At 41.6% G+C, this 51,044-nt stretch overlaps 1 pseudogene; it reads right to left on the reverse strand.

Annotated features, from left to right (window-relative positions):
- Nucleotides 1–5,641: 5,641 nt before the first annotated feature.
- Nucleotides 5,642–49,505, reverse strand: LOC117094451 (annotated as a pseudogene).
- Nucleotides 49,506–51,044: the final 1,539 nt, after the last annotated feature.

Below are 51,044 nucleotides of genomic sequence, written 5' to 3' on the forward strand. Positions count from 1 at the left end.
CTGTGCTAGGTTTTGGGAAGGCAGTGTTTTTAATAAGCTTATGGACTTCTTGAAGGAACAAGATATATATACACATGAATAAAGAGCCAAATAAGGCCGGGCATGGTGGCTCACGCCTGTAATCCCAGCACTTTGGGAGGCCGAGGCAGACAGATCACAAGGTCAGGAGAGCGAGACTATCCTGGCCAATGTGGTGAAACCCTGTCTCTACTAAAAACACAAATATTAACTGGGCATGGTGGTACATGCCTGTAATTCCAGCTACTCGGGAGGCTGAGGCAGGAGAATTGCTTGAACCAGGGAGTCAGAGGTTGCAGTGAGTTGAGATCAGGGCACTGCACTCCAGCCTGGTGACAGAGTAAGACTCCATCTCAAAAAAAAAAAAAAAAAAGCCAAATAAGACAGATATAATTGAGTGATGAATTAATCTCATAAACAGCAGGCACTGTGTGCTTCTAGGAGGATGGAGGCTCCTGCTGTGTGCTGAATTATGCTCCCTTCCCCAAGTCCATATGATATGAAGTCCTAAACCCAGTACCATAGAATGTGATTATATTGGAAGGTAGGTCTTTAAAGGGGTGATTAACTTAAAATGAGGTCACTAAGGTGGGCCCTCATCCAATATGACTGGTGTCCGTTTAAGAAGAAGAGATCAGGATCCAGACATGCGCAGAAGGAGGACTGTGTGAAGACAGAGTGAGAAGGCGGCCGTCTGCAAGCCAAGGAGAGAGGCCTCAGAGGAAAACCCTGTGACACCCTGATCTCAGACTTCCAGCCTCCAGAACTGTGAGAAAATAAATTTCCATTGCTGGAGTCAGTCAGAGATACTTTGTTATGGGAGTCCTAGCAACTCCAAGTATCTCCATTAGCTCCATAAGTGGTCCAGGAAGAACTCGTGGAGGATGGAGAAGTAAAAACCAGGCGAAAGACAGGTAACATCAGTGGATGGGGGCAGGCATTCCTGGCAAAGGGCAGAAGACACCCACTGGAACCAAATTAAATATCTTTGATGTAAAAAACAGCAATTTCATATGGTTCAACAGAATATAAGTAAAGGATCTAGGGTAAGAAGGTGGCTGCCTGTCACACTGGTGAGTAATGACATATTGCAGTAAAATCTCATGGTTGTAAAGTACCCACTCCACTCAGTGACTAGGGGTCAGTATCCTCTTAGACTCTCAGTTTCCTCTTCTGTGAAGTAAGCACAAAATACTTGTACCTGATTCATAGGATTGGGGAGAGCATTAAAGTAGATGATGCCTGTAAATGCTTAGCACAGGGCCTGGGACATATTTAAGATCTCAGCAAATGTTAGGATAGCTTTTAAGACTCCCTGGGTTGCAGGTAATGAGACCTAAATCGAAAGAATTTAATGGAAAAAGGAGAATTGAAAGAACAGGAATGTCTTACAGAACACAAAGCAAGAACTTAGCTCAGTGGATCTCAACTGGGGGTAATTCTGCCTTCCACGGGACACTGGCAATGTCTGGAGACATTTTTAGTTGTCACAGCCGGGGAGGTGCTATTGGCATCTAGTGGGAAGAGGCCAGGGATGGTGTTCAATACCTTACAATGCTCAGGACAGTCCCCACATCAAAGACTTATCTGGCCCCAAATGTCAAGAGTGTTGCTTGTGGCTAGGGACTGCAGGGTCACATGGACCCTCAAGGCCACACTTGTCCATGTGTCCTGGCTATTGAACTCTTATCTCTTGGCTCCAAACATACCCTTCTTAACTTTTCTTTGTGATGCTGCAGTTAGATCTCTACAAATCACTTTTTCCCCCCCCCGGCTAACTGGTTCCATGCCTGGCTTTATAGAGGGGAAGGGATGCTAGAGAGAATCTGCCAGGCTGAAGGAGGGAGAAGGGACTACTTGCTGCCTTGTCCCTAGTTGTCTGGCTGTTGCTGACTGTATCACCTATCACAGGTCTTTGCCCCAGCAGCAGCAGCTGGTTCCTGTTTCCAGCTTTGTCCTGCACACCCATAACCTGCCTCATGGTGACCCTTTGGAGACACCAGCTGCAGCTGGTCAGCACCCTCTTCCTGGGCCTCTGTCTGTGGGGACTTCCTGTGAGTTTCAGAGGCACCAACACCAGCCAGATGGCACTGCTCCTTCAGAGTTCCGAGTCTCAGCTCTTCATGTTCCTTTTCCAAACCTCCAGGTTCTGGTAACTTCCTCCATTTGTTCCCTTAGCCTTAAGAATGTGAGCTGCTTCCTGAAGTTACTATCTCTGTAAAACTTCCATGTTCCCTGTTTGCCACTACAGTCCCCAAAGCCTTTTGACCAAGTTGCATTATTAACTCTTCTGTTAAAATAGCTGGTGTGGTTTCTGTTTTCCTGACTGAACCTGACCAATGTACACAGCACATCTACTCCATTCTTCTTTTTCACAGTGGTTTCACCGCTCAGCTCCCCGTCTCCTGGTTCCAGAGTTCAGATAGTGCAGGTTTAGCCACTTGAAGAGTGAATCTCTCTCAGTTCCCTTGCAAATTCCTGAGAAAGAAAATCTAATTGGCCCAGCCTGAGTCATGTGTCCACCCTTGTCCAATCAGCTCTGGCAAACTGGGGGCTCCATGTTGTACAAAATGGCAGCCGTTTCTTCTCAATTCAGGTCAAGGGTTTAGCAGGCCATTACTTTCCAGCTTTTTGAAACTCCTAAGTTTGTCCACTTAAAATATTTGTTGTTAGTTGTAGTTGTGTTATCAAAGAGATACCCTCGAAATGGCTCTTAGTAAGTTATCAGTAAATAATAGCCTTTTTGCATTTTCCTATTTTGTCTTAACAGAAAGTTGGGAGGTGGTATGTATCTTTTAAAAAAGAGGATGCAAACTCATATAGCTTGAGAAATATGACATATGAGATTTGCCTTGGAGCCCTCATATTCCTTTTCTGAACCTATATTTAAACTGATCTTAAGACTAATTTAAATGCAGATTTTAAAGAGGACTAAACAAAATATGATTTCTAATAGGCTGATGAGTCCCAAATACTGAGTGTTAAAAATGGTTAGATAAGTGGTGTAAGATTATAGTCCTCAAAAGCTTCCCCTGGCCTTGGGGCTTATAGAAAGGGATCTGGATTGAGAGGCCAATGCCATAGGTTTAAATCCTATCTCCAAAACATATGTCTCAAGCAATCTCTCTGAGCATCAGTTTTCTCAGCCTTTGTGGATTTTATGCTCAACCTCACAGAGCTGGAGTCATGATTAAATAAAATAATACCTGTGGAAGCTTTGAACAGAATGTCTAGAACTAGAGCCTTCATAACTGTGAGTTATATTCCTTCCGTGTCCTGCAGCATGTTTCTGAACAAAAAAGAATGAGCACAAGTCAAGACTTTGTAATAACACTAACATAGACCTGTTACTCCAAAGATGCCAAATGCCACTTGTACATGGCCTTACTTTGTCTCCAATCCTTGCATTCAAGGTATCATCAGTCCCCATAGACTGTGGCAGCTGGGCAAACAGGGGCCAAGGGACACAAGTGTCTGGCTAAGAACACAAGCTCTGAAGTCAGAACCACCTGTTTTCAAATCCATGCTGCTAACACTAGCTGTAGGACGTGGGGCAAATTACTTCTGCTTCATCCATCAAATGGGGCTAATAATGACAGTAGCTTTGTCAACACTCTCATGAGGAATGAATGAGATTAACCATATAAAAGCACTTAGCTCAGTGAGTGCCTGTCACTTAGGATTTAATAGCAGTGGGCTTCGCTTAGCTCTTATGATTGTCTTCTGTCAGTAAGCCTTTGGGAATTCGATGATTTTGTAAAGTCTAAAGGCAAAAAGGTTCCATTAGATAAAGAAACTAGAAGATTTTAAAGGCATATGGACTTCTTAATTTCGGAGGCATTCAATTTAATGCCTTTCTCTTGTAGCTGGAAAATATTTCTGCATTTCTTGCTGTTACAATATGCTCCAGGACCACTTTTTCAGTGGGGTCCATGGTTGACATTGACTGAGATGTCAGCTTCCTTACTTGGCACCGTGCAGTTCTGTTTTTGTTGAAAGCTCTATTGAAAGAGTTCCTTAGGTTTGGGTGTTGTTAATAAGGAGGTCAGAGCCTATCTGGGGATGTGTGACCATGGGCTATATAGAGTCCCTCTGTGAATTGAGAAGAGCCACGTTGAACACAGTGCATGACAACTACTCCAGGGCTGCGTTAGGTTTGCAGACTTATCTTAAATATAGCCTCCAATGAGAGAGTGGTCTCAGAAAAATATGCAAAAAAAAGATAGTTTACAATTATGGCAAATGCTTAGTGTTAAATGTCTGATGAAAGAAAATTCTCTTCATATTTAAGATACAAATGACTCTTTTATGTCCATCATCAGGGGAATGGATAAACTGTGCCTTTTCAAACAACAGAATTATATACAGCACTAAAAATAAATGAACAATAGTTTATTTTGAATATGGATGACTCACAAACATAATATTGAGTGAAAAAGGAAGTGGCAAAAGAAATCAATTCTTTAAAAAAATGGCATACAATTTTCTAAAGTTTCCAAGCAAACAAAACTGATTAAATAATATATTGCTTCAGGAAGCATGCTTATGCAGTACTTCTATGAAGAAAGTAAAAAGATAACTTTTTCCAATTTGAGAAATTCCTTTTTTTAAAAAAAGAATTTTTTAAGATAGTGTGATATATTCATACAAAGAAAAAAGAACAAATTACCCATGCCTGCAAAAATGTGAATGAATGTTACAGACAGTGTGCTGAGAAAGAAGTGAGACGTTAGAGTCCACACTGTATAATTCCATTTATATAAAGTTCAACAACTTGTAGATCTACTCTATAGGGTTAGAGATTAATATAGTGGTTTTCTCCCTGGGGTGGGGCAAGGGATGGAAGTGAAGTATTCACTGGAAACAACCTGAGAGTACCTCTGAGGTGATTCTATTTCCTCATCTAGGTTATGTTTACATGAATATTTACATATGTAAAAATTACCCTTAGTCCTTCCTAAATATTATTATTATTATTATTTTTTTTTTTTTTGAGACGGAGTCTCGCTCTGTCGCCCAGGCTGGAATGCAGTGGCCGGATCTCAGCTCACTGCAAGCCCCGCCTCCCGGGTTTACGCCATTCTCCTGCCTCAGCCTCCCAAGTAGCTGGGACTACAGGTGCCCGCCACCTCGCCCGGCTAGTTTTTTGTATTTTTAGTAGAGACGGGGTTTCACTGTGTTAGCCAGGATGGTCTCGATCTCCTGACCTCGTGATCCGCCTGTCTCGGCCTCCCAAAGTGCTGGGATTACAGGCTTGAGCCACTGCGCCCAGCCCCTAAATTTTAAAAGTAATTAAAATGATAGTAGTGCATGATTTTTGAAAATTCGAAGTCCTTTTGCTAACATGAAAAGTAAACAAGCAGGTGGGGCACGGTGGTTTATAACTGTTATCCCAGCAATTTGGGACGCTGAGGTGGGAGGATTGCTTGAGCCCAGGAGTTTGAGACCAGCCTGGGCAACAAAGTGAGACTTTTTCTCTAGAAAAAATTTCCCAGCTGTGGTGGTACATGGGAGGCTGAGGTAGGAGGATCATTTGAGCCCAGGAAGTCGAGGGTGCAGTGAGCCATGATTGCACCACTGCACCCCAGCCTGGGCAACAGAATGAGATCCTGACAAAAAAAAAAGCACTCTCCATAGTCACTACCATTTTATTTTGTTATTCTGTTGGCTCATGATATCACAAATGAACCACTGCTCTAACGTGTTGAATTTTTTGTAGCACCTAATCTGTCCTTCCTTATTTATATGACGTCTCTTCTGTATCAGACTATAAAAAACAGGAGAACAGAATCCATGTCCCATGGATCCCAAACTGTACACTGAGGCACCCCAGGGTGCCACAGCAAATTCATCGGGTAAATATGGGATATTTTAAATTCTCTAGAGAAACACAGCATCTGGTCAGATACCACATGAACTCCTGGCTCAAAGGTGTTCAGGTGCAGATTTATATTATGCTACATTCTTTTTCATAATGTCATATTTTTGGCAAAGCTGAATTTAGTGGTCACTATCTTAAAACGCAAGTAAGCATGCAGTGTGGAAGCATCCAATCTGATTCTAAGGTTTGAGAATTTGTGCAGTAACCAACATGCACATAAATCCCATTTGTAAGTAACCGTGGTTATTTACAAATAAAATAAAAATACATTTTTCAAAGTATGTTTTTCAATTTTAAATACATTTCAAATTTTAAATACTTTTTTTTCACAGAAAGATTGCAGAGGGTCTGGGGGCTGTACATGGGCAGAGGCCTGGTGAGCTCTGTACATGGGACTGGGAGACCAGGGAGTCTCCACTTGGAAAGGTACTTTTTAATTTAAAAAAAAAAAAAAAAAAAAATATATATATATATATATATAATGGGAGCTACGATCACCCTCTCCCCACTCTCTGATTTAAAAGACACAAAAATAGATGTCTCTAAGATAAACGGGGATCCTGGGGCTTAAGGGTGTTTAAAGGGCTTCACAGGGGCCAGGGCTTACAGGGGGCGTCCCAGGCGCTGGGGTGGCTCCTGCGTCAGTTGGTGGGACAGTAGGCTTCATTGGATGCCACCTGTTTTTCACTTACAGGGAGACACAAGAGTCATTGTAAATGTGCCAACCAGTCTGGCACTGGCACAGGGCTGTGTAGTGGCCACAGTGGATGGTGCCTGAGTGGTTGCAAAGGGCACACAGCTGGTAGACAGGACTTCCGACTTTGTCACTGGCAAAGACCCCTAGGCTCAGTCACTGCAGTGGGAAGTCTACACCTACAGAACTTTACTTGATGGAGCCTCGGGAGACAGAAAATAGATTCAGATGGAGCATGAAGATGCAGGGGAATCTTTGTATAGTCAAGTTTTGGCACCGCTTGTTTTCTGCCAATGTGGGTCACACACTGGGGCATTCTCTAACTCCAGCTCTTCTTCCTTGGTGAAAAGGCTCAAACAATCGCACAGAGATACCTTGCCCCCAGTGAATCCTTTCTTGGGGATGGTCAGGGAGAGGTCACAAAAAAAAAAACCTTGAAGGTCATGGAGTGGTATCCACAGGCCTGGCACTTGAGACAACTTTTCAACTGGCCCACAAACAGATCCACCATCTTGCTGTCCTCTTGTTCTTCCAGATAATGCTTCCACATTAGGTTGGCCCAGTCATCATCATTTAACTCAGGCTCTTTTAGCAGAGCACCCCTCCTCTGTGGGGTGGAGAGGGAGCCGGACCATGGGCAGGGACTGGTGGAGCCCTGCGACCTCCGTGGTTGATTTCAAGGTGTAGCTGCTCCATAAGGAATGTCAGGAACTCTTGGGTATCCTGCTGGCTGTATCCAGAGAAGAATGTTTTTCAAATGTCTACTAAATTGTTAATTCATATGTACTTATTAAGTTGTTTAAGCCTAATTGTTAAAAAAAAAAAAAAAGAACTGTTAGTTATTACTCTCAGACTGGTGGAGCCATAAAAATAGTACTAACAGACTGGGGGTGCCATGACCAAGAAAGTTCAAGAACGCTGCCACGACTCATTGTAAATAACATGTAAACACAAACACATTCACACATGTGCTAGTCACCCAGTGTGGAGTCTGATTTGAAATGACTTCTTAACAAACGTACTGAAGAATTAGTGAATGAATGAGGAAGCAGCGCTCCTTTGGCTTATCTTCTCATGCCTGGATATGTGTTCAAATTGGCCATCTCAGTGTGCAGCTCTCTCAGTGAATAACTCCCTTCCAGCCTTCCATTGCACAGGCTGGGGACAAGAAACTGGAAGCTAGGTGAGGTCCTGGATCACCGGGGTACCACTCTGGGCACACAGGAAATCTTCACAAAGCAAGTGAGCATGACAGAAATTGAAGGTGTAAGGCTGAGGGAGAAGCTTCCATCCAAGACAGTTGACTGGGAACACACAAGAAAACCTGAGAACAAAAACACAAAGGCAGCTGAGAGGGGCGGAGGGAGAGCCTGAACGAAAGGGCAGGGAGGTGTGAGAGGAGACAAGAACAGGAGGCAAAGGCTGGCAGAGGCGTGAAGTGAGACACGGAAGAACCTGAAGGTCAAGTCATTGAGTTTGAATGTCATTGAGATTTCTTGAAAAAAAAGAGTAGGTTGGATGATGTGGTCAGTGTCTTGGGAAAGAAATGTCATTTTAGCACAAATGCTTGCAATGAAGCAACAAGGATACCAAGGTCACTTGGTTAATATGTAGCTTGGAGAGCTCCCAGATGGGCTCTGAGCAGGATTTGAGAAGAATTCAGAAGCATGACGGAGAGTGCAAAATAGGACCCGGGGTAGATTCATCTGAGGGAATCATCCATTATGTTAGAAGGGCTGCAAGTGAAGGAAAACAACACATGTTTTCTTTCTAGGCTGAAAATTTCTACACTAAACTCACTCCTTCAAATTAGGCTAGAGAACATGGTCTGATAGGGTTCACCTTTAGATTACCAATGGAGCAACAGGGATGTGGCTCAAATATAAAAACCTGCTCTCACACAGATTATGTCTGCTGAACAATGGCTCCGGATGGCTCGCCAGGCTGGCAGATGGCTCTGCTTGCAAGACTCATACCAAGTTTTGTCTCATTCTGTCTTTATAAGAGGGTTCATTCATTTTGCATTGCCGCTCAAATTTTAATGTAGATCATATTTCAGTGTTATCTCTACGTGATCATACCATTTAAAATAAAGTATTTGCATCTGTTTATACTTGGAACATTTTACAACTTCATGTCAGCCCTTTATTCTTAGTTGAACCATTATTCTCTCCATGTATAAGACCTATTTATTCTGAAGTCCCCGTTATCTTTTTACTAGTCCTTTGAAGTTGTATTGTATAATAGTCTTTTTGGTGTCCTGAAAGAGAATGATATCAATGTAGTCAGTATCATCAAGAAATGCTGGGGAGGCAGCTGAGATTAGTGGGAATTCACTAGACGAGGATCAAATCCCAAGTCTATCATACATTAGCTGTGCCTTTGGCCCAGTTAGGTTACCTCTCTGAACATCTGCTCCTTCATCCATGAAATGCCAAGGCAATAGTGACTGCAGGTCGAGTATGAGCTGGAGTTTCCCACCAGCCTGTGTGTGAATTCTGGGCCTACCATTTACTAACACCCTGAACCCAAGGAAGTGATTCAGCTGAGTCCAAATTTCACCTTGTATCAAATAAGAATAATGAGGTTTTCCTCATGGGGTTAATAAGATAAATGAAGACAATTATAAGTAGAATTGCTAAATGTCTTGTTTTGAACCCCACTGACTAGGATTTCAGTGCTCCCTTTAGGAAAAACATATATATATATATTTTAAAGTAGGGCATATATATATGGCATATGCCCTATATATATAGGGCATATACCATATATGTTGCATATACTATATATATATATGGTAGGTGTTATAGTTATCTTGTCATGCCATGACTTAGGTGCAATTATTTCTACTTACTCTCTGAGTTTATGCCTTACTACAGTGATTTGCAAATTAGACGTAAAGTATGGGACTTGATTCCACATAAATTCTGATGTGAAAGGCAGACATGGCTGGCTGTATGCAGCAAAACACACTTCAGAACTGTCAGCACACAGGGTGTAATTATGAAATAATGCTCAATACTTTTATGTTATAAACATAAGGGCAGGTCAGTGTTGGGTTTTGTATTAGTTCATTTTCACACTACTGTAAAGATACTACCTGAGACTGGGTAATTTATAAAGAAAAGAGGTTTAACTGACTCACAGTTCTGCATGGCTGGGGAGGCCTTAGGAAACTTACAATCATGGTGGAAGGCGAAGGGGAAGAAAGGCACATCTTACACTGTGGCAAGAGAGAGCATGCACAGGGAAAAACTGCCACTTAAAACCATCAGATCTCATGAAAACTCCCTTATTATCACGAGAACAGCATAGGGGAAACCACCCCCATGATCTAGTAACCTCCCACTAGGTACTTGCCTTGACACCTGGGAATTACAATTCAAGATGAGATTTGGGTGGGGACACAGAGCCAAACTATATCAGGTCTACTTTCATCTTTTACATTTATTCAACAATTTTGTTTTTGTGATTCTTTATCCTTAAACTTCCTCTTTTATTATCCTTAAACTTCATCTCTTATTATAAAAGTAGTACATACTTATTGAAAAAATTAAGATGATAGTACAGATGATTTTAAAAATCACCTGTGATATCATGGTGAGAAATAACCACTACTAACATTTTGGTGTATAAATTCCAGTGTGTGTAGTAGAAGTGTGTGCACATATAAGTAGATATAAATAATATTTCACTGTAAACACAAGTTTTCAAGCTATAGTTTTTCAGGTAACATTTTTAATTGTGATACAATACACATAAAATTTACTATTTTAACTATTTAAAAGTGTACAATTCAGTGGCATCAAGTACATTCACAATGTTGTCCAACCATTAGCACTATTTTAGTTCTAGAACTTTTTCATCACCCTAAAAAGAAATGCCATACACAATTAGCAGTCACCCCTCATTTCTCACACCCCTAGCCCATAGCAATCATTAATCTGCCTTCTGTTTGTATGGATTTATCTATTCTAGGTGTTTCATACAAATGGAATCATAAATGTGTGATTTTGCATCTGCCTTCTTTCACTTCACTTAGCATAGTGTTTTCAAGGTACATCCATACTGTAGCATGTCTCAATACTTTATTTCATTCATGGATGAATAATATTCCATTGTATGAATATACAATATTTTGTTTATCCATTCATTAACTGATGGGCATTTGGATTCTTTCAACCTTTTGGCTTTTGCAAATAATGCTTTTATGAGCATTTATGTACAAGTTTTTGTTTGACTACCTGTTTTACTCCTATACCTATGAGTGGAATTTCACATAACATTTTATCATGAACATTTTTCTAGGTCATTGAAAATTCTTCTGCAATGTCTTTCCACATAATTGCAGAAAGTTTCATTGCATGGCTTTACCAAAATTTATTTCACAATCCCCTATTGCTGGATATTTCATTTGCTCCAAAATTTTCAACATTGTAAGTCATATTTTAGCTCTGTGGGACCCTTGATCGTTATCATTTTTCAGCACTTTCTGTGGATCAGACCTGCCTAGGGGGCTGTGTTTCTAATATATAGAAATCTCACAACAATCTGAAAAGATATACAGTGTTATTCTGATTTTACAGGTGAGAAAACTGAAACAAAAAAGACCACATGTGGATGTGATATTAATGCTTGGGTCTGGATCAGAACCCAGGCCTATCTGTTTCCAATACCTGAATACGTTCCATTAAGTTCCATTTACAGGACTATTTTCTTAGGGTAAAGTTCTAGTTAAGGACTTATAAATCAAAGAACATGCAACATTTTAAATTATTTGTTGCAGAACTTTAAAAAGACAAGACACTTTTGGTAATTTCATCAACCTTGAATCAAGAATTGTAAAGGTTTAATTTGGTTTCAAAGTACCATAAAAAGAAAGATGCTATAATCTCTGGCATGAAGGTCATATACAAATTGCAGAAAAATGAGCTTCTTGTTTATGTAGATCATAAATTTACTGCCACAGCACAAATGTGAATCTAAGAGGTCTCAAACTGTAGAAGGAATGGCTAGAATTCACCGTACCGTGCTCTGAATCTTTTGCACTTGTCTAATCGTGATAAATCTTTTGATGAGTAATTCAAATCTGGAGGTTGTCAATGTGAAAAGAAAGGGGCTCCCTCCAAATTTTCGCTGGGAGGAGAGTTGGTATTTTGGACATGATGTTCATATCTCTCAACAGAATGTCATTTTTTGATAAGTGGAAATGTGTTTTCCACAAGGAACCTGCTGCTCTATGTAAGAACTGGTTTTATAATTGCTCTAACTTCTGTATTGAATACCAGACTGAAAAAAAATTTTTGTGCTATGAGTAATCTTGGTTTAATGGCTGTAACAGAACCAGTCCTGAATCAGTAAAAACCAGACTCTGTGGTTTGTTGGAGGTTTTTAAAAAAATTACACTTACTTGGTAATAAAAGGAATGTAAATGCAGATTTCCATCATTAAACGTTCCATGAGATAAACAATCTTTACTCGATAAATTATTTTCAGCTAGTAATTTTGTTAAAACTATCTGACAACCCTATACCAATGTCTAGCACAATGCCTGTCCTCTTAGTAATTATTAATTTAATTCCCTGCATTGATTTTAAAAAGTAGTGAGATTAAAATTTATTTATTTTGGTAATAAATATGTATTGAGCACCTACTGTCTTAAATTATTAGACACATCGATGAACCAAACAACTCCCTATCCTCATGGAGGTTAATATCTAGACCAGGTTTCAGGGATGGGTGGAGGATACTAATTAGACCAAAATAACCCAAAGAAACAAAAAGCTAAAACAAACAAAAAGCAAAATAAGGGACAGAATGTAACAGTGAGGATAACTTTTGACCAAAGACCTGAAGTGAGAGAGTGATGCTCTTTGATGATGGAGAAGGGACCACAGGCTAAGAAATGCAGGTGGCCACCAGCTGCTGGGAAAGGCAGGGGAGTGGATTCTCTCCTGAGAGCCTCTGGAAGGAACCAGTTCTACCAATATTTTGACTTTAACGGGGTGAAGCTGATTTCAGACTTCTGTCCTCCAGACTGTAAAACAACACATTTGTGTTTTTTTAAGTCACTAAATATGTGTAATTTGTTACAGCAGTGATAGGAAAGCAATGCAGGCTCAATAGAACTGAAGAATTGTTGAAGCCGAGATACTAGAGGGAGTAACCTCAATAGTTGGGAGAATGGGGTCAGAAAAGGAGGTGTTTGAAGTTGAGCATATGGGAGAGTGAAATCCGTGGCTATGGCGAGGCTGAGACCATGAGATGCATGGATGAGGAAGGATAAGGACACAATCATTAGAGAGGACCTCAGAGGCCAGGGGTGAGAAAGATCACCTAAGTGGGTGTGAAGTCCTCAAGGGTCATGAGGAATGTGGCAATGGGGAGAGTGACCCTGAGCCAGGAGCTAACTCTTCTAGAAACAGGAGTACGTGACCTGCGGGTCTATCGATGGCTGGAGTAAGGAGGGTAGCAAGTGGTTTAGTCTGATGGCATGGGCTTCAAAATTGAGGGTGAAAAGGGAGGAAAGAGGGTACGAGTATGGTTTGGGAGAAGGACAATAAGGACCAAGGACAACACCTACCCCACCTCTAAGCCCTTGGACTTATGCCATGAAAGCTGTGGGAGATAGAAGAGAGCTGCAGAGAAAGCATTCAGACAGGATAAGAAAGTAAGAAAGTTTGATGGGTGGGGTGGGGAGGATATGGGCGATTTTGCTGATAACGAATCTTGAGTTCCAGTTGGTCCCATGGCAAGGTTTTGCTCTGTGCAGAAGTGGGAGATGGGGCTAGATGGATGTTATACAGGTACTGTATGTAGGTGAGAGACTGGAGATGAGAGAGGACTGGGTGGAGGTGGGGGAATCCTAGCTTCTTAATGGTGACCGAGATTTGTCCCAATAGCATCCTGGCAGATGGTGGTGAAAAGGTCGTGTGGATTGGGAGAAGGGTGGGAGTCTTGTTATGGACACGCAAGAAGGCTCTACAGGTCCCTCTTCATGCCTGTTTATGGCAGGAATAAAGGAAGGGGTGCTGTGTGTGAACGTGCTTTGAGAAGGATAGGCCATGCTATAAAGGGAAAAGTGTGTGAGTTACAGGATCATGTGATAAAAAGTGATGTATGAGGGGGAAAAAATCCTTTTCCTGCCTTGTTTTCACAATGGCACTCTCAGGCATCCACCCCGGGACTCTACAATGGCTGTCAGGCTTCCAACAACTCCCATTGTAGGCTGGAGCCTGACCTAGTGAGAAATTAGAACACCGTCCTTCAAAACCCATGTCTCTGTCTGTTTAACACCAAGGAGGTCCAAGAATAGACTGAGCTCCTTTCTTATGACTGGGAGGTTAAACTTCAACTTCGTAGGCTTGGTGTATTGTGCCCAAAATGCTCCTAAAACAACAGCTTTATAATAAACACAGAATCCCAATCTGAGTGTGAGGCAGGGGAAAATAATTCTATACCTTGTGATTTCTGGAAATGTTTAGATTAAAAATAAAAACCTGTGTGGCAGGACCAACCTTGCAAAGAGTAAACTTCCCAGCAAGTGTGTGCTGGCTGTCAGAGTTGAGTCATAGGGAAAGGGAGTTGCCACAGGGGCTTTGAGCTATTTATTATATGATGTCCAGGTCTCAACAGCCAAGTAGACAAAAGGCTGGATATACAGGGAATGGAGAGCCCAGTGGAGCAAGAATTGAAAGGGCACCCAGTGATATATGTGAACATGCAATTCTGGCCATTGTCTTTCTGATATCAGGGTGAGTGTTTTAGTCTGTTTTCGCACTGCTGATAAAGACATATTGGAGACTGGATAATTTGTAAAGGAAAAGAGATTTAATGGACTCATAGTTCCACGTGGCTGGGGAGGCCTAACAATCATGGTGGAAGGCAAAAGGCACATCTTACATGGCAGCAGCAAAGAGATAATGAGAGCCAAGCCAAAGGGGTTTCCCCTTATAAAATCATCAGATCTTATGAGACTTATTACTACTATGAGAACAGTATGGGGGAACCACCCCCATGATTCAATTATCTCCCACTGGGTCCCTCCCATACACGTGGGGATTGTGGGAGCTACAGTTCAAGATGAGACTTGGGTGGAGACACAGCCAAACCATATCAATGGGTATTCTGGGGGGTTTCAGATGGGCTTGCTCACCATGTCAAGGGTGTAATACACCATCCTGCAAGTATGGTGTTCATCTGTGGTGGGGTATCCTAAACAAAGAATAGTCATCAAAAACAACGGGTCCCTTGGGATCTGAGGACGTTTTTTCCATAAATGGAGCACTATCATCTCCTCTTGAGAATACCAGTAGGGTCCTTGACCATCAGTAATTGATTCAATTTTGCTGATTACTGAAGGGTATACAAAGAAGACTGGAGGGCACCCAGTATCTGCTCTTCCCCATTTTTTGAAGGTGTGTAATCTTTCTTTCCATCCCTCAAGACATGGCAATCGTTAGAGCTACTTCTAACTCCTGTGAGCTGGCAGGGGTGCTTAGAGATGGCAAAACAATTTTGCTATCAGTCAAAAAAAAAAAAATTCACTTTGGAAAGTCCCTTCTGATGCTAACATTCTGTGATCCTAAAGCAAACCTCCTAATCCCCACAAATCATAGTGTGTATCCTTAAGGCTAATAGAGTTTTGAAGGGCCCATCTCATAGCTGCCTCTTCTGATGGGAACAGTCAGAAGGGCACTCCATGCATCTTTCTGCTGTCCTTGAATGTTCATGCAATAGCAGACAACTGTCACTTTACTTGAACAGAGCATAATTTGCTATTACTTTACTCAAAAGTACTTCAATGGAATAGATGCAGAGTAACACTGAAAAGCTGGCTTGTTGTTTTAGTCTACACTTTCATCCTTAGTCATTAGTAGCCAGACTTCAAAAATACCAAGCATCCTATGTTTCAGTCATGTCATCAATTCTTGATTCCTCTCCAGGGAAGTATTGTGTTCCTTAGCATATGGCCTCTTACTAAGATCAGCAACCAATCCTATAAGCAAGCAGAGAAGGGTGAAAGCTCAGGAAGTGTAGGGCTCTCCAGGGATGCACGGAGTCACTGGTATCTCAAAGGGCATCCACTTATTAGCTTGCTTTGCAAGCAGCTGCTCTCTTGACCTAAGAGAACAAGAGGATTTGAGGTGAGACTAGGGGCAAAGAAGGTAGAGAGAGGAAGAAGATGCATAGGACCTGTAGGGTCCAAGGCTGGGAAGGGGTGCAGGAGGTATGTCTGGAGCATCAATGGGACTGGATGAGAGCCCTGGAAACCTCTCAGAGGAGGCAGTGATGAAGGAAGACCAAGGCAAAGTTCACCTATTTTTCTATGTTTTCCTAAGTTTCCCATGTTTTCTATGTTTTCCTAAATTGCTTCCCTATTATCCAAGGGAATAAAATGTTTAAGGAAACCCAGGAAGCATTTTATTTCCATGTGACTTGTGAGTATGTCAAAGTGATTAAAATTTCATAGTCAGTCACTAAACAGGAGATGGTGTTTCTCTCAACTCACCTCATTGGTTTTACACAGGGGTGGTGATTTTTGTTTGTTTGTTGTTGTTTTCTTATCACAAGGGACTTCATGCACTAGAGGCCTAAGCATCTAAGAAGGAGATTTCTGAGGCTCTTCCAACTCCAGTCCCTTCCTATCCTCAGCCTGGACGGCAAATCACTATCACCAAAGCCAACAAAATTAAAAGGCTCCTTGACTTGGGACCTGGAATCTATATTTTTAAAATTTCCCTAAGCAGACAGATTTGGAAACTACTGAAAATTCCCAAGAATGACAGAAAAGAGAGTGGAAGAAGTGAGGGACTAGGGACAGAAGTCAGAAGAGGAGGGGCTGAGCTGTCCTTATGTGTCCTTCTGCAGCAGGAGGCTGCACTTCCCGTCCTCTGCTCCTCCCTGTCTTTTCTCTGGCTCTTGGAAAGAGTGAGCAGAAGCCAGGTAGAAAGACCCTTGGATGCCCTACACTAAGGATGTTTGCATTTTGGGGTCAGAGTAAATGGGGTCAGACCGCTTGACCATCTGTGGCCTGTGTGAATTACTCAACTTCACCAAACTTCAGTTTCCTCATCAATAGCACTTACTAAATGGCTACCACCATCAGTTCATGGGTCCAAGCCAAGCCATGGTTGGCTGTAGTCCATAGCTTCCAGGCAAGTCCTGACACCACAGCTCTGACAATTTCAGGCACCAGAGATGTGCCAAGGACAGCACTGAGGTGATTTTCAGGGCACACCAACCCCAAATGGAGCGGGAGCCAACTGAAAAGTGGACCAAGTCTTTCCACAGCCCATCCCACAGTCCTTTCCTCCTCACTCACCCTGCAGACCCTTAGCCTTGCTGGGCTCTGAATCGATAAGCCCAAGGCAAGCCTCTTCTTCGAAATGAACCACCATATTTTTCTCCCTACTTTTGCTCTCTTGCAAACTCTATTCCTTTGAAGCTGACCACTGCTAATACTTGGTCTGATTAAAGCAATTATCAGTAAGGTATAGATGACTGTTGCATTTTCAACTTTACAGGGAGTGTATGTTAATTCAAAAACATCCCCTCAGAGTGGTAAAATAGATTCAGGAAATGGATCTTCATAGATTCAAAGAAAGTCTTCACCCCAAAACTGTTCTGTCAACCCCATCATCACTACCCTATTTTTTTCCTGGGTCAGTTTTGCCTGTAGCTCTACGCCACACCAGATGAAGTTAGGTACATGGGCACTCCTGAAGGAGAGTGCTGGCTGGCATTAAGACTATATGGCTCCATCAGAAGCCACAAGCACAATCACCAGCATTATCTTTCTTCAGAATGTCAGAGTTTCCCAGGGGTATCCATCTGCCACTGCTATCTATTCCCAAGCTCAGTCTGCCTGTATGGAATCCCCTCTACCACAAGTAAAATCTTGAATGGATACACATGTTACACCTTCAAGTCCAAGAATATAGTTGGGTTATAAGACATTAAGAAGCTCAAAATTCCTGGGAATGTCATACAAACTGCCCATATTTCTCTAGGATTAAGTTTGTGTACACATGACCCTCCCCCCTGCCAAACAGCTTAAATATATAACTATATTTCCCTCTCGTATAAAAGTCTGAAATAGGTGGCCCAAGGCCAGCAGGGGTGCTATGGTGTCATTCCCATGATTCTGTCTCATTGCTGTTCCCCAAGAGGGCTGCATTCATGGTTAGCTCATGGTCCAAATGGCTGCTCCAGTTCCTGCCAGCATGTCCACATTCCAGCCAGAAGCAGAGAGGAGAAAGGTATAAAAATTTAACACAATTTCCATTGAGGTTCTGCTGAACGGAATTTAGTCACCGGACCACACTTTCCTGCAAGGAAGGCTGTGTGAAATGGAGCCTTTGCCTGAGTGCATCTTCACGTCTAGGTTACTGTGGGCTTTCCTCACCCTTCCTGACATCCATGTGCTATAGCATCCCTGTGCCTGCCACTGCTCGAAGACACTGCCTCCTGGGGTGATATGGTTTGGCTGTGTCCCAACCCTAATTTCATGTGGAACTGTGATCCTGAGTGTTGGAGGTGAGATCTGGTGGGAGGTGATTGAATCATGGGGGTGGTTTCTAATGTCTTAGTGCCATTGCCCTAGCGCTGTTTCGTGACAGAGTTCTCAAAAGATCTGGTTCTTTAAAGGTGTGTAGCACCTCCCCTTTTTCTTTCTCTCTATCCTGCCGCCATGTTGAAGACATGCTTGTTTCTTTCCCCTTTGCCCTTCTGCCATGATTGTAAATTTCCTGAGGCCTCCCCAGCCATGCTTCCTGTACAGCCTATGGAACTGTCTATCAATGAAATGTCTTTTCTCTATAAATTACCCAGCCTCAGGTAGTTCTTTAAGGCAGTGTGAGAACAGACTTATACTTGGGGCATAACACTTCTTTCTTGCTTCAGCGGTTATAGCACCTGTGAGGTCATACCCTGTGCAATCCTTGGTGGTGAGCTGGGACTGAGTCCCTGAGAATACTCACTTTTTATTAATTTTCCTAAGGCATGGTGGAGGACATCCTCCATTTTGACATTACAGTAAGAAAGTGGGAAAAAGCCTCCCAAGCAGTTCCTTTCACTAATCTATAAAGGTGTTAATGAGGCTTCTGATATGGCAAGTCCTGGACAAGGTGTCAAGAACACAGCAAACAAAAGGCTCTGTCTCTGCCCTCAAGGAGCTCAGAGACCGCAGGGGAGACAGGGGTGAGTGCAGTGTCAGAGATCTGTGGAAGGGTATAAGGGGGTTCTGAAGGAGAGTACCTGGATGGTCAAGGCAGATGGAAGTGGCCAGATAAGTCACCTTGAAAGGGGTTAGGCTGAGATGAACTTTAGAGGAAAAGCAGGAGTTGGTCAGGCAAAACAGAAATGTGCATTCAATGAAGGTTTACCATTGCCAGAAGCAAGGAGAAAGAAAAGAGTGTGCAGTGTTCTTGCAAGTATATGCTATTGAGCATGACTGGAAATGCAAGAAGATGAAATTAGAGTATCAGGAAGGAAGGCATGTACCAACTCACAGTCTTGTATACAATGACCAAGAACAAGTAATGAATTTGATGAAATTCTCTCTGGGATCAGAGTCCTGTTTGGGTACCTAAAGTGTGGGGCTGGATACTCTATTATACACTTACAGGATTTCAGCTTATTGCAACCTTAATCTTCAAATAATGGTATGCTTGTGGATCCTGGTCACTGGTCTCCACCCTCTTGTCAGCACCTTTCTATATGTTGTGTGGTCTTCTGCATGTCTTGTCGACTATTTTCTACAACTATCTCTGTCATCGACTGTCACTTTGTAAAGATGCTTTGTTTTGCTCGTCAAACTGTAATTTTCTCTGCATCCTGTATGGAGGTCTATCCCACCTCTCAGCTCAACAGTCAATGGTTGAGGTCCCAGCATTCACTTCCCCTGGCCTACTCCTGCCTAATCAGTGCTGCAGATAGAAAGGAAATCTAAGCAACGTAGATTAGGGGTGAGGAAAGGTGTGGTAGGTAGTCTCCAAGAAGACGCCCAGTGAGCCTTGCTTCTAATCTTCACACCCTTGTGTAGTTGCCTCCCATATCATACCTAAGTTGGTCTGTGTGATTACAGAATATGGCAGATGTGATGATATGTCACTTTCAAGGCTAGATCATAGAAGACTTTGTGGTTTCTGCCACTCTTTCCTTATCACAGGCTCTGAAGGAAGCCAGCTGCCAGATAGTCAAGGCACTTACATCACCTTATTGAAGGGTCTATGTGGGGAAGAACCAAGGCCTCCTACGAGTGGCCTTCTGCCATCAGGATTCAGTCCTCCTGCCAACAGCCACGTGAATGAGCCTTCTTGGAGGCAGACCCTCCAGCTCCATCAAGCTTTAAATAGCTGCAGCTCTAGCCGACATCTTGACTGCAACCTTAGGGGAGACCCAGAGAAGAACGCTCCAGCTAAGGCCGTTCTGAATTCCTGACCACCGACACTGAGATCATAAATACCCATTGTTTTAAGCCGTTGTGTTTTAGTGTTATTTGCTGTGCAGCAACTGATAACTAACACAATAGACTTCCCACCTTCTTCCTCACTCCCCTGCTAGAAGAGGTAATGCGACCTGATTGGCTAGATTTCAAGACATGGATTGGGTTATGCTCATTGGTGAATGGGTCCCTGGCAACCAGTCAAGGACTTACTGAGTCCCTACCATGAGCTGAGTGCTGTTTTAGGTGTTGGAGATACAGCAGTATATATAAACCAGTGGTCTTGACATTCTAACGGGAGGAGGAAGGCAATGGGTACACACTCTTTATCAATATGTGCTATCAAAAATATGAAATTAGGATGCTGTTTCTTTTAAAAACTTTTTTTTTTTTTTTTTTTTTTGAGACGGAGTCTCGCTCTTGCCTGGGCTGGAGTGCAGTGGCCGGATCTCAGCTCACTGCAAGCTCTGCCTCCCGGATTTACGCCATTCTCCTGCCTCAGCCTCCGGAGTAGCTGGGACTACAGGCGCCCGCCACCTCGCCCGGCTAGTTTTTTGTTTTTTTTTTTTTTTAGTAGAGACGGGGTTTCAGGATGGTCTCGATCTCCTGACCTCGTGATCCGCCCATCTCGGCCTCCCAAAATGCTGGGATTACAGGCTTGAGCCACCGCGCCCGGCCTAAAAACATTTTTAATTAGTTGGGCTCAATGGCATGCCTGTAGTCCCAGCTACAGGAGATTACTTGAGCCCAGGAGTTTGAGACCAGCCTGGGGGATACAGCAAGACCATGTCAAAAAAAAAAAAAGGAATATGAAATAGACTCACATGTGCAAAGAGTCAGGAGGAATACTTTAGCTAGGATAAGCAAGAAAGAGCCCTCAGAGCTGGTGGCATCTGAGTTCTGACATGAAAGTTGAGGAGGAAATGACTATCTTGGGAAGGCCATTACTAAAAAATGCAAAGGCCAGAGAGAGAAAAGAAGTTGGCATGTTGTAAGGATGAAAAGAAGGCCAACAGTGGAAACGCAGGAGAGTGGAGGGAGGTGTATCTCAAAGCCGCGTACCCGCACTTTCTTCTTGCAGCTGGCTGAGTGAGTGGAGGCAGAGCTTATGTCCTTGAACAAAATCTTGCTATCTCGTCCTCCCACACTTTACTCCTCCCCACACAGGCGCCCTCAGGTCTGGAGTGGAAAGGGGTGGGCTTCCAAGCTTTTCCAAAGTGCTTCACTGTAGGGGAAGTTAGGACTTAGGACAATTTGTCATAGAACGGTAAGTGGATTTTCATTTTTTCTGTTCCCTTGACAACCCCAAGGAGGGAGGCAGGCTTGAGGAGCAGAGAGAACTCAGCTATTCCTAGATTCTTCAAATACTATCAACACTCACCACCTCTGTTCATAGGCGTGACTGTGGAGTGGGCACATGGTGGAGAAAGTGTGTGCATCAAAATTAACATCATGAGTCTAGAACAAAGCGCGTGAAGGGGTAACAGATGAAGAGTATGACCTGATTCCTACCTCAAATGTGTCATGAAGAAACTTTCCGCAGGAACATTCCTGGGCTTGCGTTACATGCTCATATGCGGGAATTAACTCCCTAACACCTTTACATGTTTACGAATATAAAAGTTTCCAGATCACTCCTTTAAAAAATGTACAGTGGGAGACTATTGATGAAACGGGATATAGCCGTCCTCATTCATAAGTCTTCAGATTTTCATGCAGAAGGTAAAAGCTGGCAAGGGGGTATTAAAGATCCAGTCATCCATCAATTTGCTTTTAGGAGGGAGGGGCCCAAATCCTCTGGTTCAGTGAATGGGCAAATATCAGAAGCAAGGTATTCCAAACTGGATGATGTCATGAAGTTCGCAAGGTACAAGCATGACAGGAAATAAGAAGTAAAGAATGTAGGACTAACTGCTGAGCTCTGTTAACCATGTAGCAGATCCTCCTAAGAGCTTTAGTGGTGAAACCAGAGAATTGGTTTTTGGCATTAACCGGATATGACAAAAATAGCACTAAATTCCTGCAAAAGCTCCGAGTGGGTGGCAGAACTACAGGATAAAATGAGATGTGAAGAGGCTTGTGTGATGTCTGCCTACCAAATTGCTTTGAAGGGCAAAAAGTCAGAAAACCTTATAGATTAGAAATAGAATAAGAATTACTTAGGGAGAGTTACGGAAGAAATAGCTGATTCTCAGAAGACTTCTAAGCCAAATGAAAATAAATGGGATTTCTGAAATTCAACAATGAAAAACAAAAACAAACCTGAAAAATGAATCAACCTCGCCAAATGAGTAGGAATCCACAGCTTAAAGAAAATAAGGGACTCACTTAAGAAAGAGCTCATACACTCTGCGGTGTCCTCCTGTTTTTTTTTTTTTTTTTTTTTAAATAATGCTTTGATTTGCGTAAGCATCTGACCTGATCATGGGATTTTGATTCTATTTGGTGCAGGTCAAAAGGTGCATCCCTTTGTCTGCTGATAATGGAGTTGTTGGGCCTGGGTGAGGGCCAAACAGCAAGGAGGAAGGGAAGTTAAGGAACAGAGTTTGATTCAGGCCCCTACTGCACATTGCAGACATTTCTGTAAGACGGAGTGCAAAATAATAGTTTGTCATCTAAATATCAAGAATACACAAGAGAGAAAGTCCTAATAATTAAAATCAGTACATAATTTTACTTTTTGTTTTTATTTCAAGCTCTCAACCCCCAACTGTAATCCAAAGTCCTTTTATCTGTCCATCCACAGCTAATGAAGGATGAACCTCATTCTGGACGAGAATCCCCCAAGGCCCTTCACGGGCACCCAGGGCTGGCCTCTGTCGGGCGGGGAAGTAGTGCTTTTACTGCTGACCAGCGCTATAACTGAAGCTCCCTGTGGCAGGCAGAATTCTAAGAATCACCCCCCAGAGACCCTTGCTTTTGTATTGCCCCCTTCCCTATGAGTGTGGGTGGATCCTGGGAGTAATGATGAGATCCCACTCCATGGTTGTTTCATTATAAGGTGAAGAAAGATTGTCTAGCAGGCCTGATGGATCACATAAGCCCTCTAAAAGCAGAGCTGTCTTCAGCTAGTCACAGAAGAGGATGCCAGTGATTGGAAGCACTAATAGAATTCGATGTACCATTGCTGGCTTGAAGATGAAGGACCCATGGCAAGTAATGGGAGCAGCTTCTAGAAGCAGAGAGCAGCAGCTACCTTACAGCCAGCAAGGAAATGGTGACCTTGGTTCTACAGCCCCGAGGAACTCAATCTGGCCAACAACTTGAGTGAACTTTGAAGCAATTCTTTTTTAGATCCTTCCAATAAAAGCCCAGCCTGGCCAGTACTTTGATTGCAATTTGGCAAAGTCCTGAGCAGAGAATCTAGTCAAGCCTGCCCTGACTTCTGACATCTTGGATTGTGAGATAAGAGATGGCATTACCAAAAAAAAAAAAAAGAAGAAGAAAACTTCAGGCCAATATCCTCAATGAACATAGATGCAAAAATTCTCAACAAAATATTAGCAAACTGAATCCAGCAGCACATCAAAAAGCTAATCCACCATGATCAAGCAGGCTTTATTCCTAGGAGGCAAGGGTTGGTTCAACATACACAAATCAATAAATGTGATTCATCACATAAACAAAACTAAAAACAAAAACCACATGATTATTTCAATAAATGCAGAAAATACTTTCAATAAAACCCAACATACCTTTATGTTAAAAACCCTCAACAAATGAAGCATTGAAGGAACACACTTCAAAATAATAAAAGCCACCTATGACAGACCCACAGCCAACATCATACTGAATGGGCAGAAGTTGAAAGCATTCCTCCTAAAAACTGGAACAAGACAAGGATGCCCTGTTTCACCACTCCTATTTGACATAGTATTGGAAGTCATACCAAGAGGAATCAGGCAAGAGAAAGAAATAAAGGATATCCAAATAGGAAAAGAGGAAGTCAAACTCTCCCTGTTTGCAGAGAATATAATTCTATATCTAGAAAACTCCATACAGTCTTTGCCCTAAATCTCCTTGATCTGATAAAGAACTTCAGCAAAGTCTCAGCATACAAAATAAATGAACAAAAATCAGTAGCATTTCTCTATACCAATAACATCCAAGCTCAGAGCCAAATCAAGAATGCAATTCCATTCACAATAGCCACAATAAGAATAAAATAAAATATCTAGGAATACAGCTAGCTATAGATGTGGAAGATCTCTACAATGAGAATTACAAAACACTGCTTAAAGATACCAGAGATGACATAAACAAATGGAAAACATTCCATGCTCATGAATAGAAATAATCAATATTGTTAAAATGGCCATACTGCTCAATGAACTTTACAGATTCAGTGCTATCCGTATCAAACTACTAATGCCATTATTCACAGAGTATTCTAAAATTCTTTTTTTTTTTTTTTTTTTTTTGAGAAGGAGTCTCGCTCTTTCGCCCAGGCTGGAGTGCAGTGGCCGGATCTCAGCTCACTGCAAGCTCCGCCTCCCAGGTTTACGCCATTCTCCTGCCTCAGCCTCCCGAGTAGCTGGGACTACAGGCGCCCGCCACTTCGCCCGGCTAGTTTTTTGTATTTTTTTAGTAGAGACGGGGTTTCACCATGTTAGCCAGGATGGTCTTGATCTCCTGACCTCGTGATCCGCCCGTCTCGGCCTCCCAAAGTGCTGGGATTACAGGCTTGAGCCACCGCGCCTGGCTTAAAATTCTTATGGAACCAAAAAGGAGTCTGAAAAGCCAAGGCAATTGTAAGCAAAAAGAACAAAGCTGGAGACATCACACTATCCAGTTTCAAACTATACTACAATGTTACAGTAAGCAAAACAGCATGATATTGGTACAAAAACAGACATATACACCAGTGGAATAGAATAGAGAGCCCAGAAGTAATTCTGCACACCTACAACCATCTGATCTTCAACAAAGTTGACAAAAACAAGCAATGGGGAAGAGACTCCCTATTCAATAAATAGTGCTGAGATAACTGGCTGGCCGTATGCAGAAGATTGAAACTAGACCCTATCCTTGCAGTATATACAAAAGTCAACTCAAGATAGATTAAAAACTTAAATGTAAAAGCTAAAACTATAAAAACCCTGGAAGATAATCTTTGAAATACCATTCTAGACATAGGACCTGGTGAAGATTTCATGACAAAGTTGCCAAAAATAATTGCAACAAAAGCAAAAATTGACAAATGGGATCTAATTAAACCAAAGAGCTTCTGCACAGGAAAAGAAACTATCAACATAGTAAACAGACAACCTACAGAATGGGGGAAAATATTTGCAAACTATTTATCCAGCAAAGGTCTAATATCCAGAATCTGTAAGAAACTTAAAGACATTAACAAACAAAAAACAAACGACCCCCCCCCAAAAAGTGGGCAAAAATATGAACAGACACTTTACAAATCCATGCAGCCAACAAGCATATAAAAAATACTCAACATCAGTAATCATTAGAGAAATGCAAATCCAAACTACAATGAGATATCATCTCACACCAGTTAGAATGGCTATTATTAAAAACAAAAAATAACAGATGCTGGTGGGGTTGCGGAGAAAAGGGAACACTTATACACTGTTGGTGGGAATGTAAATTAGTCCAGTCATTGTGGAAAGCAGTTTGGCAATTTCACAAATAACTTAAACAAAATCACCATTTGACCCAGCAATCCCATTTATACACCCAAAGGAATATAAATTGTTCTGTCATAAAGACACACGCACATGTGTGTTTGTCACAGCACTGTTCACAATAGCAAAGACATGGAATCAACCTAAATGCTCATCGGTGGTAGACTAGATAAAGAAAATGTGGTACATATATACACCATGAATTGTTACTCAGAGATCATTTCTTTTGCAGCAACATGGATGGAGTAATTATCCTAAGTGAACTAACATACGATCAGAAAACCAAATACCGCATGTTCTCACTTACCAGTGGGAGCTAAGCAATGAGTACGCGTGGACACAAAGAAGAGAACAATAGACGCTAGGGCCTACTTGAGAGTGGAGGGTGGGAGGAGGATGAGGGCTGAAAAACTACCTATTAGGTACTATGCTTATTTCCTGGGTGATGAAATAATCTGTACACCATGACACTCAATTTACCTATGCAACAAACCTGCACATGTACCCTGGAACCTAAAATAAAATATTAAAGAAAGAAAAGAGAGATGATATTGTTTTAAGTTGCTAAGTATATGGTTATTTGTTATGCAGCAAATGCAGCATATGCAGTAGCAAATGCGTCTACCCCCTTGCCTGAAATTCCCTCCCACGTATCATTTCTGGAAGGCTGCATTAGTTTCTTATTGCTGTTGTAACACATTACCATAACTGCATGGCGTACACAACACAAACTTGCTATCTTACAGTTCTGGAGGCCAGGAATCCCTAACAGGTCACACTGGACTAAAATCAAAGCGTCAGTAGGGCTGAATTCCTTCTGCGGGCTCCAAGTAAAACTTTGCTTCCTGCTTGTTTCCGCCTCTAGAGGCTGCTGCCTTCCTTGGCTCATAGCCCCTTCCCCCAATCACATCGCGATGACCTCTGCATCTGCCGTCACATGTCTGCCTCTGCCTCTGACTCTCCTCCCTCCCTCTCTTACTTATAAGGGCTTATGAGATTCCACTGGTCCCCCTCCAATGATGCAGGATAATCTTCTCATAGTGAGCTCCTTAATTACGTCTGCAAAGTTATTTTGCCGTGGAAAGTAACAACACAGTCACAGGTTCCAGGGATTGGGAAACGGACATCTTTGGGGGCCATTATTCAGCCTCTTGTAACAGGCTTCCCTAATTTGGTCTGCTTTTAATCTTTCATTTTTTGCTACTTGCAAGTGAGTAATACTTTTTAGAAAGATTTTCTTTCCCAATCTTCCCATTCATTTACTCAGTATTTATTAGATGCCTATTTCACAAGACCATCCTGTTGTATAAATCAATAATTTATATAAATAGCATCCCTTCTGAAGTTGTTCAGGCTACACAAACATACCAGATGACTCTACTCATGCTTGTTAGACGTTGAGCAAGAGATGTAGTGTAAACAAAATGACAAATCCCTGCCTTTATTTATTGGACGACTGCAGGAGGCTAGGGTGGTGTCTGCGCGTGTGAATTTTCTAAAACTCCCCAAGTTATTCTGATTTGCACTGAAACATGAGGACCACTGAAGCCCTCAAGCCTGATGCTACCTAGACCTACTGAAGTAGAATCTTCACGGCGGGGGTGGGGGTGTCATCGTCTGTTTGGGCTGCTACAAACTGAGTGGTTTATAAACAACATAAGTTTTTCTCGTAGTTCTGAAGGCTGGAAAGTTGGAGATCAAGGTGGTGGCAGATGCAGTGTCTGCTGAGACACCCTTTCTGGTGTCCTTTCATTGTGGAAGGGGCAAGGCAGCTCCCTGGGATAGCTTTTATAAGGGCACCAATCGCGTGGACGAGAGCTCTACCTTTGTGGCCTGATCATCTCCCAAAAGGCTTCATGAGCTCCTCATACCATCACATTGGTGGTTAAGATTTCAACATAAGAATTTTGTAAGGGACACAACCATTCAGACCATGGCAGTGAGGTAGAGACAACTGTTTTTTTGAAAAGCTCCCTTATGTAATTATGATGGACACAAAGCCTTGGGTTTGTCTGCTTGAGACACGATGGTCTATCGGTTGGTGCCTAGAGGGCATGAGATATGGGAATTATATTTGATGGAACTGAAGGAAGGAAAGAGTATGGTAAACAAGTGTCCCTGGGAAGCCCGAGGGAAGGACAACTCCTCCAAGATCAGGGAACAGGAAGAAGGAGTAATACAGGGAGAAAACCCATAAAGTAAAATCCTCTTCTCCGCTAGGCAATGGTGGTGACGGGGCAACCTGAGAAGGGCTAGATGTTGGGGTATCTGTGTCCACTGTTGCACATGAGAGCCTTAGTATTCTTCATAGTTGAAGGGACCATAAGTGAGGTATCTGAAGGCCAGACAAAATTTGTTTTCAGAAGGTTGAAGAGAGACATGTTGAGGGAACAATTCAGAAGACTTGTTTATACCTGTCGGGGCTGTAAAGAGCTCAGGAAAGATTTTTAGAAAACAACTTTGACAAAAAACAAAATAGGAAAATGGAAAGTCTATTCATCACCATTAAGAGTAGAAGAGCATTTGGGAGGCCGAGGTGGGCGGATCACGAGGTCAGGAGATCGAGACCATCCTGGCTAACATGGTGAAACCCTGTCTATACTAAAGATACAAAAAATTAGCTGGGCCTGGTGGCGGTGGCCTGTAGTCCCAGCTACTAGGGACATTGAGGCAGGAGAATGGCATGAACCTGAGAGGTGGAGCTTGCAGTGAGCCGAGATTGTGTCACTGTACTCCAGCCTGGGCAACAGAGAGAGACTACATCTAAAAAAAAAAAAAAGTAGAAGAACAGAGAAAATGGTCTCTGAGAAGCACTTTAGGGCACGAGTCAAACTGGGAGAGGAAAGGTAGGACTGTGTATAAAAGTTAAGTTGGAAGGACACTTACTGTGATGGGGAGGCAGCCCGGGCTCAGAGGCCCTGGGCTGAGAGGCCCCGGGCAAATGCAAAACCATCTCAAGGCTGCGAGTAGCAAGAGACTGGAATCCAGGTACCAAGAGGAAGTCAAGGGCCGGAGCTCTGGCCTGGGTAAGGACTGTCTGTGCAAATACCCTGGGCCGGGGAGGAAAATCTAAGGGTCTGATGAGTGTCTTCTCATTGGCTACGTGGTGAATGCCATGTTGTTTGGTATCAAAACAACTTTCAACAACATTAACAGAATGTTTAAAGAAAATATGCATTTATAACACCATCTACCTAATGTAACGGCAGAATGAAATATTCGAGAACGGCCATTTTGAGGACTGACATTCACACATATAGGCATCAAACTCCTATTCTGATTCAGAAAATAATTATTATCTTAAAACATCTTGCTTTCCACATCGAGTTGCATGGAGAAAGATGTGAAATAAAAGTCAAGTCAAATAATGCAAAATAAAAGCCACAATTACACTTGGATAAGTGAAAAAAAAGAAAGAAAGAAAAGTAACTCTTAATTTCACCCCTGAGAAATAACATTTTCTGTTTATACATTTATTTACACTTGTATTACTTAATATCATACTGTACATATAACTTATTTTGTGTACACACACACGCACACACACACCACTTTATATAATTGGATCATCTTTTTATGTCATTACATGTTATTCTCCTGCCACACCAATAATAATGCTTATTTAGTAATATATTGTATGGGTGTGCTATTTCTCAAGGTTCTCCATAAGCAGGTATGCATTTCAGAGTTTAGCAGCTGGGTCTTCAGTCAATTATCAAGAACTGAGAAGTTCATTCTCAAGGCTAAATAATAAATGTATTAACATTTATTTAACCAGTAACCTGTTATCTGATATGAAGGTAGTCTAATTGTTTGATATTATTTAAAATGTTGTAGTAGATACCTTTGTGGTCAAATTTATTTCTTTCCATATCTCAGAACATTTTTAAAAATTAAATTCCTGGAAGTATAAAAGTTAGGCCAAAAGTTACACGCATTAAGAATGTATTGAAAATGTGCCCTACCGAGAGAGTGAGCCAATTTATATTCCTGCCAACAGCATGGGAGAGAGCCTGTTTTTCTGCACCCTCACCAGTATTGGCTATGGTCATTTAAAAATTATTGCCATTTTAAAAAGTGAAAAATGCTATCTTATTTTTAATCATGGCCTTTTGATTACTCATTAGATTAATCTTATGTTTTTGTCTATTTATATATTTTTCCTTATGAATTACCTATTCATAATGTCCTATGCTTATTTTTCCTGGCAAAGATGTTAAACATTTATTGATTGATTGATATTTGTTGATTTATAAGATTTATCGATTTCTAAAAAGTATAATATACTCTATATATTAAGTATATTACCCCGGGTCTTAGATGTTGTGAATATTTTTCCTAGCTTGTCATTTACTTTCTGATTCTGCTTAGGGTGAGTTGGGTTTGGTTTGCTTTGTTTTGAAGCCCAGAATCTTTCTTTTTTTTTTTTTTTTTTTTTTTTTTTGAGATGGAGTCTCACCCTGTCTCCCAGGCTAGAGTGCAATGGCACAATCCTAGCTCACTGCAACCTCCCCCTCCCAGGTTCAGGTGATTCTCCTGCCTCAGCTTCTCGTGTAGCTGGGATTACAGGCCCACACCACCATGCCTGGCTAATTTTTTGTATCGTTAGTAGAGACAGGGTTTCACTATGTTGGCCAGGCTGGTCTTGAACTCCTTCCCTCGTGATCTGCCTGCCTGGGATTACAGGCGTGAGCCACCGTACCTGGCCCAGCTTTCAATTTTTTAAATATAATCAAGTCTATCCATTTTTGTTTCCCTTCTAGCCTTCTCCTTTTGCTGTTATACTTTAAAAAGCCATCTCTACTACAAAATTATTTAAATATTGGCCTATGTATTTTTCTAAAATTATTTAGGTTCTCAATGCAGTTGAACTTCATTTGGGCATAGAATATAAAGAAAAGATCAAATGTTTATTCCCAAATATCTGGCCAAATGTCACAACACTCTCTATTAAATCAAGTTCCCTTGTTTGAAAGCTACTCTTTGCATGCAATGATAATACCTAACCCTTATTGAATGATACCTGTGTCCCAGGAACCATGTGAGGTGCCTTTCCTGCATTAGTCCCCTTCATCCCCACCCCATGAGTTTCTGATATTATCTTCATTTTACTGAGGAGGAGATGGGCACAGAAGGATTCAGTGACTTACGCAAGATCACACAGGAAGTAGAAAGCCAGGAATCAAACCCAATCAGGCTATCTTCAGAACCTAAACTCTTCCAATACTATACTATACTGCCTTCATAATTTTTGATATATTCTTCAGCTTATTCTGGACTTTATACTCTGTTTATTTATTTTTTCTTTAATTATAGCATCATTACCTTTACAACTGTATAATCTATTTTACTATCTGGTTGGGTGAGTCCCCTACAACTCAGAGCCTATGCCTTGGGTTCCTTAGCTTGCTCTGCACACCCAGGATATCATCACCAGAAGCAGGCTGGCCACAGCTCTGGATGCTAGAACTGTAAGTCCCTTCTCTGGGATTACTTTAGACACTTGAAGTTGGAAATATTAGGGTATTCTGTTATCACTTCCATTTACTTCCCAGAAGAGCTATGAAATTCAGATTGTCGATGCTGGCTCCATCAAGTCCTTGCTCTGATCTAGTCATTTTTGTGGTCATTTGGAAGTAAAGGCATTGGCTCAGAACAGGCTTCAATTGGAACCCCATTATAATTTTTAAAGTCTAAATATATATTTCAATGCTGCCTCTTTTAAGGGCAGTCCCTTTCAACTTCACCTCCACTAACTCCTCTCTCTGTTCATCCTGGCTATAGCCAATACTCCTTTCCTCTCCCACTTGCTCCCATTGACCTTCCAGAATCATATTCCACCCTATGTCATGAAGGGGAGCAGGGCACAATTACAGCTCCCAGGCACAATGAGTACTTTGAATTAAAGGCCCTTAGAGATTATCAGATACTAGAAGAGACTTTTGCCATATCACATAAAGGCTGGACAGACCCACCAAGGAGAACAATTTTTTTTTTCTCCTTCTCCTCCTGTCTCTTAATTCTCTACCTCCTCTAATCCACAAGATTAAGTTCTTTTATCTGCCTATACTCTGGATGTACCAGAGAAGAAAACAATGACTTCTGGTCCCTTCTCTGAGTTTTCATTAACTGAAACCATATCACAGGAAGGAAGACTAAATCTGTCAACAAACCTGGACAGACTTTTGTCACGAACCATTGTCCACTCTGCAGGCCAAACAGACTTTGCCTGAAGCCATTGTGTGTTCATCAAGCCCATTGAATTCTTCTAAAAATCATTTACTATCCCCCTAAAAATCAGCCATACTTCCCCATCTCCCTTTCTCCAAAGAAACAGGGTATATGAGCCTATGTACCTCCATGGAATATGGGGCAATCGCCCTGTGACTCTCCCTGCATGCATGGTGGTCACAAATTTTAAAGCTCTTTCTGTTATTAATCTGCCTTATTTAGAGTTAATTTTTCAGGGATACCTCTGAGGGTGAAGGAGACGTTGTCTTGGCCCCAAATATCGAGACTTTGACTCACCCATTCCCCATCAGGTCCCTGACCACTCACCTACAGAGCTGTCGTACAGTCTCTGCTAACTTCTGGAAGCCCAAAAGAAAAGAGCAAATTCCAATAAAGAGCAAATGAAGTTCTGACCAAGCCCAGCAATGGGTCACGTGCTCTTTAGAACATCCTCCCATGTTTCCAGAACAGGATGTGATTCATTCCCAAAGCGGCGTCCTCCCAGTCACACACACCAATAAAGAAGAGCTTGGGCCAGAAACAACAAAATCACAAACAACTGCACAAAGGGTATATTTTCCCATGGAGTGTGTCCTATGATATTATGGAGCAATGTAGCCTTCTATTTCTGTACTGCTTAAGCCTACAGTAAAATTAGCTTCTATCTCTTGAATTCATAGCAGGTTGCAATGCTGTGGGTTCTTGGACTGGGCTGAGCAGTGATGGAGATGCTGGTCTGAGATTTAAAATATTTGACAACAGGTTTAGTCACCCCACAGGTTGATAATTAAGAAGAAAATTGCCAGAAGACACAATTGTCAGAATTTAGGGGAAGACTTCCCTGGGACTGTCAATTCTTCCAAAAACAAACCAACCAACAGACACCTCCATAGCATTTATCACAGTGCCTGGAACACAATAGGCTGTCATTAAATGTTCCTTTAATATGAAGACAGAATAAGTTTTGTAAATGCAAAGGAAATCATGTAGGTTGTCTAAAGTTAATGGTTAAAGACCTAACATTTCAAGCCTAATACTTTTTGGAAAGAAATTCAAATTAAAATTTCTTTAAAAAATGTTAATGAACCTCACTTGAAATCTTAGGGGCTTTCCTTGGCTTTGTGCTACATTTTAGGGAAGAAATTAGATAAAGAAAAAACCTGGCAGTTTATGAAAATTTTCATTTATATAATTACTTTTCAAAAACCATGTCATATCTCGCAAGACCTTCAAGGCTCTGTGCCTGGGTGCAAGTCTGTTTCTTCATACTTGATTTGAAATTATTTTAGATAATACAGGTTGATTGAATGAGGCTCTTTCCCCTGAACCCCACTTTCCCTTGGCATTCCTCTATCATGAAAACATGTGCACACACAGACACAGACACCTAAAATACCAAGGGCATTTTCATCAAAATATTTGATTGGATTCAACTGGATCTCCTTTGTTTTACAACTCAGTTTGAGAGTCTAGATACAGACAAGTTCAAATCCAGTCTCGTTTTTATTTTTACCCTATTACATTATTTATTAGATAATAGATTGCTGTCCCTATTGTAATCTTGAGTGAAAATTGGTATCCCTGACAGAGTAAATAAATAAAGGGAAAACCAAAACATTTTTAAGTGAAGCACTACATTTTTCACTGAATGTATAGCTATATTTTGCAGGTTTCCTTTTTTATTTTTATAAATCGATGATCCCCCAGGGAAGCATCTGCATAGTCAGCGTCCCATATAGACAGCGTCTCACATGATTTAACCTCTTACTTCAGGTGACTTGTTGGCAAGTGGTCCTCCAAAAAGAGACTTGTTCTATTTCAACTTATTCTGATTGTAAGAGCCTTGATGTAATGCCTCAAACTTGTTTTTTTCAGTAAAGAGTGTGGATTTTAAGCACTGTTTAATATCAATAGAGTCAGGAACTGGACTTATTTTCTCTTTTTTTTAAACTCTGTGAAATTGTACAGGTTTTGGTGATTTCTGGTTTTTCACAGGTATTTTTTTTTTTAATGTCTACTAAAAAAGCAATTATTAAAAGCCTTGACCCTGAGTCTATCTCACATGCTCAATTTAAATTTACTTCTATGAAGTGGCCTTCTTTTAAGACAGTTAGGAAGCTATTCAGTAACTCTTTGAATTTAACCCCTAAAATATTCATAGCTGGGTTCTTACAATGAAGTTTCTTTGTCAGAATCCACTACCTTTAGAATATTTGTTAGGATTTCAATATTTTCAAATTTAGAGGCATAAAATCTCAAAACAATGTTGGCAATATGTTCCAATATGAACAATATGTGGCTCTGGGTGCAGTGGCTCACGCCTGCAATCGCAGCACTTTGGGAGCCCAGGGTGAGTGGATTACTTGAGCCCAGGAGTTCGAGACCAGCCCAGGCAAAAGGGCAAAACCTGGTCTCTATAAAAATAAAAATAAAAATAAAAATAAAAATAATAATACAAAATTAGCTGGGCATGGTGGTATGTGTCTATAGTCCAAGCTACTCAGGAAGCTGAGATGGGAGGATCGCTTGAGTCAGGGAGGTGGAGACTACAATGAACCAAGATTGTACCACTGCACTCCAGCCCGACAGCCTGAGTGACAGAGCCAGACCTTGTCTCAAAAAAAAAAAAAAAAGGAAAGAAAGAAAAGTTATAATACCTTACTCAGTAGCATATTCTGAATACATTTCTTAACTGAAACATACATCATCTTCATTGACCCCACTTCATAACACAAGTGCTATCATTCTGGTCTAGTCAGAAGAAGTGATGCTAAGACACCCCTGCCTGTTTGCAGGACTTCTTATGTGCTGGGCAGTTCTAGAAGCATTCATGTGAGGCTGTACCTAGAAGAGTTGAAGATGATTTGTGGAGTGGTTTTCTCAATGGCTGCTGATTCCTAGAATTGCTTAAAGAATAAAAGCATAAGGCTATGTTACTAGGCTCTATTTATTAATGAGCTTTTGGCTTTGATTTTGGTTTGATTGATTAAGCTCATTGCCATCCATAATCCCCAAAATTAGTTGTAGAAAGAGTACAAAAGAAGACCCTGTTGAGGAGTACCAAGATGACACTCAGTAAAGTACACATATTTGTGAAAATATTGCTTCTAATATTCATATAATCCAATTTTCTTGATATTTAGAAAGAAATACATTCCTTATCTTCCTCCTGCCACAGAAGAAAAAAAGGTTTACTTATTGCTTTCAAATGTCTACCAAGATCATTACATTTTTTTCTTTCATTTACACATGTAGCAGACAAGAGGTAAGGGAAAGGGAGTCTTTATATCCCAGAAATGTTTTATCTGACCCAGTAAAACAATTTTGTTTTGATTTTTCTTTCAAAGCCAATATATATTTATTATGGGTTTTGTATTTTTGTTATTTTCCAGATGTTATTTGTCTTTGATTTTCTGTCACCATTTACTGGCCAGAAGAGGGCTCAAAAGTGTTGGAAATTCAACAGACAACTCCTGTTGTTTTCCTTCCCTTGAACTGATTTGTATATATTAACAATTTTTTTTTTTTGTAAATTGCTTCCTGGGATCTTGGGTGTCACTTTTAGCTGTCATTTTTTTCCCCTTTTCATACACTTCACAGGATAGCAGTATTTACTTTTATGCAGCTCAGATTTCATGGTTCAGCAACATTTTTTCTAATGACAAATCTCCTGTCTTTTATGCAGTGAGTCAGTGACACATTTGGAGTAATCTGATTAATACATTACTTTTTAAGTAGTCAACAAAATCCCATATTTCATAGCTTCACTTCAACAGGAAAAAGTTTACATGCTTCAACTATTATGACAACCTTAAGTCATATTTGAAGTATTTTAGAACATTTATCTCCATAGTCAATGCCTACTTTATTACTTCCCTTATTTTGTTTTTCTTGTCAATCTTTTTTCCCCTTCTATTACTTTTGGATCATTTATAAGAGCAGTTTCTACGTCAAATTTAGTACACTGAAGTTCGAGGTTACATTATTCAAGATGACTCATATGAGGAAAAGTAGATCCAGACATAAGCAACCCTGTTGCCCTGGGCAAGTCATTTAATCTTTGCGAAACCCAGAAAAACAGTTTGAAGATCTCTAAGGCTGGTTCGAAAGCTTGCTACATCACCGTAGCCCTAACCAGAATCCATTTGTCAGCCTGCATGCAGGCTGTCACCATTGCATTAGAAGAAATTTTTATTTTTCCTTTCTCTATTAGCCAAACATTATGTACTATATTCTACAATAGGCTAGTTACTGTTATCTAAAGCCCTGTAATTTCCAATAATCTTTCCTGTAGTAATTCAGAGTCTTTAACTGGGCAATATTTTGTACAAGAGTTTTCTCTGAGCTATCCCCACACAGCAACCTTGCTCACTCTGCAGTCACCAGGGGCTGGGCATATTTTCCTGTGCTCTCTGAATGACTTGGCCAGGCTGGTATGGCAGCCTGCTTTTGGTCCCTAGTCGTTGAGCTTCCCCTGGAAGTTAGCAGGGAGCCTTCTCCTAGAAGTTAACAGAAGTTCTTTCCAATCTGGCCAATGATTACAGTTTGGAGTAAAAAGTATATGTTTTGAATAATGAGACACCTCTTTGCCTCTAGAGGTTGGTTTTTCTTCAAAAGAGGTTCTGCACATAAAACCTCATTCATCTCACCTTACAAATCAGAGCCCCATTTCCCTTGTACAATAGAGAAGCCAACATATAATATAATAAATACTGCTTCTAATTCTATTGTCTTTTTCACATCATTGCTTTCCTACTTTGATGTGCACACGAATTATCTGGAGATCTTGTTAAAATGCAGGTTATTTAGCCTGGGATAGGGTCCAGATTCTGTATTTGTAACAAGGTTCTAGGAGCTGCTTGCTGTTGGTGGTCTGTGACCACTCTCAGAATAGCAAACTAACCAATAGCATGCATTGGGTATTCCTCACCTGTTCAGGGATGGAAAAGGTACTCAGTTGTTCCAGTAAGGCATGAAGTACATACAGTCAAATCATTTAAGAGTATTCATAAAAATCTCGCTCTTGTTTTATCCCCCATTCCAAGTGAAATTGCTTACTTAGCAGTTCCAATACATGGCCCAAGGGCTGATCTCAATTCCCTTAAACCACTCCTGGAGTAGATGAAATCTCATGACCCCTGATGAGTTAACACTAAACTTATTTACTACTTAAAAAAAAAAAATCGCCGGGCGCGGTGGCTCAAGCCTGTAATCCCAGCACTTTGGGAGGCTAAGACGGGCGGATCACGAGGTCAGGAGATCGAGACCATCCTGGCTAACACGGTGAAACCCCGTCTCTACTAAAAAATACAAAAAAATTAGCCGGGCGAGGTGGCGGGCGCCTGTAGTCCCAGCTACTCGGGAGGCTGAGGCAGGAGAATGGCGTGAACCCGGGAGGCGGAGCTTGCAGTGAGCTGAGATCTGGCCACAGCACTCCAGCCTGGGCGGCAGAGCGAGACTCCGTCTCAAAAAAAAAAAAAAAAAAAAAAATCATTATCTGAAAGATCACACCCTAAACGAGCCTGGACAAAGGCAACATGATTATTTTGCGTGTCTCTTATAACGTTCTTATGGATATCCTAAAGTTTCTTCACTGCTAATTGCATAATCTCCTTAATTTATTCAGAAGAACTCCAGTGCCCTCCTATCAATCCACCTGTGTTTTGAGTGCCCATTATACTGAAGTCACTGGGAGAGGTCAATGATGCAACAAAAAGCAGAAAATACTGTTCTTTTCCTTCAACACAGGTTCACGCTGAATGCTTACAATGTACCAAATATTTTTCTTGACTCTTTTTGTAATTTGACTCTTTGAATTTTTACAAACCCTCTGAAGTAGCTATTACTATTATTTTAATGTTATAGGAACTGGGGACAAGTTGCTTGCTGAAGCTCACACAACTAGCAAATGGTGGATCAGAACTTCAACTCAGAAAGTCAAGCTTAGAGCAGGGCACAGTGGCTCACGCCTATAATCCCAACACTTTGGGAGGCCAAGGCGGGTGGATCACTTGAGGTCAGGAGTTCAAGACCAGACTGGCCAATATGGTGAAACCCCATCTTTACAAAAAAATGTCAAAAAAAAAAAAAATTAGCCAGGTGTTGTGGCACATGCCTGTAGTCCCAGCTACTCAGGAGTCTGAGGCACGAGAATTGCTTGAACCTGGGAGGTGGAGGTTGTAGTGAGTCAATATCATGCCACTGCATTCCAGCCTGGGTGACAGGGTGAGACTCTGTCTCCAAAAAAAAAAAAAAAAAAAAAAAAGACAAGCTTGGGTGCATGGATTTTCAAACAGTATATTCTACTGTGTGTATATCTCATGAGCACAAATCTAAATCTACCTAAAGCTTGCTAAGAATTTTGACAAGTGGAGCTGAGGTTAGAGAACTGCTTGCCCTGTAAGCAAAGATACTGCTCTTTCCCCTCTCGGGCAGGAAGGAGGGTGTGGGACTTACTGGGCAACCAGGTCTGGTCCAATCCCAGGTGTCTGTGCTTCCAGGTTGTGTGACCTTGGGCTGGCTCTTTCATCTCTTTAAGACTTAGTTTCTGCTATGGATGGAATGTTTGTGTTCCCAAAATGTGTGAGTTGAAACCCTAATTCCAATGTGATGGAATTTGGAGGTAGAGCCTTTGAGAGGTAACTAGGTTGTGAGGGTGAACCAAATACCTCGTGTTCTCACTTATAAGTGGGAGCTAAACTAGGGCCAACTTGAGGCTGGAGGGTGGGAGGAGGGAGAGGAGCAGAAAAAGTAACTGTAGGGTACTGGGCTTTGTGCCTGGGTAATGAAATGATCTATGCAACAAACCCCTGTGACATGCGTTTACCTCTATAACAAACCTTCACATGTACCCTTGAACCTAAAATAAAAGTTAAAACAGACAAACAAAAACAGCCAGGCACAGTGGCTCATGCCTGTAATACCAGCACTTTGGGAGACTGAGGCAGGTGGACACTTGAGGTCAGGAATTAGAGACCAACTTGACCAATATGATGAAACCTCCGTCTCTACTAAAAATACAAAAATTATCCTGGCATGGTGGTGCATGCCTGTAATCCCAACTACTCAGGAGGCTGAGGCAGAAGAATCACTTGAACCTGAGAGGCGGAGGCTGCCTTGAGCTGAGATCACGCCACTGTACTCCAACCTGGGTGAGAGCAAGACTGCATCTCAAAAAAACAAAACAAAATAAAACAAAACAAAACAACATACACACAGCACGCACACACACACACACAAACAAGCAACCAATAACCAAAAAGAATGGTGCTAATGTCTTTATTTATTTATTGGTTTTTTTTTTTTTTTTTTTTTGAGATAGAGTTTCGCTCTTGTTGCCCAGGCTGGAGTGCAGTGGCTCGATCTTGGCTCATTGCAACCTCCGCCTTCCTGGTTCAAGCTATTCTCCTTCCTCAGCCTCCCGAGTAACTGGGACTACAGGTGTGGCCACCACTCCTGGCTAATTTTTTGTATTTTTAGTAGAGATGGGGTTTCACCATGTTGGTCAGGCTGGTCTTGAACTCCTGACCTCAGATGATCCACCTGCCTCAGCCTCCCAAAGTGCTGGGATTACAGGTGTGAGCCACTGCAACTGGCCTAGGGCTAATGCCTTTAGAAGAGGCCAGGCAGCTAGCTCCTGTCTCTGCTCTTTGCCATGGAGGATTCTAGAAGTCTGCAGTAGGCATCCTGAAAGAGGGCCCTCAGCAGAATCTGCCTATGCTGTTAGGCTGATCTGATCTGGAACTTCAGCCTCCAGAGCTGTGAGAAATAAATTTCTGTTGTTTGTAAACTACCAAATCCATGGTACTTTGTTATAGCAGCGCAAACAAAGTAAGATAGTTTCCCTTCTGCAAAAGGACATGAAAACAATAGTACCACTCACATATAGGTGTTATTATAGGCAAATAAAAGAATGCAGCTACAGGACAAACCCTCTAAAGCATTAACTGACAAAGAATAAAACAGTGGTTAGCAAGAACAGGAGGGGGGAGAAGGAAGTGGGGAAATGTTGGTGAAAAAAGGATACAAAGTAGCAGACATGTAGGATGAAACAATATGGGGCTCTAATGTACAACCTAAGGACTAGAGTTAATCACATTTTATTGTATTAAGGATTTTTTGTTAAATAAGTAGGTTTTGGTTGCTCTCGTCACCCCAAAAAAGTAACTATGCGAGGAGATAGGTGATATGATTTGGATTGTGCCCCCACCCAGATCTCATGTTTAATTGTAATTCCCAATGTGAAGTGGGGCCTGGTGGGAAGTGATTGGATCATGGGGATGGTTTCTCATGAATGGTTCAATGTCATCCCCTTGGTTCTGTTCTTGTGATATAGATCTGGTTGTTTAAAAGTGTGTGGTGCCTCCCTCCTCACTCTTGTTCCTGCTTCTGCCATGCAAGACTTGCCTGCTCCCGCTTCTGCCATGATTGTAAGTTTCCTGAGGCCTCCTCAGAAGCTTAGCAGATGCCAGCATTAGGCTTCCTGTACAGCCTGCAGAACTATGAGCCAATTAAACCTCTTTTCATTATAAATTACCCAGTCTCAGGTATTTCTTTATAGCAATATGAGAACTGACTAGTACAATAGATTAACTTGCTTCGCCACAGTAACTATTTGACTGCCTATATGTATCCCATTGCATTGTGTTGTAAACCTCAAATATACACAGTAAAATTTATTTATATAACAAACAAAAACCAAAATGGTGATTGCTTGTTAACAGTAAAGAGGGCTACAATGCAGATGTCAGTGTGGACATGAACAGGAGGAGGCAAAGACCTTGTGCAGTGACAATCCACACACAGCTTGGTGGTTGGAGGTAGAGGGCAAAGAGAAGGAAGGGGGGAAACTCCTGGGGTGAAAGCCTCATGACTAGGGAGAAGGGGGCCATTGATTCAGGCACGGATGTCAGAAAGAAGGATAAGTTATGATAGAAGACACAATTCATTCCACTTAGTATTTACTATGTGCTATTTACTATTCACTCTCTGCTAGATGCTTTATAGCCACTGCCTTACTCAGTCCTCAACACTAGAAGTGAGCACTATTTATTATTATTATGACTCCCCCCCATTTTACATATGGGAAAAGTAAAACTTAAAGAGGGTAAATATTCTGCCCAAGGTGACCCAGCCATTGGGTCTGAACCCACTAATCTGAATCAAAGTCATGTTCTTTTATTTTTTGTATAAATTTAAAGGGTACAAGTGCAGTTCGGTTCCATGGGCACCTTGTGTAGTAGTCAAAGTCATGTTCTTAAGCACTATGCTGAGCACAGGTGGGTGATAAAGCAGAAACAAATATGGAGCCGAAGCTGGTTTCTCTCTCCTCTACATCACAACCATTTCCTCCCTGTATGTTTGGATTCCACCTTGCATTAGGGTGATGTGTTATTTCCTCTTCTAGATTTTAAAGTCTCTAAAGGCAGACTTTGAAACCCTTGAGTTCTCAGTGCCCTAGACTCAGGAGGCAATCTCCTATCTAGGGAAGTTAGGGAAGGAAGGAAGGAAGGAAGGAAGGAAGGAAGGAAGGAGGGAGGGAGGGAAGGAAAGAGGGAGGGAAGGAGGGAGGGAGGGAAGGAAGGAAGAAAGGCAGGCAGGCATAAATAACTGGGAAGAGTCATCAGGACTAGACAGAAAGATTTTGATGACATTTGTACAGAGAAAATATTTCACCGATTCATAAAAAGAAAACTAACAATAAGGTGCAAATAGTATTAAAATCGTGTAAGGAAAAAAGCCATTCAAACCGGGAGGCTTTCTGTGGACTATGAGCCATCTCTTATTATTTTCCCAGGTTCTTTAACTTTTCACCATTATATGAAATCTCTCTGCGCTTGTCATTGAATCCTTTGAAGATCAAGTATATGGAAAACACCCACCATTTGTCAAGGTACCTCTTATTGCAACCATTCTTTTTCTTTCCCTTTTTGTCTTTTACATCTGCTTTGCCCTCCCATCCAGGAAAGTTAAATCAATTTTTCTTCTGTGCTATTTGAACCTGTAGATGGATATTGGCAGCATCCCCCTTCATTCATTTACATCAGCCCTCTTCCAAATCAGATTTATAGTTGATGAAAAATTTGAATCCGTTTTTAGTTCAGTCATGATAACTTGGCAACAAAAGAGAGATCATGGCACAGAATGGGAAATTAGGCTTCTTGTTCACACAGTTCTTCAGAGATTTCCTTAGATTCTTTAGAGACATCTCTGTTTAAACATCCTCTTGTGTTTAACACCAGGGGATGGGAAGTAAACCAAGAGAGAAGGTTGTATTCCAGGAGCATTCCTTGATGGAATGTGACTTGCAGCCTGGCTTGCCTGCTTGCCTGGGGTTGGCCAATCATCTTGGCTAGATCTAGATCAAGCTTCCACCTTGAGTCATAGCAGAGGGGCCTTGTCATCTAGAGAAAAGACCCTGATCCAGAGAATACAAAATAAATATGATCTTTCATAGCACCCAGGCCATTTACTGGAAACTGTCCTTACCTGCAAGAGAGCAGAGGGCCCCAGAAGAACCTGCCTTTCCAAGACACCTCCTCAGAAGCCTGATACAGGGCCATTATCCGCTGACAGGGGACTACCGATAAATCCTACACTGACCACTCTTTTGGACCAGAGGATGAGTACTGTGCCTTTAAAAGTTTACAATACTAACTTATATAAGCCCCCGGAGGGGATGAAGATTCTCCTTTCATTCTTCATTCCACATTCAATACACGAATATTCTCTATCACTGGAGCAGAGGCCGATGAGAATCAGGACCTTGTCTGTACTGTTCATCTGCAGTTCCCAGCACTTACCACAGGACTGTCAGCTGCAGGTCCTCAAGGAATACTGTGAAATCAGTGAATGTGAAACAAACAAAGGAATGAGAATGCACTGAGCATCTAGTGTATGCCATCTAGTACCCACCTCTTGTGACTGATGTGAATGACACTGCAAACCTATTTTTACTCCCTGTGAATGCCAGAATCTGACTCTAATAGAGTAAGTTCGGTCCATGCACATCAGATACCCACTTGTGAGCACACCCAAGGGGTTAAGTTGGGATTGATAACCAAAATGGAAAACCATGATGAAGATTGAGAATTACTGAGCCCATGCCCCTAATGTGAATAAAGTTCAGTACTTTAAACATAGTCATATCTGAGAAACTACGAAGGGTAGACAATGGATCTTGTACTGGTTTTCAGTTCTCCCACTTTTTTTAACCTAAAAAGCTGGTATTCGATTCAACCAGTTTTTTGTGGTGAAGGCCTCTGTATGGCTTCCATCTGTAGTCTTTCTTGAGTTCCACATTGCTTTTGTCTTTCGAGTCCTTCTTCTTGGTCTAGAGTCCTTAGTACATTCACAGAAAATCAGGGGGAGACCTTACTGGGGCGCTGGATGATGAGAAGGGTTTGTAAGCCCCTTTATAGAGAGGTAGAGGGGAATCACTGCCTGCTTAGAGTTCACCTGAGCATGCATTCGCCATTTGTTGATGCCATGACATTTCCTGGGCATCACCATTAAACATCTCTCAGATGAGAGCCCCTGACACATTGCTATTGAAGCCTTCTATGCCCAGTAGCCCCTGCCTCTGCTTTCACATACTTCATTTAATCCTGCAAACACCCTGAGACCAACGATCATTATCCCATTTTTTAGAATTTGCTAAAGGCAGACTTTCTCTAATACACCCCTTAAAACATTAGTCACCCAGATATTTCCTTTGAAAAAAATCTTCCACCATCTAACAAGTTTGAAAAAAAATGCACAAATCTCCATGTTGAATATTCCCAGCCCATATTAATACCATGGAAAAGAAACATCTAACTTTATTTTCCCATACTTTGATCTCTCTGTTTCTACATAACACCTTTGGAAATGCTGGTCTGGATCACAGAACAACCAAGAGAGAGGGGAGTAATGTGAACCCATGGCCTTTTTGACCTTTACAGTCTACTATAGTAGACTTTCTTCTATGAGACCATTTATATTCATAAGTGTATTATAATATACACAAGCTCATCACATTATACATAAGTTTGTCACGCAGTATACAACAGCTACCTTCTATTTTTTTTGCTAGTTCAATAATGTACATTAAGTTTACCTGATTATATAGATGGAATACTGAAGGGAGAAAATAGGACCCTAAGAAGAAATTATACAGGACGATTTTGGGAGAATAGAGGCAGACACACAACCTAGAGGGATTACATCCAAGCTAAGCACCTCAGTAGTGACTTAAAATAAATAGTGGCATGTTGAGGAAGCAGCCCACATTCCAGGATTTAGGTGTCACCGTTAATCATACCCATCACATTGACATGACACTCTATAGTTTGCAAAGCACCTGTCAATGTACCATAAAATGTGATTCTCATAGCCAGCATGGCTGGCAGGTTCATATGAATGAGCGAAAAGTCCAGGAAAGGACTTGCCCAATGCCCATATAGCTTGTATTATAATTGGGAGTTAAACCTTGGTCTGGTTATTTTAAATCCAGGATTTTTTCCGGGGCAAGGTTGTTATGATGATGAAGGATGAAGCTAAAAATGGGCAAAGAAGAACATTTGGGGACAAATTAAGATGTGAGAAAAAGCTAAAGCTCATTTATTTCACAATTTCACCTTAAACTGGAAATACATTGCAAGCCCGTTGAGGGAGTCCCAGGCAAAGAGCTAGCATTCTGTTCAGACACCCAAAGCACTTGAGCTTTTCTCCTGAGAGGGGTGGAGGCGAGGCTGGTGAGGCATTTGGGAATGTTAAGAATTAAATGAGTTTGGGCCGAGTGTGGTGGCTCACGCCTGTAATCCCAGCACTTTGGGAGGCCGAGGCAGGTGGATCACTTGTGGTCAGGAGTTTGAGACCAACCTGGTCAACATGGGGAAACCCCATCTCTGCTAAAATACAAAAATTAGCCAGGCATGGTGGCATGTGTCTGTAATCCCAGCTAGTCGGAAGGCTGAGGGAGAATTGTTTGAACCTGGGAGGCGGAGGTTGCAGTGAGCAGAGATTGTGCCACTGCATTCCAGCCTGGGTGACAGAGTGACATTTCTTCTCCAGTAATAATAGTAATAATAATAATTAAATAAAAAGAATTAAATGAGTTTGAAGCAAGAATTTTCAAGGGTTGGGATCTCTTCCCACGGACCTGGCACTGGAGCTGAGGAGAAACCAGAGAGGTTGGTGAGTCCAGACAGGGTCAGGCTTACCTGGCAGCAGTTGCTGCTTGGAAGAGGAATTTGAGCTAATCCTGAGCTGAGAGGAAGAAGGTAGCTTGGCAAGCGGTAACATTAAAAACTGGTAAGTAGAAGGAGCAGAACTGCTTCAAAAGCATGAGAAGCCAGCGCTCAGCATCCCAGAAAAGGAAACTTCATGGAGGTCCTAATTAAATCATGATGATTGAGTCATAACTTCATTCCATGGTAAAATACAATGCATTTCCTTTCTCTCATACATTATTGTCTTAGAATTTCTTTTGTGTGCCATTTCCTAAAACACTAAGCCTTGTGGCAAAGATGAAAGAGTGTCTGGTCCCGTTGACAGTTTCGTGAAATGCAGCACAATCACTGACTTCACTCTGAAGAGAAAAGTAGTGATGGCTACCTTTCTAGGCTCCTGTCTCCTACATGCCATCCAAACACCAGAATACATTTTTTTCCCTAGAAAATGAGGATTGAGTTTCTAAAATCCTGGCTTTTGAAGTAGAGAGAAATTTTGCCTTTATCTGTTGTATCCAGGTTTCTGCCTTCAGCTCTGCAGAGCATGGAGGCAACTGCTCCCTGGTCTCTTCTGGGATTTCCACATCTCCTGGCATCTTGCTTCCAACACCAGCAAATACAGAGAATTTTCTGACCTTCCTCTACTGGCCTGTGATGCAAGTTACGATCTCACCCACCTGAGCATGGAGCACGTCTACTCACACCTCCACCTTACCTAAAATACTTTCAGTGTTTCCCTATCACCTAAAGGATAAGATCAGCATTTTTAGCACTACATCTAAGGCCTTCATGATGGACCCGCATGGCTAGTCTCAACTATCAAATCTCCACTCCCCAACTCACACCTTATACCTTGAACTCACTGAGCTCTTTGCCTTAACCAAACAAGTCAGCCTCATTCTGTCCCCCTTCCAAGATTTGCCCCAACCTGGAATGCTGTCACCACGTGCTCCCACCCCTGAGTTTGTTATTGGGCCACCTCCTCAGACTTTAAGATACAGCTGTGTCATTCATTTAAGTGTCATTTCAGAAGTTTTTCCTTTATCTTATGCATCCCACAACCCAGTTTGCATTAGATGAATGCCAGAGTTCATGCTGTCATCACATCAACTCTTGTAAGCATCTTCTGACCTGTGCCCCTACTCAACATATATACCCAGTCATTTACAGAGTGCCTGCTAGACATTGAATCTTCAAGGGTGAGCAAAATGAACATCCAGATTATAGTCTAATGGAGAAACTCAACAAATTATTACATGTAAGAAAAGCATTGGCTATGTTCATTACTGTTAGGGAAAACAAAAGGATTCCATGAGTGTATAAACGTGTAGGCTGCAGAAGGATTCTTTGAAGAGGTGGTAACTGGGCTGAAATGTAAAGTGTAAATAGAAGTAAAGTGAAGAGGGGAGTGGGAAATATCCCAAATAGAATGGGAAGTCCCGTCTTTATTTATCTCCAAGCCCTGACATGAAACATGCTGATTGGGACATTGAAGGCATGACTGAATGAGGGATTTAATAAATAAATGACACCAAGGTACTGGTTTTCTGAGAATTGCTTCATGCCTCCATGTGACTGGCCAAACAAACTCTGAAAGTCGTTGAATCTACCTGGTGATTCTGATGTTGCACCTTCTCTTCCCACTACTCTAGGAGAAGGAAAGCTGTATAGTCAATCCCGAATGACCACCTGCTACCCCAAAGGATGGCCAATAGGAAGCTGGTAAGAATACAGCCTCTTAGAAGTAGAGACCAAAAGTCTGAGGCCAAATTATCTGAAAAATAATGGCAAGGCCGGGAAGGAGGAGAGGAAGCGAAGATGAAAGAGGAGAGTAGGAATCATAAGAACGTAGTCCTGGCCATGGAAAAAGTAGCACTTGAATTCTTCTTGGTTGGAAGCCAGGCATAATTATCAAAGGCAAATCCTATTCTAGAAATAGTGGGAGGAAACCTGAACCCCTGGACTCTGCATAAGTAAAAGTTTGTTTGTTTTCTCAGCCCAAAGTGTGTTTGTTCTGAAGGCGATTTGTCGCTGTGAAATCCCTGGGGGCTGAGGAAGGAGTTTTCATGGAGAATGGGTCTTAGTCCCGGAGTCAAGCTGGGACCAGTTTTATAAGAAGAGCCTCCTCCAAGGAAACTTCAGAAATGTTTGCTTATTTTATTGATAATAAAAAATGGTATTATTGTTATCCTGATCTCATCAAGTCATTTCTCTTTCATTTTTCTTACTTACTGTGCAGGAAGCTTTGTAATTAGTTTTCTTTTTCTCTTAAACCTCTAAAGCAATGCCAGGAAGAGATACATAACCATTCCTCTTAGGAGAGAGGGTTGCCTTCCAATCTGGAAAAGTATGAAGGAGCTGGTTGCTATCGAGTTCTACTCAAAGCCAATGTCAGTGTAATTGTAGGCTGCTGCCCTGTATTATTGAAGGGAGCTGTTCACCCAAAAATCTTTCAAATTGCTCTTTCATGCTGTTCTGGACTTGGTGACAAAACTGAAACCTCCATATCTGAATTTCTAAAAGGATCCTCAATGCCTCCCTGAAACAGGAGTATGTACCCCTCATTGGCTTATGCTCTGTGACTAGAACTCAGCCACCCAAAACTTCAACTTTTTTGTGTGTGTATGATGGAGTCTTGCTCTGTTGCCCAGGTTGGAGTGCAATGGCACCATCTCAACTCACTGCAACCTTTGTCTCTCAGGTTCACCCTCTCCAGTAGCTGGGATTACAGGCATGCGCCACTACGCCTGGCTACTGTTTGTATTTTTACTAGAGACGGGGTTTTACCGTGTTGCCCAGGCTGGTCTTGAACTCCTGACCTCAAGTGATCCACCCCCCCCTTGGCATCCCAAAGGGCTGGGATTACAGGCGTGAGCCACCACACCTGGTCAAAACCACCAACTTTATAAGGAGGTTTAAAAAAAAGTGATCTCCTCTCTGAAAATGGTAGGAATAAACAAAACAAAATAAAACTGAGAACCAGAAAGTAAAAGTCTGATGAGCGGTTGGGAGCCATAGTATAAGTTTCATTAATGGAATTTTATACACGTAACTTGAAGGAACACATTTCCAGAATATGACAGAAGCTATTTGATTAAAAAAAAAAAAGAAGAAGTACAAATTTTAAAGCCAGGCAGACCTTGGTCAAGTCCCATCCCTTCCACAAATCAACTATGGGAACTTGAGCAAATTTTGGTAAGAGGCTGCTCCTTAGTCCTCATTTTATAGGAACCATAGCTTAAAAGACTGCCAAGATAATTAGAAATCAGAAAATAGGCTCTCAAAGTTAAGTCTGACTTATTATTATTGTTATTATTATTTATTACACTTTAAGTTCTAGGGTACATGTGCACAGCATGCAGGTTTGATACATAGGTATACATGTGCCATGTTGGTTTGCTGTATCCATCAACTCATCATTTACATTAGGTATTTCTCCTAATGCTATCCCTTCCCCAGCCTCCCACCCACCAACAGGCCCCGGTGTGTGATGTTCCCCACCCTGTGTCCAAATGATCTCATTGTTCAATTCCCACCTATGAGTGAGAACATGCAGTGTTTGGTTTTCTGTCCTTGTGATAGTTTGCTGAGAATGGTGGTTTCCAGCTTCATCCATGTCCCTGCAAAGGATACGAACTCATCCTTTTTTATGACTGCATAGCATTCCATGGTGTATATGTGCCATATTTTCTTAATCCAGTCTATCATTGATGGACATTTGGGTTGCTTCCAAGTCGTTGCCATTATGAATAGTGCCACAATAAACATACATGTGCATGTGTCTTTATAGCAGCATGATTTATAATCCTTTGGGTATATACCCAGTAATGGGATTGCTGGGTCAAATGGCATTTCTAGTTCTTATTTAGTCTTATTTCTAACACAAATCCTGCAGATTTCCTTCTCTGAATTTCCCAAGTAGAAGAAGAAAGAAGTTCTCCCAGGTGGTGGTGAGAAAGGACCTCTGATCAGCTGATGTTAAAGAAAAAGCTGACACTGACGCTGAAATAGTACATCTTTCTGGAGTCCATTAGCCGAAAAGAGGAGAAAAACAGTCCTACCTTCCTCATTAGGTCCTAAAGGGAATAGAAAAATTAGGCAAAATAAGAGTGGCTCAATATGACAACCCACCAAAAGAATGTTGTAGTTAAGAAGGCAGAAAGTTAGAAAACTTTTGGAAATATTTTCATCCATGATTTTAAAGGATTTATTGATTCAATATCCATGAAATCTTTACTTACCTGTCATATTCTAGACACTCTTCTAGGTAATCGAAATACATCAATAAACAGACAAGAGTCTCTGTCCTCGTGGAGCTGAAGCTTTTGTAGAGATAGGCACCCAGTGAATACAGCAAAGAAATAACGACGCTAGAAGGTGTTAAGTGTGATGAAAGATGGGGCGTAGAGAAAGGGAGGGCAGGGGAAGTGGGAGGGGAGAGGAGCAGTTTGTGGTTTTAAGTAAACTAGTCCAGGAAGTATCTAAAAAGTCTGATACTCAGAAGAAAAACCCAAAAGGAGGATGGTCCTGGGAAAGCTAAGAAATCACAACTCATTTTCTGTGACTTAATTTCTAAATTGAAATTCAACTTTATATCTCACTGCCCAGGTCCACTTAAATTCTTTTGAGAATGAGCCCAGATGTGTCCCCCACAGTGCCTAGGATGTCAACAAACATTTACTTTCTCAAGCTATTTTGATGGATGAATGAATGAATGATGACTATGAAACACTCGCCTCAGAGAAATAATGGCTCAATTCACTCTATTACATTGAGAACCCATCTCCCAAGTGGTGGGTCATTTTTCCCCCGGAACAAGCACATCTCTTGCTCCCTGTTTCTCTCCCTGGTGAATTTGTCATTCACTCTTTCCAAGACAGATGATATGTTTGGGCCAGTATGACATCTTTCACTATAGAACTCTACTCTTACGCAGCCTCACGCCAAGCTGCCTCATTGTTGAGTTTCCTTATAGTTCCTTTTCGTTGCAACAAAGACCAGAGGTCCAGGCCAGACTGTTGTGGTCAGGGTGACAGGGTCCCTGGCAGTAGGTGGGAAGAAGGCACCACAGTCCAAACTCCCAAGACACATTCCTCAGAAGGAAGCTGCAAGAAAGGCAGGCATATAATAGTTTTTTGTTGTTGTTGTTGTTGTTGTTTGAGATGGAGTCTCGTTCTGTTGCCCAGGCTGGAGTGCAGTGGCGCAATCTCGGCTCACCGCAAGTTCCGCCTCCCGGGTTCATGCCATTCTTCCACCTCAGCCTCCCAGCAGCTGGAACTACAGGCACACGCTGCCACGCCTGGCTAATTTTTTGTGTTTTTAGTAGAGACGGGGTTTCACTGTGTTAGCCAGGATGGTCTCGATCTCCTGACCTTGTGATCCACCCAGAAAGGCAGGCATATAACAGTTTTACGAACTAGCAGATATTAGTTTCAAGACGAAAACGAGGAGAGTGAGGTTAAGGTTATTAGATAAGCCCCTGAGTTGCTGTGGGAATCTCTGTGGTTTTAATATTGATTCATTTCACTGCAAGCTGCAGTAATAACTTGGATAGTTTCACATATCTAACAAGATATGCGAACCTGGCCCCTAGCCAGGCAACAACCAAGATACTAGATACTCAAATGCAGAATGCTTTTTATTACATACATTTAACTTACAACAGTGCTTCTCTTATATTAGACTTTTCACTTTCCTATGCCATTCCACACATCTGCAAAATCTGAAAAGTTAAGGGTCAGTAGCATAAATAAGTACTGGAACAAGGGCCATACTTAAGAAGATGTGTCCAAACCAAAAACCAAAACTCCAGTAAGTGAATTTTACAAAAGTGTTCACTGTCTCATGAGGTTGGACCTGAATCAGTTCTCAAATATCTGAATTATATCTACTGTTTAATTCTTTTGCGTGGAGGTTCTTT

Source organism: Trachypithecus francoisi, unplaced genomic scaffold, assembly GCF_009764315.1.
Source record: "Trachypithecus francoisi isolate TF-2019V2 unplaced genomic scaffold, Tfra_2.0 Lachesis_group13, whole genome shotgun sequence".
Classification (NCBI taxonomy): domain Eukaryota; kingdom Metazoa; phylum Chordata; class Mammalia; order Primates; family Cercopithecidae; genus Trachypithecus; species Trachypithecus francoisi.